The sequence below is a fragment of the Hippopotamus amphibius genome, chromosome 3, assembly GCF_030028045.1.
Source record: "Hippopotamus amphibius kiboko isolate mHipAmp2 chromosome 3, mHipAmp2.hap2, whole genome shotgun sequence".
Classification (NCBI taxonomy): domain Eukaryota; kingdom Metazoa; phylum Chordata; class Mammalia; order Artiodactyla; family Hippopotamidae; genus Hippopotamus; species Hippopotamus amphibius.
In genome coordinates this window covers 107,571,608-107,643,696 of record NC_080188.1, presented here as the reverse complement: position 1 = coordinate 107,643,696, position 72,089 = coordinate 107,571,608, and the positions used below count along the sequence as shown (strand labels likewise).

General features: G+C 36.1%; 1 protein-coding gene and 2 pseudogenes across 1 annotated transcript; all 3 read left to right on the top strand.

Moving 5' to 3' along the window:
• Positions 1–30,568: 30,568 nt before the first annotated feature.
• On the top strand, positions 30,569–31,494 carry LOC130850433 (olfactory receptor 140-like; annotated as a pseudogene).
• Positions 31,495–40,932: 9,438 nt separating this feature from the next.
• Positions 40,933–41,859, top strand: LOC130848570 (putative olfactory receptor 4A4). Its single transcript, XM_057727023.1, has one exon. The coding sequence runs from the start codon at positions 40,933–40,935 to the stop codon at positions 41,857–41,859; it is 927 nt and encodes a 308-aa protein (XP_057583006.1).
• A 4,916-nt stretch (positions 41,860–46,775) lies between these two features.
• Positions 46,776–49,645, top strand: LOC130848569 (olfactory receptor 4A47-like; annotated as a pseudogene).
• The last annotated feature ends 22,444 nt before the right edge of the window (positions 49,646–72,089 follow it).

Genomic DNA, 72,089 nt, shown 5'->3' with positions numbered 1-72,089 from the left:
AAATGGAACTAATGATCTCAGTGACAAGAACAAGGATGCAGATACAGAGAATGGACTGGAGAACTCGAGGTATGGGAAGGGGCAGGGGGTGAAGGGGAAACTGAGATGAAGCGAGAGAGTAGCACAGACATATATATACTACCAACTGTAAAATAGGTAGTCAGTGGGAAGTTGTTGTATAACAAAGGGAGTCCAACTCAAGGATGGAAGATGCCTTAGAGGACTGGGGTGGGGACGGTGGGGGGGACTTGAGGTGGGTGGAGTCAAGGAAGGGAGGGAATACGGGGATATGTGTATAAAAACAGATGATTGAACCTGGTGTACCCCCCAAAAAAATAAAAAAAAATCATAAAAAATAATAAAAATAAATCTCTGTTAAAATCTACACATTATGCAAAAGATGCACTATATTTCAATTACCCATTTCTCCAATGTTGAACATTCCATACCGTTTCTAAGTTTCCTCAGCACTTAATAGTTGTGTTGAACATATTTGTAAATAATAATTTTTCTCCTTTAAAAATATTTTTCATTAGGTTTTATTTCTAGAAAGAGTATTGTTGAGGCAAAGAAAATGAATAAGTAATTTCTATTTCTTCACATTATTTCTAAAACAACTTATTAATTATATCTATTTCTTGGTTTATGTACACTATACCCTTTTCTGATATATTGGGGGATCCATTCTCAGAATAAGAAAATGCAGTGAAGCTGTTGCACTTTGTTTCCTCATCACTATCGTATTCATTTTTTAATTAATTTTTATTGGATTATGGTTGATTTGCAATGTTGTGTTCATTTTGGATAATTAAAAAAAAAGCTCTTTATCCATTTATCCTTGAAAGGAAAGACATACTTTTGCAGAATACATTTTATTATATTTATGTCTTCTCTTTTCTTTGGGAAATTTATGTCCCCAAATTTCTCATTGTCTTAGTAATGCAGTGTCATTTAAGCAGCAATGATGGATGAGGAATGTTATGGGAATATGGGATTAGAAGGCATGAGAATGCATGTAGCAAAAATATAAAGGAGTGGGGATATTATTCCTATCATGGATGAATGCCTTGCTGCTGTTTGGTAATGACATTTCAATTATTAAGGGCATTTGACTGGGACACACTTCATGACTTTATGTGAACAGATATGTATTCATATACATAGTAAGTGTCCAGTAGCTATTTGTTGAATGAGTGTAATTGAAATAGGTACTTATCATAAGTAATAGATTTTATATGTCTCTGTTAGCCTGTGTATATGTGTATGAATTAATACATTATCTGTCTCTCTATCTTACCCAGCAGACTATTTCTTTCTGTTCTCCACATCAAATTCTTATCTTTGGAGCTTTGAAAATAAGGATTTCCTCTGCTTGAAAGATCCTTGTTTACTGAAAACCTGTGGAAGAGTTTTGTTGTTGTTGCTCTTTGTTTGTTTGTTTGTTTTTACCCAAGTCTCTAGAAGCTGTACATTTACTGAATATGACCATGTTAAATTTTATATGGAACAGAATTTTGAAGAATGAAAAATATTGCTTAACAAGACTATAAGTATCTTGAAAGTAAGAAGACATGGTAACATACTTTTTCCTAGAGTTGATTAAATAGTTTCATACTTTTATAAGGTGTGTCAGAAACTATTAAACTGGAGTGCAGCTTCCTTTCATATGCTTGTTTATGTTTCTTCTAAAGTAGAGAGTAATGATGAACAGAGCAGGAGAAAAAGAATACTTGAATTTCTCCTAGATTTATGGTCTGGGGATCAGGTATAGAATTATCCATGGTGAATGGCAATTCACCAAGCATTTACTCATCACCTGATAGGTTTCAGACACTGCAGACATCATGCCAGGCACTATATTAAGTGAAGAAGCACAGCTGAATAGCTATTGTGTGCTGGTTGGTACCAGGTAAAGTGTGTCACCAGTGACTTATACATATTTTCCTAAACCCCTTGCTTATAATAAATATTTATTGACCATGACTTTCTCTTTAGTTAGAGCAGAGGGTTCAGGTGTAAAATCTCATGGAAGATAAAGTAGCTCTTACCTCTGTGGGCCACCTCTCGGCTTACAAGACATGTCTTACAAATACAGTGTGTATCCTCACAGACACTGACTAGGGCTCAGAAGCATGGGAAACTGAGATGACTTAGCAGACTCATATGAAGTTGGAACCAGGAGAAGAATCCAGATCCCATGCAGATAATCCAGTGCTTTCTCAGTATATTACACATCAAAAGTTATCCTACAAATATTTTACAGGACACAGGCACTAGGTGTCTAAAGAGATGGGAAGCATCATGGCAGACGTGAGAAAGAATCAAGACAAGTACTGGGGAAAATTGTAACGACATCCTCTGAAGTCAAAATGAATACTGTATTTTTGTTGTAAGAAATTTATAGCACAATACTTTCATTACTTATTGGTATCATTTTTTACTTCTCTGTAGGTAATTCCAGCCCCAGGAAGGTGTTACGTCCTAAATGGATGTCCTCATGCCTCCCAACAATGTGACTGAATTTGTTCTCTTGGGTTTCACACAGAACCCACACTTGCAGAAAATCCTCTTCATTGTTTTCCTGTTCATTTTCCTATTCACCATGCTGGCCAATCTGCTCATTGTCATTACCATCTCCCTCAGCCCCACACTTTCTGCTCCCATGTACTTCTTTCTCACTCACTTGTCCTTCATAGATGGCTGCTTCACCTCTGTGACCACACCCAAAATGATCAATGACCAGCTGTACCACAGTAAAACTATCTCCTGGCATGGCTGCCTGACTCAGCTCTTTTTGGAGCACTTCCTGGGAGCATCAGAGACCATTGTCCTCACTATCATGGCCTATGACTGCTATGTGGCCATTTGCAAGCCTCTGCACTACACAACCATCATGAGAAGGGCTCTGCCAGGTCTTGGCATTGCTGGTCTGGATTGGGGGAATCCTGCATGCAACACTGCAGATTCTTTTCACGGTGGACCTGACCTTCTGTGGTCCCAATATCTTTGGCCACTTCATGTATGATTCTTTCTCACTGCTGGAAATTGCTTGCACTGAGACTTACAGGCTTGGAATGGTGGTGGCAGCCAACAGGGGGGCATATGCTTACTCATTTTTTTCATGCTACTTATTTCCTACATAGCCATGCTGAGCTCCCTAAAATCCCATGGCTCTGAAGGATGACGCAAGGCCCTCTCTACATGTGGATCCCACTTTACAGCAGTGGTACTTTTTTTGTACCATGTATATTCACCCACATGTGTTCTGTGGCTAATTACCCTGCAGACACATTGGTGAGTGTGTTCTTTGCAATCCTCACTCCCATGTTAAATCCTATCATTTACACAGTGAGAAACACAGAGGTGAAAAATGCCATGAGGAGTTTGTTGAAAAGGAAAGTAACCTAGGCTTTTCACGATGTCAATAAGAGGATGATTTATGTACATAGGGAGGATTGTAACTTGTAAATTGTGACAGAAAGTAAGAAATTTTGTACATCATTGACAGGAAAATAAGGCCCAGTAATTAATATTTATTGATTATTTAATATTGCCTAAACATATTTTAGGCATTTTGTTAACTTTCAATGTAGTTTTTCAAGTCTTCAATGTTCATGTTTACAAATTCAGAATAGACAATGGAAAGAACAACTATAAACCCTTAGTTTGATGATTGTAGAGTATAATTTTCTCCAGAGTCTTACTGTTACTTCACTAAATTCTTCACATATGTTTTTTGGATGAAATTGTTTTTTTTCTTAGGATATTGATCTCAGAACTTCTTCTATTTGTTGTAAAGCAAATAAGAGGAAGAAATTCTTGGGTAGATACACAGGGAAGGGACAATTGAGTGAAGCAATTGTGTTTGATTTTTTTTTGTACTGTGACTTTACCAAAGGCAAAAAAGAGGCAACAACAAAAGGAGGAAAGAATGATTCACAATATAATTATTTCCTTGTCACAAAGAATAAGCCAGAGATTTTGAAATTACTCATTTCTTCTATTTTCTAAATATCTTTATGGATCATAGTTTTTCTTGAATATAAAGGAAATGTTTTAATCTTCCATACCAACACATGAGAGCCACTTAAGACAAGGATGAACATCTTTTATCACATCTCAACAAAAAAGCAGATGATTAAGTTCCAAAGCTATTGCTCTGTAGGTCTGCTACATATATTTACATTAAATTAACAATTTATTATCTATCAGGTGTATTCACTTCAAATGATTTATCCAAGTACACTAAACTGTTAGTTCTACTATTTATATCCACTTTGCAGAGAAGCAAATTAAAGCCAAAAGAGTTTTACTACTTTACTTACCTCACATATTACATGCTTCCCCTATGAGCATGTCAGGAACTATCACTGGAATGCAACTCCCTTTCAAAAGTTTCAGCTATAAACTGCCAATTCATGTTTGTAAAACACAGTTTTACTTTCTTTTAAATGAAACAGATCTGTCTGTTGTATGTTTAGATCTATAGATAAGAATTATCTGCAGTCTTAATGATTCACTTTGTCCTTCAGGAAGATGATGTCAGTATGTTGTTGCCTTGTCTCACGTGGAGCAATACATTTCAGCACTACAAGCTTTTCCTTCTTTTTCAAAGTTCAATTTATGCCACTTCACTTTTACAAAAAGCCCACATTAATATGGTAATGAAAATTTTTTAAATCTAAAATTCACTGCATATATTGTCCCATTAGTGAAAACAGGGACTAATGGTTGATCTTCACAAAAGCAAAGTGGCTAAGGTGAACTTTCAGGAAAGTGGGGGATAACTGCAATGCTGGTTATCAGGTCATCTCATGTTATTATGTTACTCTTTATAAATCAGAACTTCCCTGACACAACACTCCAACTTGTGTTACTTCTCAAAAATGTCACTTTGCCAAACACAGTCTTCAACTGGAGGTATTTCTTCCATAATTTGACCACACAGCAATGCCAGTCTTGATACTCGGGTGACTGTGTTTACTAAGTTGTACAAGGCTGTCTCCAAGGGGCAAGAATATACAATGGAGGAATGAGTGTCTCTTAAAAAGTATTCCTTATGCCATATACAAAAATAAATCCTAAATGGATTAAAGACCCAAATGTAAAACCAGACACTATAAAACTCCTAGAAGAAAACACAGGTAAAATACTCTTTGACATAAGTTGCAGCAAGGCTTTTTTTGAATCATCTCCTGCATCTGTCTTTCTTTTATGGATATAAAAGAGTAAAAATCATTTTTGTGATCTCAAATAAAAGCCTGGTTGTTTTCAAAGTCCTCTTCCTCCTGGTAGGAATTCAATCCCATTTATTATCCTTAGGGAAAATATCTGTAGGACTTCCACTCAGCCTTTTCAGCTTTCCTATGTGTTTTCTTTAGAATCAGCCCATATCTTTGGTGAAAAGAGGACTTAAAATGCAAGGTTTAGCTCCTGGCTTCTCTTCTGTTCAAAATATTGGCCCCACAAAACATGTACCCTTTGTTACTTCTCTAATTCTTTAAAACGCATGCTTTTTATATATTTCTCACTCTTCTGGTGGTTCTTATGAAATACTTTTTACAAAACCACCATTCTGGTTTTCCAGGTGACAAATACTATAAATCCATTTAATATTCAAGTATTAAAATATTTGTGGATTATAGGGACTTACTGTGTATTATTACACATTTTGAGGCATTGTATCAGTTGTATTTTCTGTGACTTATTCTTACTGGAACATATAAATTTTGTTTCTGAGCTGTTGTAGACACCATTGATGTAGCAAATTCTTTAACTTAATTCAGATAAGCAGAAAACATGAGTAGCTTCTTGCATTCAGGTGGAGTGGATATAAAGAATTATACCTATGCATATAGTAGGTCTCCAGCTCTGAGTCAAAATGTAGTCCACAGCAAATAAACTAACTCAAGATGGCAAAGTAGAAGGCCATTAACTCACCCTTTCTTAAGTAAATACCAAAATCACAACCAACTGCTGCAGACCCATCAAAAATCAACAAAAAATGCTGGAACCTATCAAAAAAGATACCCTACCTCCAAAGACAATGAAGAAGCCACAAGGAGACTGTAGGAGGAGTGCAATGATGATAAAATCAAATCCCATGCCCACTAGGTGGGTGACCTACAAACTGGAAAGCAATTATTCCACAGAAGGTCTGCCACACCAGTGAAAGTCCTAAGTCCCACATCAGGATTCTCAGCCTGAGTGTCCAGAACAGAAACAGGAGCCCCTAGAGTATCTGGCTATGAAATCCAATGGGGTTTGATCACAGGAATTCCAAAGGGCTGGAGGAAAAAGAAAATCCACTACTGGAGGGCAGACAAGTTCATGTGCACAACAGGACCCAGGGTAAAAAAGCAATGACCTCATAAGAGACTGGACCAGACCTACCTGCTAGTATTGGAGGGTCTCCTGCAGAGGCAGGGGTGACAGTAGACCATGAAAGAGACCAAAACACTGGCAGTGGCACATCTGGGCAGTACTCATTGACATGAGTCCTCCTGTAGGCTGCCATGAGCCCACCCTACAGCCTGAAAACTCCAATACTGGGACACCTCAAGAAAAGCAACCAACAGGATGGAAGCACAATGCCACACATTAGCAAACAAGGTACTAAAAGTCACACAGAGCACAGCCCTGCCCTCTAGAGGGACAAGACCAAACTCTACCTACCAGTTGGCAGGAGCCAGTCCCTCCCATCAGCAAGCCTACACAAGACACTTAGACAGCTTCATCCACCAGAGGGCAGACAGCAAAAGCAAGAAGAACTATAATATTGCAGACTGTGGAATGGAAACTGCAATCACAAAAAGTTATACAACATGAGATGGCAGAGGATATGTCCCAGATGAAGGAAAATGATAAAACTCCAGAAGAACAACTAAGTGAAGTTGAGATAGGCAATCTATTGTAAAAAGAGTTCAGAATCATGACTGTGAAGATGCTCCAAGATCTCAGAAAAAGAATGAAGGCAAGGATTGAGAAGATGTGAGATAAGTTTAAAAAAAGACCTAAAAGAACTGAAGAGAAAGCAAACAGAGATGAACAGTACAATAACTGAAATGACAAATACACTAGAAAGACTCAATAGCTGAATAACTGAAGCAGAAGAACATTTAAGTGACCTGGAAGACAGAATAGTGGAAATCACTGCCATGGAACAGGGTAAAGGAAAGACAACTGGAAAAAAACGAACACAGTCTAAGAGACATCTAGCATGACATTAAATGCACCATATTCACATTATAGGAGTCCCTAAAGGAGAAGAGAGAAAAAGAACTTGAGAATATATTTGAAGAGATAATAGCTGAAACTTTCCTAACATAGGAAAGGAAATAGTCACCCAAGTCCAAGAAGCACAGAGAGTCCCAAGCAGGATAACTCCAAGGAGAAACACACCAAGACACAAAGTAGTCAAGCTGACAAAAATTAAAGATGAAGGAAAAGTATTGCAAACAACAAGGGAAAAGCAACAAATAACATACAAGTGAACTCCCATAAGTTTATCAGCTGATTTCTCAGCAGAAACTCTGCAGACCAGAAGGGAGTGGCATGATATATTTAAGTGATGAAAGGGAAGAATCTGTAACCAAGAATACTCCACCCAGAAGGTCTCTCATTCAGATTTGAAGGAGAAATCAAAAGCTTTACCAACAAGCAAAAACTAAGAGAATTTAGCAACACTAAACCAACTTGCAACAAATGCTAAAGGAACTCCTCTAAGTGGGAAAGAGACCAGCAATGTAAAACAACCTTGTTCATATATAGACTGGTATATTTAAACTGCATGGGGACAGTAAACCCAAAGACTACAATAGATACACACACACAAATTTAAAAGCAACTGAAACACAAAACTAAAGATGGTCATCAAACCACAAGAGAAGAGAACAAGAGAGAAAGGGAAGGAAAAAAGTCATACAAAAACAAATCCGAAACAGTTAACAAAATGGCAGTAAGAACATATAAATCAATAATTACCTTAAATGCAAACAGATTAAATGCTCTGACCAAAAGCCATAGACTGGCTGAATGGATACAAAAGCAAGACACATATATATGCTGTCTAGAAGGGACTCACTTCAGATCTAGGAACATATACAGACTGAAAGTGAGGGGATAGAAAAGGTATTCCATGCAAATGGAAATCAAATGGATGCTGGAGTAGCAGTATTCATATTAGACAAAATAGACTTTAAAATAAAGACTGTTTAAGAGACAAGGAAAGAATCAATCCAAGAAGAAAATATAATGATTGTATTTTTATGTGTACCCAATACAGGAGCACCTTGATATATAAGATGAATACTAACAGCCATAAAGTGAGAATTTGAGAGTCACACAATAATAGTGGGGGATTTTAACACCCAACTTTCATCAATGGACAGAAAATCAACCAGGAAACACAAGCCTTAAATGATACATTAGACCAGATGGACTTAATTGATATTTATATAGCATTCCATCCAAAAGCAGCAGAATACACATTCTTCTCAAGTGCACATGGAACATTCTCCAGGAATGATCACATGCTAGGCCACAAAGTGAGCCTTTGTATATTGAAGAAGATTAAAATCATATGAAGCATCTTTTCTGACTACAATGCTATGAGATTAGAAATAAACTACAAAAAAAAAGTGAAAACATAAACATCTGAAGGCAAAGCATACTAAACAACCAATGAATCAGTGAAATAATCAAAGAGGAAATCAAAAAACTCCTGGAGACAAAAATGAAGTTACAATGACCCAAAACCTATGGGATACAAATAAAGCATTTCTAAGAGGAAAGTTTATAGCAATAAAATCTCTCCTCAGGAAATAAGAAAAATCTGAAATAAAAAACCTAAGTTTACACCTAAAGCAACTAGAGAAAGAAGAACAAACAAAACATAAAGTTAGTTGAAGGAAAGAAATCATAAAGATCAGAGTAGAAATAAGTGAGAAAGAGACACAGAAAACAATAGCAAAGATAAATGAAACAAAAACCTGGTTCTTTGAAAAGATAAACAAAATTGATAAACCTTTAGCCAGCTTCATCAAAAAAGAAAACAAAAAAAAAAAAAGGGGGGGGGAGAGGACTCAGATTAATTAAACTAGAAATGAACAAGTTACAACTGTCACTACAGAAAAACAAAGGATCATAAGGGACTACTACAAGCAACTACATACCAATAAAATGAACAACCTAGAAGAAATAGACAAATTCTTAGAAAGGTACAATATCCCAAGGCTGAACAAGGAATAAATAGAAAATTTCTGTAAACAGACCAATTGCAAGTACTGGAATTGAAACTGTGATCAAAAATCTTCCAACAAACAAAAGTCCAGGATCAGATGGCTTCACAGGTGAAATCTATCAAACTTTTAGAGAAGAGTTAACACCTATACATCTGAAACTACTCCAAAAAACTGAAGAGGAAAAATACTAATGCATTCTATGAGGCCACCATCAGCCTGATACCAACCAGATGAAGATACCACACAAAAAAAGAAAATGACGGGTCTATATCACTGATGAAGATAGATGCAAAAATCCTTAACAAAATACTTTCAAACTGAATCCAAAAGTACATGAAAACTTTCATACACCATGATCAAGTGAGATTTATCTCAGGGATGCAAAGACTTTTTAATATCCACAAATTAATTAGTGTGATACACACCATCAACAAATTGAAGAACAAAAACCAGATGGTCATCTGAATAGATGCAGAACAATCTTTGGACAAAATTCAACATTCATTTATGATAAAAACTCTCTGATAAGTGGACATAGAGAGAACATACCTCAATATAATAAAGGCCATAGATGACAAAGCTACAGCTAACATCATTCTCAATGGTGAAAAGCTGCAAGCTCTTTTGCTAAGATCAGGAATAAGACAAGAATGTCCAGTCTCACCACCTTTATCCAACATAGCTTTGGAAGTCCTAGCCACAGCAATCAGAAAAGTAAAAGAAATGAAAAGAATCCAAATTGAGAAATAAGAAATTAAACTGTCACTCTTTGTAGATGATACAATACTATACATAGAAAATCCTAAAGATGCTACCAGAAAAGGACTAGAGCTCATCAATGAATTTGGTAAAGTTGAGGATAAAAAAATTAATACAAAAAAAAAAAAAAAACTATTGCATTTCTATACACTAAAAGTGAAAGATCAGAAAGAGAAGTTAAGAAAATAAATGCAAATACCATTGCATCAAAAAGAATATAATACCTAGGAATATACTTACCTAAGGAGACAAAAGACCTATACTCCAAAAATTATAAGATGTTGATGAAAGAAATTGAAGAAAACACAAATAACTGTAAAGATATACCATGTTCTCAGATTTGAAGAGTCAATATTGTGAAAATGACTATGCTACCCAAGGCAATCTGCAGATTCAATGCAATCCCTATCAAATTACCAATGGCATGTTTTACAGAACTAGAACAACAACAACAAAAAATCTTAAAAATTTTATGGAGATACAAAAGACCCTAAGTAATCAAGGAATCTTGAAAAAGAAAAACAGAGCTGGAGGAATCAAGTTCCCTGACTTCAGACTATACTACAAAGCCACAGTCATCAAAACAGTATGGTACTGGCACAAAAACAGAAATATGGATCAATGGAACAGCATAGAATGCCCAGAAATAAATCCACACATCTATGGCCAATTAATCTACAACAAAGGCAGCAAGACTATAAAATGGAGGAAAGATAGACAGTCTCTTCAATATAAGATGCTGGGAAAATTGGGCAGCTACATGTTTAAAAAAATGAAATTAGGACATTCTTTAACACCATACACAAAAAGAAACTCAAAATGAATTAAAGACCTAAATGTAAGACTGGATACTATAAATCTTTCACAGGAAAACATAGAACACTCTCTGACATAAATCACAGTAAGATCTGTTTTGATCCACCTCATAGAGTAATGAAAATAAAAACAAAAATAAACTAATGAGACCTAATTAAACTCAAAAGCTTTTGCACAGGAAAGGAAATTAAATGCCAGCAAAAAGACAATCCTCAGAATGGGAGAAAATATTTGAAATGATGTGACCAACGAGGGATTAATCTTGAAAATTCACAAGCAGCTCATGCAGCTCAAGATCAAACAAGTAAACAAGCAACACAATAAAAAAAATTGGCAGAAGACCTAAAAATATATTTTTCCAAAGGAGACATACAGATGGCCAAGAGGCACATGAAAAGATGCTCAACATCACTAATTATTAGAGAAATGCAAACCAAAACTACAACAAGGTATTGCCTCTCAACAGTGAGAATGCCATCATCAAAAAATCTACAGACAGTAAATGCTCAAGAAGGTTTGAAGAAAAGGGAACCCTTCTATACTGTTGCTGAGAAGTAAATTGGTACAGCCACTACGGAGAACAGTATGGGTGTTCCTATAAAAATGGAAAATAGAGCCACCATATAATCCAGCAATCCCACTCTTGGACATGTATCCAAAGTAAAACATGATTTGCAAAGATGCTTGCATCTCAATATCCATTGCAGCACTGTTTACAATAGCCAAGACATGGAAGCAACCTAAATGTCCATCTGCAGGGGAAATGATAAAGAATATATGGTGCATATATACAATGGAATGTTACTCAGCCATTAAAAAGAATGAAATAGTGTTATTTGCAGCAACATGAAGGACCTGGAAATTATCATAGTAAGCGATGTAAGTCAGACAGAGAAAGACAAATATCATATGATATGACATATGTGGAATCTAAAAAAATGATGCAAATGAACTTGACAAAACAGGAACTGACTCACAGACTTAGCAAACAAATTTATGGTTATCAGGGGTGCAGAATGGGGGGAAGGGATAGGTTTGGATTTTGGGATTGACATGTATACAATGCTACAAGGGTAAGTCAAAAAATATTCACACTGTGGCTGTAAAATTTACAGAAATTTTAATATAACCAGACTGTGTATAATTTTTTACTCAGCATTATATGTTTAAAATAAAATCTTTTCCATGAAAAAATAAAGAGAAAATAAAAGACAAACAAAAAATAAGTTAGTCTACAGTATTCTTGATTATATAAGATTGTTTTCCTAAATTAAGGTTAAGTTTTCCATCTTGTTACTAATTGGTAAGGGAGGAAGAAGTGCTCAGTTACTTTCTTTACATATTAAGTTTTACATGTAAGATTTGAGTTTGCTGGATTTCATCCATTTATTAGGTAAGATGTAGACAGCACATAGTAAGATCTTCAGCTGGTTCAGAAACGTATTAAATGACTTTTTAGCTAATACCTTATGATGCACAAAATACAATATTTAACTAAATACACGTGGCGATGCAGATGTTCTAAGGTGACCATAGTAAGTCATGCAAAGAAGATAACAATGAAAGCCCTCCCAGGTCTGTCTGATACAGAGGCAGGCTCTTGTTGGAAAAGTGGTGTATCTTCAGTTTGTCATTAATTGTTTCCTCAGGACCTTCATTTGCTCTTCTTTCTTCCCTCTTTTCCTTTACCAAATCTCCAAAGAGCACCTTCCATGTCTATTTACCCTCATCACCCCCAGAAGTGATGTTTTTCTGACTATGTCATCTTATATCCTGCACATCTTCAAGTTCCTTCTCTGTACACTCTGATTTGCCACATCACAGACCTTTTTCTTTCGTGTCTTAAAATTAGTGTGATTTACTCTTTTACGTGTGATTATGGTTGTTTCCTCTTTCTTGGGATTGATACTTCCCTATTCTCTTCCCTGCAGTCTTTTCAGGATTCCTTCACTCTCCTCTCGGATTGATCCATAAGTTCTAGTGACCTCGCTGAAGAAATTTCATATTGATTTCCTTATTTAGAGTTAATTTGAAATTTGTACATGATCAGTGTCTCAGTTACACTACATGTGTTAGTTATGTGTGATGTTCAGAGCCTATCCTATTAGAATGTATGTTTTATTAGACCACATGTAGAGAGATTCAAATTTAAGAACCTGTCATAGCTACATTAAAGACCCTTTGATTTAGTTTCTGTTTTCCTTCTTATATTAATTTATAATGTGTCTTTCAAACTATGTTTCAGTTACCTGTTTCTGCATTTCTTTTTTTTTCCTTTTTTTTAAGCTCTTTATTGGAATATAATTGTTTTACACTCTTGTACCATTTTTGGAGGTGCACCAAAGTGAATCAGCTGTATTTATACATATATCCCCATATCACCTCCCTCCAGCGACTCCTTCCCACCCTCCCTGTTCTGGCCCTCTAAGGCATCACCATCATCATCGATTTGATCTCCATTTGTTATACAGCAACTTCCCACTCGCTATCTGTTTTACAGTTGGTAGTGTGTATATGTATATGCTGCTCTCTCACTTTGTCCCAGCTTCCCCTTCACCCACCCTACCCCCCACTAAACCCTGTGTTCTCCAGTCCATTCTCTGCATCTGCATCTTTATTCTTAACCTCTCACTGCGTTCATCTGTACGACTTTTTTAGACTCCATATATATGAGTTAGCATACAGTATTTGTTTTTCTCTTTCTGGCTTACTTGGCTCTGTATGACAGTCTCTAGGTCTACTCACCTCATTACATATAGCTCAATTTCATTCCCTTTTATGGCTGAGTAATATTCCATTGTATATATGTGCCACATCTTCTTTATCCATTCATCTGTTGATGGACTTTTAGGTTGCTTCCATGCCCTGGCTATTGTAAATAGTGCTGCAATGAACATTATGGTACATGTTTCTTATGGGTTTCTCTGGGTATATGCCCAGGAGTGGGATAACTGGATCATATGGTAGTTCTATTTTTAGTTTTTGAAGGAACCTCCAAACTGTTTTCCATAGTGGCTGTACCAACTTACATTCCCACCAACAGTGCAGGAGAGTTCCCTTTTCTCCACACCCTCTCCAACATTTGTTGTTTCCAGATTTTGTGATGATGATCACTCTGACCAGTGTGAGGTGATACTTCATTGTGGCTTTGACTTGCATTTCTCTAATGATTAGTGATGTTGAGCATCTTTTCATGTGTTTGTTGGACATATGTATATCACCTTTGTAGAAATGTCTATTTAGATCTTCTGCCCATTGGTGAATTGGGTTATTTGCTTTCTTGGTATTAAACTGCTTATTGCATTTCTTTACAAGAAAGATTATTTTCTTTTGGACAGAAATTCTGATCTGAAAGTTCGTATGTGGATGTTATCTGAGTTAAATTGAAACTTTTAGTAAATTGATTAGCAATAATTTCATTAAATATGTCTGCCATACACAAAGACTTAATCTTTTTAACTTCACTCCAGTGCCCTCTTGGATTTGAGTATTTCAAATATACACTGATTAATTGAAATAAAGATTCTTGTTCAAGCAAACTTATGTCTTTACTATTAATAAGTCACTTACTCTTTGCTATTAGAATGCTAACTTTTCACTAATCCCCCTAAATTGATTGGCCAGGTGAAGCCTCTGGAAATATACAATGTATTTGAGGGATCATATGGAAGGTCTAAGTTCTATAGAGTATGACTGCCCAGTGAATTTAATCTTGAACAAGCAGCCTCATGGACAAACTGTTTTAATAACATGGTGAAATGATTTATTGTTCATTGTTGACTATGTACCCAGTCAAATCCTCCCTTACCTAGGAGGAGACGTCTCCTTGGGCATTAACGTTATATTAATATAATAATGTCAGGATGTAAAATAAAAGCCATTACTTTACTTGGCATGAATCATATTAAAATAGTCATATAAACGCTTTAAAAATATCCCAAATAAAGTCCATTTCTTCAATTATTCAGCTCTTTACATTATTGACTAAAAATATTATTAAAGTTTTGTTCACTTAATTTCATCAGTGAAACATAATACTGCCATTATACATTTGATCTTGAAATATATTTTCAATGATAATTTTGAAATTTGATGACTTATCCACCATGTTGAACTGTATATATACATTATTAATTTATTTAAAATTTATTTTTGGCTGCATTGGGTCTTTGTTGCTGGGCACAAGCTTTCTCTAGTTGTGATGAGTGGGGGCTACCTTTTGTTGTGGTGCAAGGGCTTCTCATTGCAGTGGATTCTCTTGTTGTGGAGTATGGGTTCCAGGCATGTGGGATTCAGAGTTGCATCATGTGGGCTCAGTAGTTGTGTCATGTGGGCCCTAGAGGGTGTGGGCTTCTATAGTTGTGGCTCATGGGAATAGTTGCTCTGCAGCATATGGGAACTTCTTGGATCAGGGATTGAACCTGCGTCCCCAGCACTGGCAGGCAGATTTCTAACTGCTGCACCAGCAGGGAAGTCCCCAAACTGTTTATTCTTGAAAGCAACTCTGAATTAGTCTACAATCTAAACTGTAAAATGTTTGTAAAAGTTGAATAAGATGGTCATGCTCTGTGCACACAGAAAGATATATCCTTATGTGACAAAGCTTTTCCAGCTGTAATGACTAAGTCTGTCCTGATTTTTTCTCTGCAGTCACAGCAGGGTTGATATGGTGGGAATTCTGCCTTATCTTCATCAAACTAGACCCCCATTTTCAAAAACCAAAGATGAAATTGAAGAAGCCTGGATTGGAACAAGTGATCGAAGAGGAAATGGAAACCCAGGTAATACATTCACAGAATTCTTCACTGCTATGAGAACAGGGAAAATAGAATTATTCCCAATGAATTATGTATCTTTCTTAATAAGCAGTGCTTTTCATATAATGGTGAACATTTAATGACAGAAGCTCTGAGAATAATATAATATAGACTTTCCCATTTGGTAAAATGTTATTAGACTGTGTACAATGAGAATAATTTTCTCCAACATTTTGTTTTAGAATCCTCTAAATGAATACTGAAGTAGATAGATAGCAAAACATAACAAAATATCCTAACAGGATATACATATGATCTTCACAATGTTTGTTTAGATGGTGTTACATAATGTAGAGATTTCAACAACTATTTTGTATTTGTATTGTATTTTAATATATGAAGATAACAGAAAAGATTAATATAGTTCTTTGTACATTGTTACCTTGTGCATGCTATTTTAAATGTTCTGGTTCTGTGTAGATATTTATTTGTTGATAAATTTTTATTGTGGTAAAATATACATAACACATTACTGTGCATCCATCACCACTCTCCATCTCCAGAACTTCCTCATCATCTCAAACTGAAACTCTGCACCCACTAAACAACAACACCACAGCTCCTCACTTCCCAGCCCCCGGTAACCACAGATGCCCTGTCACTGTGAATAAAACTATTCTAAGAACCTCATAAAAGGGAGATCATACAATATTTGCCTTTCTGTGTCTGGCTTATTTCACTTATCATATATCTTCAAAGTTCATCCACGTTGTAGCATGTATTAGACTTTCCTTCCTTTTAAAGACTGGATAGTATTCCGTTGTCTGTATATAAAGCGCAATTTGTTTATACATTCATTAGTCGAACGGCAATTGGGTTGTTTCCATCTCTTCACTATTGTGAGTAATGCTGCTATGAACACTGGCAAATATCTGCTAGTGTCTCTGCTACCTATTATTTTCTGTTTAAAACCTCAATAACATTTTTTATATTTAACTAGTAGCTTCTTTTTACAAAGAGAATCTCAAAAGTTTCAATAATTATTATTAAAATATGTTTATGGCTCCGACAGACCCAACACATGACAGTAGAAATAGTGTAAAACCAGCTAGAAACACCCAAGTGTTGTAAGTGCTCAACAGGTGAAAAGGTTAGACTCTCCTACTGGAAGTTATCTTTTGAATGCTCAGGCAAGTCCTATGAACTGTGAGTATTTATTTTCCATTAAAAATGCACATGTAGCTTCCTCACTGTGAGTGCAGATATTTGAATATGTATCTATACAATTATAAGCAGTTCTTTTCAGGAAACTGTCCTCAGCAGGAAGCCACTTTAGCGAAGTTTATATTGTAAGTAACTTTTAACCAGGCACCCCCATGCTCTGTTCATATCCAAGCACACCTTTCAAATCTTTTAATCAAACAATACCATGCCTAACTTGTTGTTTTTTTTTTTTCTGTAGAGCAAAGTAGAAATGAAGAATGAGTAATTAAAAGATCACCAGATCTCTTTCCTAGGTTCCCCTTCAGTAATCTCACAAACAAACTGTGTCAACAAACTGTGTGAACAAGATAATCTCTCCAGGAAAGTCAAAAGAAGCCAACAAGCCTGTGTGCAGTGGCAGATGTTGATGAATCTGACCCCCTGTCTCAATGATTGATTGATATTACTTCCCTTTTTCCATTTAAATTTGTCAGCAGAATCTTTGGAGGTAGTTTTTGAGGACACTGAGTCCACCATCTCCACAGATTGCTGGCATTCTGATTAAAAGCAGCTTTCCTATCTACCAAATTTTGTGTGCATTGATTTTTTCATTCAGCAAGCAGCCTGACCTGACTCAGTAACAAAATTCTGTTTCTAAATACCCTGAAATACCACTACTTTCATATATAGAATCTATTTATCTATTACTCTATTTCTTAGCTATTTTGTTCAATTTGTATATCTATCCATGAGCCAATAGTAAAGTGTTTAAATTACTGCTATGTTTGAGATACGATTGCCATATAAAAAAATGACCCATAAATTTAGTGGTTTAAAAAATGGACACTCTTTTTATTTTTTTAGATGCTTATAGTATGTCTAGAATTTGGTCATTTCAGTTGAATACTTCAGGCTCAGCATCTCTCATGAGGTTGCAGTTAGAAATTGGCTGAGGCTGAAGTCATCTACCAAGTTTCTTCACTCAGGTACCTGATAAGGAGGCTGGAAAGCCTTGAACAGTGGAGAATGGAACATGTGGTACTCCTTGAGACCATAAGGGTAGGGCCCTAAGCCAATAGAACTTGTGTCCTAATAAGAAATGAAATGTACACCAAAGCCACGCTCCCATGTTTGCTTAGAGGAAAGGCCCTGTGAGGACAGAGTGAGAAGGTGGCCATCTGCAAGCTGGGAAAAGAGGACTCACCAGAAAACAACCCTGAAGTCACCTTGACCTTGGACATCCAACCTCCAGAACTGTGAGAAAATACATGTCTGTTGTTTAAGCTACTCAGACTGTAGTATTTTGTTATGGAAATAAAAGCTGGCTAATACATGGTGATGTTGATGATGATGATGAGGAGGAGGAGGAGGAGGAGAGGATGAGGAGGATGATAGTCAAATATAATCCAGGTTTGGTGAACAGAGGTCTGAGCTGAATGACCAGGATCCAATTCAGAAAAATCACATTTCCTCATCCAAACACCAGATGTGGATAATTTCCAAATACAGAGGTTTTTGAATAAAGGAGACATAAGATGTTTTTGACTGAGAACTCTGTACTATCACTACAAATAGACTGTGTAAATATTCAACCTAATCTTTCTCTAAGAGATGTGTGACTATTTATCAGGGTAATTGTACTCTGGAGAATAGAAATACTCCAGTTTATCTGGAGATTACTGGAAGTATATTCTAAGATAACACTCACCTCTGGGTGGCAGAATGCCAGGTCCTTCATGGTCAGAAAGCTGACTGATAGTTGTTGACCTGAGCCAAACACAATGCCAGATATTTCTCCAGCAAACATAGGTTTATTTGGGACCAGCAAGAATTGCAGTCTGGGGCCTGCAACCAAGGTGAACAATGTGCAATTCCTCACCAAAGCAAGGGAATGAGAATGCTTTTATAGAGAGGGAAAAGAATTTGAGAGGGCTCTAGTAAATAAAGAGCCCGTGACTTTTCATCAGCCATTGCCAGGAAAGGGGAGGAGTCTTTCTTCTTCCTGTTGGGCTCTGCTGTGTTGTGGGGCATAAGAGTTCCCCCTTCTAGTCTCCTGACTATATTTAATTGCTTCTATTTATTAAGTTTTTACAAAGTGAGAGACTATTGGCCCAATGCTGTCCTAGTAGGCCAGTTCTACATATCTAGTAAACTAGGTGTATTCTACAGAAGGCATAAATTTCCATATTAGCTCCCTGATGCTTCAGTTATCATAGTGTAAGGGACTGAGTAGAAGTATTTGGAAATAATCTCTCTTTCTAAATAATGAGCAAAAAGCATCACTATATTCCTGGACTCCCAAAGAGAACTGAAAAATACATGGACTAAGTCTTATCACATTACAACTTAATTTACTTTTTGAGTTTAGGAATAAAGTGGAGACACAGGCTAAATGGGTGTGGAAAATGGAAGCTTAAAAAAATCCTGTGTCATAAATATGTACTCTGTACATTTTCTGTTTACATAAAAGAGTCCAATAGGAATAAGTCAAAGGATGCATTTGGTTATGGTCTCTCAAAATTCTCATTTCCCTAGGCAGGTCTCACTTGGGAAACAATGAGGTTCATTGAACTAATTAAATGGTCAATTATACAAACAAAAATGTATTTTTTTTAAATTCCTCTGTATCAAGTGAGATTATCAGCTAATCCATAGAGGGAAAAAATAAAACATGTTGGAATTTAGAAAACCTGAATTCTTATCTCTAATATGCCAGTATCAGAATGTGCAATTTTAGAAATGTCCCTTTCCTACCCTGGGTCTCAGATTCTTTGCCTGCACAATAAAAAGAGTAAATTAGCTACTCTCTAATAAACCACTAATTCTCAATGTATAAGATTTTATTATTTGTTTATTTGTAGATCTAATTTTGGCCTCCATGAGCTTGAATTCTCAAAAAGCTTGTTTATAGTATAATATGAACTCCAGGATTATTATTCTGCTCATGGTGAAACATGTCCAACACTTTCCAGAGATTTCTGATTTTAGAGAGCTCTTAAATTCAGCTTGGAACTGAAACAGCAGAAATAGACTTTTAGTTCTACTAGTTACTGGTTACACCACCCTGGACAAATGAAATAAAGTATTCTAAGCCTCAGATTTTCTAGGTATGAATTAGGAATTATGTATTGACTATTTATCTCATTGAATTATTTTGAGATTAAATATGAAAGAAGATTGTAAAGAATAAGTGCTCAATGTAGGATACTTTTTATATAAGAGATTTAGGACAGATAAGATATGGGTGGGATTATGTGTTAACTGACTAAACAAGTAAATAAAATACCTATATAATTCTAAATTCTCCTGAGAGAGGAGATGGAAAATTCTCTGAGGAAGAAGTTGACATCTTTCAAATTCCCAAGTGTTTTTTGAATCCATTTTTTAATGCCTCCACAAATTCAGGTGGGAAACAGTCTTCCAAAAAACTTTGTTGAAAGATGGATGTTAAAGAAGGCTCTTGCTAACTATTTGGTGAGTTCTTACATGGGAGGCAATGTAGGACCAAGATCAAAATGAAGACTTGGGGTCAGACAGTCTTGAGCTGTATCTTCAGGTCTGCACCTCACTAACTGCATGTCCTGCGGTACAAGGGTGAACTCCTCCATGTCTCAATTTTCCTATCTTCCAACTACAAATAACTCTTCAAAAAGTATTAAATGAAATAATTTATACAAATTCTTCACACAATGCCTAGAAAACATGAAGCAATATTAGGTTTTGATCATTACATATATTAATAATTGCTAACCTTAAGGAAGAACTTTGTAATTTACCAAGTAATAATATCTCTCAAGAGGAAAGTAGGTTTAATTTCTGAAGTCTGTTATTGTCTCAGAACCTGTAATATTTTGGACACCACCAAAATAGACACAGAGATGAGAAAGAGCTATTGAACTTCAAAGCAAGTTTTAAGGAGGTTTCTACAAACTGGTTATATAGAAACAAATCCCAAACAAAATAAAACAGAAAATACAGAATGAGATAGCACACAGAGTAAGAATATCTTCCCTTTTATGAGGCTTCTAGCTTCTCTCTCTAAAATGGTCATTCATTATTATAATATCTGGAAGAGAAAGATTTTTTTTAAGTCGAACCATGACTTTTATAAAACATAAAATGAACACATGACAAAGATTTTATTTAGCTCATTGATTAATGAGAGAACTAGTAAGACATTATAACTAGTCAAAAGGAAAATGCAATGTACCATTTTTAACATTGTTCAATCAGAGATGTGTAATGAATTTATAAATAAATGCAAAACTGGCTTTATCTATAATGATTAGGGAAATCAATCAAACTTTCACCTGAAAACATTTGCATTTCTGTGGACAAGAATTACTTGCATTCTTGTCAATTTTCTACTACTTCAATAATTGTAAAATTATTAAAGTTAGCAAAAAGCATAAATCTCATTGAATTATGACCTCAAGGGTATGCTATTGAAAACACAAAGACTTTTTCTTATGTTGCATATCAGTCTTTCACAACATATTTTCCTGACAAAAATGAAATTTATTTATCAGCTACACATCAAAAGTAAAGATGCCATATGAATAAGATGAATTTATACAGAAAATTATTTTCTCATTTACATTTATATTTTTACAAAGGAAAAAACACAAAATTTCTGCATCCATTGGAGTTTTAAAAAGAAACTGCCTGCTTAAAATAGGAGATTAAAAAAAGTTTAATATGTTTACCTGTCAAGCTATGGAGAGAGTTGAGGGAAACTGATAAGGGATGATAAAGCACCCTGGGGCCAGTAAGAATAGGAAGCCATCACTACAATAGGACCTGGAAGAACAGGAGAGACAGATCTCAGGAACACAGAAGGTCCTTCCAAACAGTGAAGCCTCAGTTAAAGGCACCCAGCCACTGACAAACCACAACATGGATCCAGGACAGTAAACATCCTGACATTGCTTCTTTTCTTCTTACCTTCCCTCTAATATGCAGCTAGTGCTACCTCTTGGCCAGAAGGTAAGGGAGCTGATTGGAGCAGACCAGGGCAGACAGTTGCTCAGGGTGGAGAGAGTGAGAGATCTTAATGGGTGAAAGGAGTTTATCTATATCATTCCAATAAATTACTCATTTTTTCTTTTTTTCTTTAAAAAAGTAAATGCTACTTTTGGAGTTAGTTTGAACAAAAGCAAACAGTAGAAATGAGCATCTTCCAACTTATTTACTTGATTTTACTGAAAACAAATATGAGTCAGACACTGAATGAAGTAATGGTGATAAAGAGGTAAAGAAGACAGATATAGACCTGTCTCTTAAATTTATTTAGGTGGTTTTTAAATGAAAGAGGAGGGTGGATTAAATTTAATGTTTGTATCAACAATGTGCAGAACCAGAATCAGTAGTTGTAGAAGAATATATATATATATATATATAATACTTAAGGAAGAGTTTTTAACTTTTCTTATTGTCTGAGAAGCAATCAGGTTTACTGGATGGTGAGATCCCTGTGCCTGGATGTCCTCCAGCAAAGGTCTCAGGACCAACTGTCAGAATACTTTGAAGATGGCTTGGAGCATCTGTGTAATAAGATGAATTAGCCTCAAAAGTTCACTCTTTTTATAAAGGAGGAAAAGTAGCACCTTTCTACTTTCTTTTCTACTCCTCTTGCACTAAGAAAAAATATAACTTCTATTATTAAAATGTTAACATCATTTTGCTGTTGAAAACAGGCCTCACAGGTTAATTCCCCACTTCTGAATTCACCATCAACATTGAAATGGAAGAAGACAGGATGCCTGTGACTGAATTTATTGTAATGGGACTTAACAGAATCCTCAGATACAGAGAATTCTATTTTTGCTGTTACTTATCATCTACATTGTCACTGTCACAGGCAGCCTGCTCATTGTGGTGACCTTAATCTGCAGCCACACTTTGGAATACCTGATTTATCTCTTCCTGGCTTTCTTGTCCTTGACAGATGCCTGCTGTTCCTCTTCCATAATCCCAAAAATATTAGCTGATTTGCTCCCTGATTCAAAAGCTGTCTGCTTCAGTGCCTCCATGGACACAGCTATTTATTGCACATTTCTTGGGAGCTTCAGATATTGTCCTCCTTGTGCTCATGGCCTTTGATCACTACGTGGCCATCTGCAGACCTCTGCACTATGTGGCCATCATGAACCACCGCATATGCTGCCTCCTGGTGGGGGTGTGTTGGGCAGTGGATTTCCTCCACTTGATTGGACAAATGTTAGTCACTTTCTGGCTCCCGTTCTCTCGCCCCAACAACATGCATCACTTCATGTGTGACATTTTCCCCCTGATACAACTTGCCTGCACTGACACTTTCCTTAGCGGTCTCTTGGTGGCTGTCATTAGTGGGGGAATCCCTGTGATCACTTTTGCAATATTGTTGGTATCCTGTGTGGTCATCCTGTGCTCCTTGAGGACTCACAATTCTTCAGGGAAGAAAAAAGCCCTGTCCACATGTAGCTCCCCCATCACAGCTGTTGTCTTGTTCTTTGTGCCCTGTATTGTTATGTATCTATGACCAGTAGCTATTTTTCCCATGGATAAAGCCATAGCAGTATTCTATACTTTTGTTACTCCCATGTTAAACCCTGTTATCTACATAGTAAGGACTACAGAGGTCAAAAATGCCATTAGAATATTATTAAACAGGAATGCAACGTAAGCCACCCAAAATCAGAAACAGAGCTAGTATTCAGACCTGCACATTTCTAAATCCAAATTAGAGACTCTTTCAACATTTTCAAAAGATATCAGGGGAAAGAAAACATTTAATCAGAACCTCTCTTGATTTGTAGTGACTGAAAATTTTCCTTTCTACTTACACACTTATATAATGCACCTGCATATATAAGTAGTTGATACTCAGAAAGCTGTATAGTTTACTGGTATGTAGGATGGTGTGGAATATAAAATAGATGGAAGATATTTGTCAATATTCTCTTGGCACACACTTGATACACCTAATATTTAAGATTATTCCATATTTCTTGTTCTTTTGAGCAAAAGTTGTCAGTGATTATAAAAATTAATTGTACTATATTTAAGTTAATGTGAAAATTTTAGTGTTCTCAGATAGTCACAACAACATTATAAAATTGAAATTTAGTTTTCTCATTTACAGAAAAAATGGTAGATCAGAAAGGTTAAATAATTAGATCATAGAACATGCAGCTTTGAGCCCAAATATTCTTACTCCATATCCTGTGATCTTTACACAGAATTCCTTGAGCCTGATATTTGATTATTGTTTGGTACTATATAAAATATTTTTGATTATATGCCATAGAAAGTGACATACTGTTAGGTTACCAATTATTAGCACCAACTTAATGCAAGTGTTTTTTAAAAGCACACAGTAAAATATATTTGTAAAACAATTTCACTATTCGAAACTGTAAAACAATTTAACTTTACACTTAGTTCCTTGAATCTGGAATCCTCTTTGAAGACTGCTTTAGGAGATCATTTATAAGGGATATATAAAAACAAAACAGGAATCATTATTCCACAGTTGACCAGAAAATGTATTTCTTAGCTAAACTACTTACCTACTTTATTAGACTTTGTGGTTTGAATTAAATTTTTCTCTTCAGAAATGAAATCTGCCACTGAAGTACAAATGTGTCCATATGTCATAGATGTGTTCATATCTCCATCTCTTGAAAGAAAGAGCCGCCTCCCACTTCAGGGGTACCATATGTTCCATTGATTAAAACAATGAGCTCTGCGATATAAAAATATTTAGCAAGCATATTATGGTAAGGAAAACATGATGGAGAGTAAGAACAGTAGCTTCAGGATCAAGAGACCAATCATAATTTTTCTTTCACTCTAGGCCATCATCTTTATCTGTAAACTTAAACAGTTTTCCCTATTTCTACAAGTAGTTTACTTAAGCAAATTGGAAGATGTTTACAAGTTTTGAGATTCTGGCCCAAGCTAATATGTTTATTGCCATAAATATTGTTAAATTTGCTTCCACTTCAATTAGAAGTAAAGTTGGAGGCATTAGTAGACCAGAGCCCACCTTCCAAAGCTTTTCCATTCTTTGTAAGCAACTTAGGAGATGTCCTTCTGGGATGAAAGAATCCTTGGGTTGGACTAAGTGCTTACATCTTTGTTATTTTGAGAACACATTCCTCTACCTATTGAATCTCATGAAGCTGCCATAAGAACACTTTGATAGGTATCTGGGTTTTGTGAAATTGTAACAGAGCCACCAGTGTCCAGCCCTTAGCATGCAGCTCTTGCTGTGGGCTGTTAACCCCTTACTCTGTTACCAGGCAATGGTTACTGGGAGACCACTAATGCCACTCTAACTGTCCTGCTGAGCCATTGGTCGGAGCCATGGTGGGCCCCTCCCCCAAGTGAACAACTGTCAGAGAGTGACAGTTAGTGGGGGCAATTTTTTCTAGCCAAGGTTCAGTGGAGTGATGGTTGTCAGATGGAGAGTGAGGTAAGAGGCAGATCCCAGCCTTCTCCCCTGGGGGCCCTCTAGCTCACCCAGTCTTGGGCAGGCTGGTGAGCTGGGGGACCCAGGGAACAGGCTGGGGGTGTGTCCTGCATGGCTCCAGAGCCCTCGCCTAGACCACCCACTGGCCAGGCCCAGGCCCTGAGACAGTGGTGATCCATCCCCCCAACACTGCATCTGTGACCTAATGGCAATGGCAGTTTTGATGGGACACAGTCTGGGGGACCTGGCCCCCACTGTTTGGGTGGACTGGGTCCTGGGCACCTGGGTCCCTAAGTGATGACAGCTGGGCAGGGTCTGGAGACCTGGCCCTGAAGAAGCCACAAACTCAGATCTGCCTCTTCAGCCAGGCCTGGACACTGGGGAGAGGACCCAGACTGGGCGCCCTATGAATGCTCTGGGGCAGGGTTACCACACTCTCCTTCCCCCTGCAGGGACCCCTTTCTCTTAGCCAGGTCTGGACCTCCAGAGGGTGAGAGTTGTGCCTTGGGTCCTTGTCAGAACAGAGAGTAGCATTTGTTTGGTGGAGATTTACAGAGCATCTTTACCTGACCACAACCTGACCTCAAGAACAAAGGACCTGACATGGAGAAGTTTGCAACAACTAACCACACCCCTCCCTCACATTTCCTGTAAGAGGGCTTAGCTAAAAGCTTTTGGGGCTTGGGGGTTTTTCAGGCATGAGTCACACATCTCCTTGCATGACCCTGAAATAAACCTTTCTCTATTCCAAACTCCAATGTTTTGGTATTGTTTGGCCTCACTTTGTGTTGGGCACATGAAACTGTGTTTGGGTAACAAAATTATTCCCTGAAACTATCATAGGTCAAATTGCACCTCAACTAATTTCTGATCAATTGTAATAAGATCCATGTATAATTTCTCCTGCTTTCATTCTGGTTTACCCTTCAGGTTTGAGATTCTTGTCTCTCCAGGTTTTTAAAGCATTCTGCCCTTGGATTGGTATCCTGGAAACAGACTTTCCTGGTATAGCTCCAGGAACTCCTCTTTTGAAAAATTATTTTCATGGAAACCTTCCTGTATTTAGATCTAACTCTATTCTCTTCCCATTCCGTGCCACTCTAGGGCTTGGGGTGCTGGACTAGACCTAAGTGTGGAGGTTCTAAAGCAATTTCTCTACTCAGCACTGTAGCTATTCAAATAGAAACTGGATGACCATTCAATGGGCCATTGGGAATGAATTTCAATCTTTTATGAGTTTGTGAATGATGACTTTTTAATACATACTAATTCTCTGATCTGATTCTAGCTTTCATTCCAGAGTTGAAAGATAAGTTCAAGACATTTTCACTATGATACTTCAGCAAAATCCATATCCCTTATAGTTCTTAGATGGTTGCAAATCCTCATTCAGACTGTCTTTGGCATCTGCCATCACAAATAATATTAGGGAACTATAATTCGGGAGTGTCCAGTCAAACTAGGTTTGGTCATGTGATTTCAGTTTTCTTAAATTATTTTCCTCCATAACACATGCTGCTCACAGTGACCACATTTTCTGAAGTCAACCCAGAGTTATGTACAATTTATTTTTCTTCTTATTAATGAAAGCATATTTGAACATGATGAGTGAGTGTTGATCTATATGGGAATATTCCTGAGTTGAATTGAATTAACTTTATAATATATTTTCAAATACCTGTATTTATTTCTTTTAGTAGATAATTGTAATAGGCTTTCCAGTTGGTAGTAGCATAAGAGTGTCATGACATAATAGTTGTAAATAATAATTTAAAGATCAGAGTCCTGGCCCAGGATTTAGTGGCCTACCTTCTTTTTTCTGCCTGGCAAATAGTGTTCTTATTCCCTGTCTTATATTTTCTTGTTATAAACTGTAAATATTATTGCCTGTTTGTTTATTCTATAGAGCTATTGTGAGATTAATTTAAGTGATAAATAAATGCATTTTACCATCTCTGAATACAATTGAAGAATGCAATTATTTTCATCTTTATCATGTTAATCTAATTTGAGAATTGACAAAAGACAATTAATTTGAAAAGCTGCAGAAAACTTTACCAGGTATAAAGTGTCAATATTATATAGGGTTCATATTTAATGTACATCTGAAAACAATATTTTAAAATTATTAGTGTGAATGGTAGATCAATTAAAAATAAAATATTATAATAAAAATTTAAATCAGATAGTTACCTACCTAAATATTTAAGATACATAATAATATTTGGACTCCCTATTATGCTCCTTTTTTATCAAATACCTGAATTCAGAAGTGCTCAACTTGTTGATTTTTTTTGCTTGTCATAGTATTTTGTCTTTATGTAGACCTAAGGAGGGGATCAAAATTAAAGATGAGTACTATAAAAGTTATCCTGTGCAGTTCAATTAAGTTACATGAAATAATTGGGTTACTGCAAGATCTGCTAATGATGATGAAATACGCATGGGGCCAGTTAACCACAGCTAAGAAACTTCATAGAATTTACCTACAAACAGGATTTGTGGTAGTGCTTATAAAGCTCAAGAGAATGGCCTTATACCATTGAGAATGGCCAAAGTTACCATTTATAAATCAACAAAGACACTTATTGTAGCTGAGCTAGTTGATATTTTTAATGTTACAACTTACTTCTTTCTTGGTGAACTAACAGCTGCCTGGGGCCCTGGTCTTGGGCCTATGTCAGACACATCCATAGGTGAGATATTTTTTTTTTCAGGAAACCATATAATCATAAACTGTTAGGTTTCAATTGATCCTACAAATTATGTAATCACCCCTCATCCTCACTGATCTGAGATTTAAATCCCTTTTTCAGCATGCAGAACATCCAGAAAGAAAGACTCAATTACAATACTACCAACTTAGAAGCAAAAATATTTGTTTTTTCATCCTAAGTGATATATATTTAAATTAGTTAGCAGAATAATATAGTTAGAACATATATATATATATATATATATATATATATATATATATATTTCAAATTTGCATCCAAAATTTTCCCCACTTAATAATACATTAAAGGGGCCTCCTAGGTGGTGCAGTGCTTAAGAATCCTCCTGCCAATGCAGGGGACATGGGTTCAATCCCTGCTCCAGGAAGATCCCACATGCCTCGGAGCAACTAAGCCCATGTGCCACAACTACTGAGCCTGTGCTTTAGAGCCTATGAGCCACAACTATTGAGCCCATGTGCTGCAACTACTGAAGCCCATGCACCTAGAGCCCATGCCCTGCAACAAGAGAAGCAATGACATTGAGGAGACTGCGCACCACAATGAAGAGTAGCCTCCACTCACCATAACTAAAGAAAGCCTGCGCACAGCAAAAAAGACCCAACACAGCCAATAAAATAAGTAATAAATAAAAAAAATAAATTAATTGAAAAACTTAATACATTAGAATTTTCCTAAGATATTGCACATTTTTTAAAAACACCATTTCTCCAATGTTGATCATTCCATGTAGTTTCTAAACTTTCCACAGCTCTTAATAATTGTCTTGAACATTTTTGTAAATAATGAATTTCCCCTTTTAAAAATATTTTCCATTAGGGCTTATTCCTAGAAAGAGTAAGTATTATGGAGCCAAAGAAAAATGAGAAGGTAATTTGTATTTCTTCAGAGTTATTTCTAAAAAAATTTATTATGTCTAATTCTAACTTTATTTACACTATTAACTTTTCTGATCTGTTGTGCATTCCCAACTCAAGGGAATGCAATGAAGCTGCTGCAATTTGTTTCCACATAAGTGTAAAGTTTTTATTTTGGATAATTAAAAACAATATATCTCTTTATCCATTTATCCTTGAAAGGAAAATACATATTTTTCCAGAGTGTATTGTATTATATTTATGGTTTCTCTTTTCTTTGGGAAAAATATGTCCCCAAATTTTTCATTCAGTTAGTCCTACAATATCCTGTAAACAGGAATGATAGTAAGAAAAAATGAGAGAAGAAGGCATGAGAATGCAGGTAGCAGAAATATAAAGGAGTGGAGAGATCATTCTTATCATGGATGGATGCCTTGCTGCTGTTTGGTAATGAAATATCAGTTATAAAGGGCATCTAACAGGGGCACTCTTTTTATGACTCTGTGTAAACAAACATACATTAAAATACATAGTAAGTGTCCAATATTTGTTGAATGAAATAACTTGGAATAGGTACTTAAGTAACAATTTGATATGTGTTTGTGGTAGTCTGTGTATATATGCATAGTACTTTATCTCTATCTTATCTAGCAGACTATTTTATTTCTGCACATTAAATTTTCTTAAAACTTTGAAAACAAAGATTTCCTTTGCTTGATGGATCCTGTGTTTTGAATATCTATGTAAATTTACTTTGACTTTGTTAAACTGTATATGGATCAGAGTTTTGAAGGATAAAAATATCAGTTAACTACTGCCACAATTATCTTGAAAGTAAAATGACCCAGTAACATAATCTTTCCTAGAGGCAAGAATATTTTCTCAATTACCCTATAAAGTGTGCCAAAAATTATTAAACTACAGTGCAGCTTTCTTTCAAAAGTTTATGTTTCTCATCTCATAAACAGAGCAGGAGAATGAGAGCACTTAAACTCCTCCTAGGTTTATGGTTAGGGGAAGCAGTAATATTCTTAGCCATGAAGAATGGCAATTCACCAAGCAGTTACTTATCACCTAATAGGTTTCAGGCACTGCAGACATTATGCCAGGCACTATGATAAGTGAGGAAACACAGTTGAATAGCTTATGTGTTCTGATAGGTACCAGGGGGAAAGTGTTACCAAAGACATGTATTTCCCTACACTGTCTGCTTATGATAGATATTTATTGATGATGTATACTTTCCACAGTTAGAGCTGAGGGTTCAGATGTAAATTCTCATGGAAGAAGGAAGAACTCTTACATCTGTAGGACAACGCTCAGCTTGCAAGAGATATCTGAGAATTACAATTTGTAAACTGACAGACACATAAGAGGGCTCAGAAGCATGGGACATTAAGATAACTTATCAGACTCACATGGAGTTGAAACCAGGAGAAGAATCCAGATCCCATGTAGATAGCACAGTGTTTTCTCAATAAATTGCACTTCAGATGTTACCATATAGATGTTTGTAAGTGACAAGTACTAGCTGTTTGAAGAGATCAAAAGCATCATGGAGGAAGAAGTAGGAAAGAATTGAAACACGTACTGGGAAAGGAGGGTCAAGGACATTCTCCACAGTTACAGTGACTGCTCTATTTTAGTTCTAAGAGATTCAGGCTACCATGCTTTCATGATTTGTAGGTATCATTCTTTATTCCTTTGTAGGTAATTCAGGCCCCAGGAAGGTGTTACTTCCTAAATGGATTTTCTCACACCTCCCAACAATGTGACTGAATTTATTCTCTTGGGACTCACACAGAACCCACACTTGAAGGAAATACTCTTCATTGTCTTTCTGTTCATTTTCCTATTTACTGTGTTGGCCAATCTGCTCGTTGTCATTACCATCTCCCTCAGCCCCAAACTTTCTGCTCCCATGTACTTCTTTCTCACTCACTTGTCCTTCTTAGATGCATCCTTCACCTCTGTCACCACCCCCAAAATGATCATTGACCTGCTGTACCAGAGGAGAAACATCTCCTGGGGTGGCTGTCTGACTCAGCTCTTTTTGGAGCACTTCCTGGCAGCATCAGAGGTCATTGTCCTCACTGTCATGGCCTATGACTGCTATGTGGCCATCTGCAAGCCTCTGCACTACACCACCATCATGCGACAGGGGCTCTGCCAGGTCCTGGTGGTGGTGGCCTGGATGGGGGGATCCTGCATGCCACTGTGCAGATTCTTTTCACAGTGGACTTGACCTTCTGTGGTCCCAATGTCATTGACCACTTCATGTGTGATTTCTTCTCACTGTTGAAACTTGCCTGCAGCGACACCAACAAGCTTGGAATGGTGGTGGCAACTAACAGTGGGGGCATGTGTTTACTCATTTTTTTCATGCTCCTCATCTCCTACATAGTCATCCTGAGCTCCCTGAAATCGCATGGGTCCGAAGGACGACGCAAAGCCCTCTCTTCATGTGGATCCCACTTTACTGTCGTGGTACTTTATTTTGTCCCTTATATTTTCACCTACACCCGTCCTGTTGTCACTTACCCAGCAGACAAGTTGGTGAGTGTGTTCTTTGCAATCCTCACTCCCATGTTAAATCCTATCATTTACACGGTGAGATACACAGAGGTGAAAAATGCCATGAGGAGTTTGTTGAAGAGGAGAGTAACCTAGGCTGTTCACAGTGCCAAGACAGTGATTACTTGTATACGTAGGAAGGATTATAACTGTGGTAAATTGTGAAAGAAAGCTAGGAAATCTTGTATATCAATGATAGGAAAAAACAAAAGTCCCAATACTAACATTTGTTGAGTACTTATTAATGGCTAGACATATTTTCAGCATTTTTATAACTTTGAATACACTTTCAAGAGGCTTCAATGTTCATGTTCATAGCTTCAGGATAGGTAATAAAAAGAACATCTGTAAACCACTAGTTTGATGATTGCAGAATATATTTTTCTCTAGAGTGTTACTGATATTTTACTAAATTCTTCATATATGTCACTTGGATGAAATTGACTTTTCTATAGAACATTCATCTCAGAATTTTTTTCTATTTTTGCTTAGCCTGTGGTAAAGTAAATAAGGGATAAAAATTATTTGATAGATACCCCAGGGAAGGGACAGTTGAGTGATGGAATCACTGCTGAAATTTTTTTTGATCTATGAATTTACCAAAAGCAAAAAGAGAGATGCCCACAATAGAAGGAATGAATATTTCACAATCAACCTCTAATTAATTTCCTGGCACAAAAATTACACCAGACATTTTGGAGTTAACCTTAATTTGCTCTTATTAAATATCCTTATGGCTCACATTTTTTCTTGAATATAAAATAAATGTTTTCATTTTCCATAACAAGATTTAAGGAACCATTTGAAACAAGAAAGGTAAATATCTTCTATCTAATTTCAACCCAAAAAAGAATATGGTTAGTTTCCAAAGCTATTGATCTTTAAGTCTGATATATATATATTTACATTATATATATATATATATATATATATTTACATTAAATTAACAGTTTATTTTCTATCAGGCATATTCCCTTTATTTGATTCATCCACATGCTCAGCTGGTGGCTCCATTATCATTTTCCCCATTTTACAGAAAAGCAAATTGAAGTTAGGAGAGGTTTACTAATTTATTTGCCCCACATCACACATGCTTCCCACATAAAGTGTGTCAGGAACTATTACACTACAACGCGGCTCCCTTTCAAAAATTTCAGCTACAAATTTCCAATCCAGGTCTTTAAAACTCAGTCTTACTTCCTTGCAAATGTAACAGACCTGCCTGTTGTATGTTTAGGTCTATAGAAGAGAAAATTATCTGCAGTCTTAATGATTCACTTTACCCTTCAAGAAGATGTTGTCAATGTGTTGCAGCCTTGTATTGCATGTAGCAATATATTTCAGCAGCACAAGTTTATTCCTTATTTCTTTTTGGAAAGTTCAAGTTAAGCCACTTCACTTTTACAAAAGACCAACATTAGTATGGCAATGGTTACCTATAACGGAAAATGATCTGAAAAATAATTTATATATTGAGTTTTTTGTAGTGAGGCAGATGAACCTAGAGTCTGTCGTACAGAGAGAAGTAAGCCAGACAGAGAAAAACAAACACCCTTTGCTAACACATATATATGGGATGTAAAAACACAAACAAAACAAAACAAAGCAAAAAAGTGGTACTGATGAAACTAGGGGCAGGACAAGAATAAAGATGCAGATGTAGAGAATGGTCTTGAGGACATGGGGAGAAGGGGAAGCTGGGATGAAGTGAGAGAGTATCATAGACATATATACACTACTAAATATAAAATAGATAGCTGGTAGGAAGCTGCTTCATAGCACAGGGATATCAGCTCTGTGCTTGGTGATGACCTAGAGGGGTGTGATAGGGAGGGTGGGAGGGAGGCTCAAGAGGTGGGACATATGGGGGTATATGTGTAAATACAGCCGGATCACTTTGTTGTACAGCGGAAACTGCACAACACTCTAAAACAATTATACTCCAATAAAGATATGAGGAAAAAAAGTTGCTGAACTCAAAAAAAAAATATATATATATATAATATAACAATCACTTTTCTCTACACTTGAAACTAATACAAATTGTAAATTAAGTTAATTCAATTAAAAATGTAAAAAAATTGTAAAAACCAACCAATACTACTGTGATAATGGATAATGGATTAATAGACTTTTGTTAAAGCAAGAATCCCCTTCTGATTTTTTTCCTTATGGTCTTCATAAAAGGAAAGTGACAAAGCTGAAATTTGGGAGAGTGGGGAATACCTGCAATGCTCCTCTATGCCTGTGAAGAATACCAGGTCATCCTATTTAATTAATAACTCTTATAAATCAAAGCTTCTCTGACTACAACAGTCCAAGTCATGGTACACCTCACAAATGTCACTTTCTCAAACCCAATGATCAACTGGAGCTATTTCTTCCATAATTTGAACATTCAGTAATGTCTGAGCATGGTACTGGGGTGACTGTTTACTAAGTTGTGCATGGCTGACCCAAACTCAAAAGAAAGAGAACATTTTCACACAAAGTCTAGGTCTGGAAGATGATATAATCAGCACTTAATCTATTAAAATGTTCAAGTTTGCAATTGCTAGCGAGAACTAAACCTTTCAACAAAATCTAGACTAAATGGTATGTGGTTCATTTTATCTTGTGACTCTTAGAGAGGAGAGGAGTGTAATCCAGGGGTAGAGATGAGAAAAGTATTGAGTAAATGTCATTTCTACTCTAAGACCAAAAGGAGGATTTGAAGAGGGAAACTAAGGCCAGTGATTGTGTCTTAGGGGCTATACCAGGGGCTCAGTGGAGAGGTGAGAAGATTATTGAGGTACCAAATAAAATTGTAAGTAGCAAACTTGGAAACTGTAAGTACTGAAGAAGGAAATGTAACGCCCTATGGCATTCTCAGTGGATAGAGTTGCTTTGTGAGTAAGGGTTAAAGTTCCTTTACACTCATCATCAAGAACCTCTCCTGATGACCAACACTCATCTGATTATTTTTGATTCTTATAAAAACATATAGGGAAGTAACTATGTTTCTCCTAAAAATCAGTGAGATAAATAATATTTGGGTCTGTTGTATAAAGATACTTTGGTTTAATCTGGACTGTTAATTCAGTGAAAATATTAAGTGTTAAGTGAGGGTAAAGAGCTTGCTATTGTGGGAGGCCAACTATGAGGCATATATTTTGATGGGCTTTTTACATACTTTGACTCTCTTAATGCATCACCAAGTAGGAAAATGAGGTAAATGAGACTCAGTGAAGTTAAGCAACATAGCACATCTTTTATTTTATATATATATATTGGCTGTGCTGTGCGGCTTGCTGAATCTTAGTTCTCTGTCCAGCGATTGAACCTGTGCCACGGCAGTGAAAAATGCTGAGTCCTAACCACTGGACCACCAAGGAACTCCCACATCAAGTATCTAAGACTTTGCTTCCTCTACTCTTCCCACTTGGCCATACTCCTTGCTGTCATGATGTGAAAATACCATAACACAGACCTGTTGCTTGGCCACATTGTGAACTTGGTCACTGAGGCATTCTTCCCCCCGCCCCTTTTCTTTTTCCAGGGAGGCACTTTCTTCCCTTTAGCCTCCATTGACCTCCATTTCCCAGGTTACCTGCACTCTCTCGCTTCCTCTCTTATGAGGTAAAGCCTTCTGATTATCCCTTTTCTGCAGACAGATTACCCTTCATGGGCCTCATGAACAGTGAAAGGTGACAGGCTCAAGAAATGACATTCAAATGTTTGAATTTCAAATGAAGTGACACTTGGGTGAAAGAGACCTTTAAAGGAAAACAGAACAACTCAATCATTGAGGAGATTGATACTCTGTCTGAGCATGAGGTAGCACCTTGAAGAGCTAATAGGTGCTATTTCCATAGGGCTTTTCTCATTGTTACCCCATAGTGCTAACATTTATTACTGGAAAAAAGTGGCTTTTGGTCAATTTGCTTTAGGAAATTTTGACTTATTTAATTTATCCAAAAAATACTGTTCACTGTCTACAGTGGGCCAGACAGTTATGGGAGCTGGGTATACAATGTTGAATAATACAAAATGGGTTGTATTTATGTGGAACTAAAATTCCAGGGGAAGTAGATGGATAATAAGCAAGCAAACAAATAAACGAAAAGTATAATTTTCTTAGTAATGGGTAAGATGGAAAACATTTTATAAGAGCATTATACAGGAGAGAAAAAATTGGATATAGATTTGTGTAGTTGTTTAAAGCCCACTTAGAACTTCACTTTGGTCTAAATATAAATAACCACATTAAGACCCTATCTCTCTTTTTTTTCTATTATGTAGGTTATTTAAAAATGTATATTTGAAATGGGGGCAATATCTCTTACCAACAAGATAAAAATAGCTTTTTAAGGGATGAGCATTTCTTAATGTTTCTACAAGTAATGCACAGACACACACTACTATTTTAGATTGGGGAGGGAACAGAATGTCTAAAAATGCACCTTTAGGGGGCAATAGTAAAAAAAAAAAAGATTGAAGAATATTGCCCTAACTCATCTCTAAAATGCTAGGTAAGAGCATGGGGGTAACTTTAGAATGTTAGTAAAGGCCATTTAAGAACACAGATTGGTCCATCACCTGTGAGGATCACATTCAGTAAAATTGAGAGGCTCTTCTTTCTTAAGAGACTTCCCAGAGTGTGTGATCAACTACATTAATGAACCAGTTTTAATCTGTGAAATGTGTTGTAAATTGATATTTTCTAAACTTGAAGGTAGAAAAAGAGTGAAAGCTATAACCCCAAATATTTCTAAACTGAAATTTGTCATCTGAGAATACTAACTGTTATGCAGTGAGAAAGAATTTAGTTCTTAGTTTTCTGGCTGAGGAACATTTTAAAATCCTTAATAATGGCAACTCTCCTATACTTAGATGTGAAACAAATTGTAATAAAATTCTTGAAAGATGTAGAGAGCACCAGATTAGATGATAAAAACATTCAGCCCTGAAAAATTGGAAAAGGGGCTGATCCGGGGCTGGTACTGGCCATTGGGTGGGTGGATCCCAGGTCAGCTATGGGCTCAAGGTGTCCTATGGTAGCCAGCATGATGGTGGGTGAGGCTGTGTACTTCCCCAGCTAGCTGCTTGGCCTGGGGGTTCCTAAGATTTGTGCCACCTGGCTGGTGGATGAGGTTGGGTCCGACCACTGAAACACTAGAGGGGGGATTCCAATATGGTACTTACCAGCACCACGTCCTTGTCATGGGATAGCTACCCACAATGTTTACTACAAGCATCTATGTCCACAAGATAAGTCCCAATTTTCTCCTGCCTTTCTGGGAGGCTCTGTCTAATATCAGAGCCTTGTTCTGACTCAGGATCCTTTCAAATTTCTATTTCTTCCATGAGTCTTGGACTATGTGTGATTTAATGTGTGACCTTTATGGCTGCAGTCTCTATTTTCCACACTTTCCTGGCTCTCTGAAAAGGAATCCCCACTGACTTTCAAAGTCACATATTTTAGAGGAGATCACCTTCCCAGTGCCAGACCCCTGGGCTGAGTAGCACTATGGGGGGCTCAGACCCCTTTCCTCTGGAGGAAGCTCTGCAACCTGATTATCCCTGGCTGGTTTGTTGCCTACTTGATGTATGGGAATTGGCTATACCCTGTATCTGCCACTCCTATCTGTCTTGGCCTAGTTCCTGCTTTACGTTTTTAGTAATAGAGGATCTGATAGTCTTCAGGTCATTCTCATCAATAGGGGCTCTGCAAATAGACATAATTTTGGTGTTTCCTTGGGAAAGCATGAGTTCAGGGTCTTTCTATTCCACCATCATAGCCATTTCATCATATATGTTTGTCTTTATTCCCGTACTACATTCCTCTGATTACCATAGCTTTATAGATGTTTCAGAATCAAGAAGTATGATTGTTTTCATTATTTGGAATCCCTTGAGATTTCATATGAATTTTAGGATGGATTTTTCTATTTCTGTCAAAAAGTTTTTGGAATTTTCATAGGGATGGCATTGAATCTGTAGATCAATTAGGTAGTCTTGATATCTTAATAACATTAAATATTCCAGTTCATGAATGTCTTTCCATTTACGTGTCTTGTCTCTAATATCTTTCTGCAACATTTTGAAGCTTTTCGTGTACAAGTTTTTCCTCCTTGCTTAAGTTTAGTCAAGTACTCAAGTATTTTATTCTTATTAATGCCATTGTAAATGGAATTGTTTTCTGAATTTCTTCTTTGTGTTATTCATTGATAGTATAGAAATTCAACATGCTTTCATGGTAAAACAAAAGAAAACAAAACAAAAAACCAAAAAAGAACAAAAACAAAAAACCCACAAAACTGAACAAAGTGTGTATATAAGGAAAGTACCTCAACATAATTAACACCATACAGCACAGATCCACAGTTCACATTGTACCCACCACTGAAAATTTGAAAGCTTTTCCATAAAAACTAGGAACAAGACAAGAGAACACTCTCTCTCCACTCCTTTGTATTATAGTAATGCAATAAAAATTCATGTTAAATTTTTTGAGTTTTCTACATATAGACCTGGTCATCTCTGAAATAAGTTACTTTTACTTAATTAACTTTTACTTAATTTTAGTGACTGTAACAGAGCTCCCAATGGCAGCCACATCCTATCCTTTCAATCTCAGCTTCAACATCAACTTTCAAGAAAGTCATCTCTGATTACATTGTACATAGTAGAATTCTCCCTCATATCTGTCACAGTACCCAATTTGTTGTCTTAGAAGCACTAAATAAGACTACAGGTACTTTATTAAATTGTCTCCATTATTGTTAAATTTATTGTAAGAATATAAGATCAATGCAAGAAATTTTTATATTATTTTTCTGTTTTATTAGTTGCTGTCTCCTCGCCCATAGCACAGTTCATGTATTAAAATTGGTACCCTAAATCCAATTTGATAATTAGATAATATTTATCTAATGATAATTAGATGATTTTTTAATATACTCAACCAAATATCAAGGCAGAATATATTGAGTACTAACTAAAATTAAAAAAAAAAACTTACTATGATAAGTGGGAAAATAGTCAAATAATATTTTGTTCTTGAATGGCAATAGTACAAAAATTGTTATAAAGCTTTTTTGTTATCTATCCCTATCACATCTTCCTGACCATAACCTGTGATGTAGTTTAGTAGAGTCTTTACTTTCAGATGTACTGTTAAAATTTAGTGGAATCTGGCAAGAGTGGAGATACAGAAGTAGAGGATGGACTTGAGGACATGGGGCTGGGGTGAGGGGCAAAGGGGAAGTTGGGAAGAGGTGAGAGAGTAGCATAGACATATTTACACTACCAGCTGCAAAATAGATAGCTAGTGGGAAGTTGCTGTATAACAAAAGGAGATCAACTTCATGGGAGATACCTTGGAGGGCCAGGACAGGGAGGGTGGGGGGAGTTGCAGGAGGGAGGCGATATGGGGATATGTGTGTAGATGCAGCTGATTCACTTTGGTGTACCTCAGAGATGGGTACAAGAGTGTAAAGCAAATATATTCCAATAAAGAGTTTAAAAAAATTTAGTGGAAAATCCCAGTGAATTTAATTAAGCAAGAATAAGCATTGGACACATTCCAATTCTAAGATGTTAGAAGGAATAAATGAGGTTAGAAGGAATAAAATGTCCAGTGATCTTCGACTCTGTTGGGGAAAAAAAAAGATGATATCATTTCAAGAACTGGTGTTAATTTTTCAGGAGGTCCTTTGTTAGATTAAAACAATGCAGAAAATTAAAAAGAAAAAAAAAGCACAAAAATGACTCTCAAAATCTCAAGTCAACTAGCCTGACCACACCAACATAATATTGATAGAATGGGATGGGCTAAACAATTGAATAGTATTTCCTATTTTGAAGTTAGTAGGAGAAGAGTTACTTGAGATAAATTTCTCTGGGAAATGGCTAGTTGCTATCCTCCTATGTAAACATAGGATTTTCTGGAACTTTTTTCATAAATTATCCTTACCTGGTGAACATTTGTTTTTTCCTGGGCACTTTGGAATTTCTTTAATATGAAAAACAGTGCAAATAAAAACAGTATGATAATCAGAAGATTCCATGTAGAAAATGAACAGACAAGTGAATAAGAGAAACAATATCTTCAAGTAATAATGTAGCTTTTTTACCCTGTGTCATCATACTGGATGAAAGAAGAATTCCAGGACTTTGTGAGTAACTTAAAAAGTTGCTGTTCAGGTAGTAAATAAGCCTCCACAGGTAAGACTGACAGTAAATACCAGGAACCAGTCTTCACAAAGGTGTAACGTTCTTTATTGCATAATAAATTAAAATATTTTGAAATAAAATAAACTTAGGTTACAATTCTGATTTTATCACTTAAAAATGTGTGACTTTACCAAAATTAATGAGATGTTCTGAGCCTTAGTTTCCTCAAATAAAGAAATGGGGGATTCCCATTCTTGTTACTGTTAATGTAGAAAGTGATACATTAAACTGTTAGTAAATGATTGGAATCCACTGTGGGAGTTTTGAGCAGTGGAGGGCTATAATCAGAACAAGATTGAAAAAGAATCACACAGGCTGCTTCAGGAAAACAAATTGTTAGAGTCCAGAATAGGTGTGGGCATATGTGGCAGAAGGCTGCCACAGTGGCCAGGAAGGAAATGGGGTAGGGAATGATCAACTTTGTGATACATTTTGAAAGTAGAGGTAACAGGATTTGCTTAAGGTATGAATAAGGTCATAGGAGATCAATAAGGGAGTGAATAACATCCTGAGATTTTATTTTGTCTGAGCAATGACATTGAAGGTGGTACCTTTTAACGAGATGGGGAACACCTTCTATATTGTGGACATTTTAAAATTGTGTGTCATATATACAAAATTAATATCCAACTGAAGATGTCCAAAACTGGAGATATTGCATAACAAAATTGTAAATAAGGGTAGAGATAGGGGCTAGAGACACAGCATTGGGCAGATTCAGTATTTATTGATATAGGAAAAGGGGAACATCCAAATAAAGACCCGCAGAAAGAAGCCTCAGTGAGTTCTGAGACAATCCAATATGTGTTCTTCTAGTCATAGGTTCAGCTACTCTCACTGAATGTGTAAATTAGTTTAAGTGGATCTCAAGAATTATACCTACGTGACTTTATAAATGCTGTACATTTTCATGGAATTCCCTTGTCATCTTCAATTGTTCTATTACTATTTCTTTACATCTCAACTAAAGCATTGCTTTTTCTGAGAAGACTTGTTGGATTCCAGTTTGATTGATCTTTTCCTACACTGTAACCCTTAGCATATCGTGAATATTCCCATTATAGCACTTTTTCCATTGGTCTGGAATTGTTTGATGAATAATTGTGTGTCATGACACTGGGAATGGGGAACTACGCCTTTTTTAACTTGGTCATCACAATGTCTGTGCCACATTGGACACATACTGATACTCCATACACATTGTTTTAATTGAATAGATAAATAAAAAGATTAATTTATAATACATTTAAAAGTTTCCCCCCTTGTTTTGCAGGTTAACTACTTCTAATATGTGAACTCAACTCTTGTAGAGTCTAGATGGAACCAAGGAACAATGTAACTTACTTTGTTCTCCTGGGCCTCACACAGAATCCAAAGGAGCAGAAAATCTTTTCTGTTATATTCTTGCTCTTCTATATTTTGACTGTGATGGGCAATCTGCTCATTGTCATGACTATAACTGTTAGTAAGACCCTGAACTCACCAATGTACTTTTTTCTTGCTAGCTTATCATTTTTAGATCTAATTTATTCCTCTTCTATTTCCCCCAGATTGATTTCAGACTTAATCTTTGAGGGAAATACCATATCCTTTGAATATTGCATGACCCAGCTTTTTACAGAGCACTTTTTTGGTGGATCAGAGATCGCCCTTCTGTTGGTGATGGCCTATGACCGCTATGTGGCCATCTGTAAGCCCTTGCATTATTTGGTTATCATGAGACAGAGGGTATGTGTTGTGCTGCTGGTGGTGTCCTGTGTTGGAGGTTTTCTGCACTCAATAATTCAACTTAGCACTATTTACAGGCTCCCATTCTGTGGCCCCAATGTCATTGATCACTTTATGTGTGACATGTACCCCTTATTGAAATTGGTCTGTACTGACACCTATGTCACTGGCATCCTAGAGGTGGCCAATGGAGGACTGACCTCCGCTATTGTATTTCTGCTCTTACTCATCTCCTATGGAGTCATCTTGCACTCTCTAAAGAACCTGAGTCAGGAGGGGAGGAGGAAAGCCTTCCAGACCTGTGGTTCCCACATCACTGTGGTTGTCTGCTTCTTTGTTCCCTGTATTTTCATGTATGGAAGACCTGCTAAAACCTTCTCCTTTGACAAATCATTAAGTGTGTTTTACACAGTTATAACCCCCATGCTGAACCCATTAATCTACAGTCTAAGAAATTCTGATATAAGTAATGCTATGAGGAAACTCCGGAGAAAAAAAAGGCCGGTTAAGTCTTAAATAAGTGCATTATCCATCATGAAGTTAATAATTTAATAATAGGGCCAATCTCTTTGGAATGGAAAAGTCTTCATAAATTTGATACAAACTTTCCATTTCTTTAAAGGATTAGTCATAATTATAATTAAAGAGTGAACTATATTTGTATGCTATTAATAACAATTCCTTGCTGGAATGTAAACAGTATAATGTGTAGTTTACCATTGCACCTCAAAAGGTAGGTTGAAGTTATAATATGCAGTCTATAAATAATATGGAATGAATTAGTCAATGAAATTTTTATAGTTACTAATTTTAAATTAATATCTTCATTTACTTTCTCATTTTTACTTTCATTTTAGTCAAATTCTTATCTTTTACCTTCATTGTATTTAGTATATAGTTAAAATAGTGCTGTATAGAGTATACTTTGTAGTCAATTTCATTTTCTTACATATAAAATTGTAGTGTAATATTTTAGCTTTTTTAAATAAAAAGTGAAAGTATGAGGGTTAATTATAAATACTAAAACTACAATCCATGCAAAATGAAATAATGGAGAATAAATCTCCTCCCCATCCCAAACCATATTCTCCCTGCTCTTCTAGATGCAGTCACTGTACTCTGTTCTTAAGATTCCTCAAGTAATAATCTGCAGATATGAACATATTTTCATCTGTGTGTTTGTGTTTATGTTTCAGTATAAATTTTGCATTTTGCTGCTTAGCCTTCTGACGTTTTATACATACCAGTCTCTATATGCCTAACTCACTCTAAATTCCTCCTACTTCTTACCTCTTTTACAAAGCTACACTAAAATTGATATATCTGTTCCTCTCCATGTTTTCCCCAGTCTTTTTCAATGTTAATTAATTTGGCAATGAAGTTTTTGAAATTTTGTACGTATGAGTTCCAAGAAGTAGAATTGTCAAGTCAGTTGTTTTATGGATTTAAAATCTTGATGTTCATCTTTATTGCTGCACGCCATCCATTTCAGCTCTATTCACGTGTTTAAAATGATTTCTATTCCTTTTCCATGGACTGCTTATGAATGAATTTTACATGTTTTCTTTGATTGCTAATCTTTTCGATACTGACTGATTTGAATAGTGTGGCCACCTTAAATAATATTTAGTCTTCCAATTCATGAAAATGGAATATCTTTACTTGTGTCTTTATTTCTTTCATCAAGTCGTGTTTTTCAGTGTAGAATACATTCACATCCTTGGTTAAATTTATTCCTATGTATTGTATTTATTTTGATTCTACTGTAAATGGGATTATTTTCTTAATTTTCTTCTTGTATATTTCATTGTTAATATATGTAAATGCAACCCATTATTGTATGTTGATTTTGTATCCTAAAAAGTTGTTGGATTTGTTTATAGTACTAACCATTTTGGTGCAGTTGCTTGCACTTTCTCTGTGTAAGATTATGTCTACTCTGTACACTTTTAAATATGGCTTCTTGCTCATAGTATTGTGCATTTCAGATTTATGTGTATCAACATGTTTATCAATAGTTTGTTAATTTTATTGCTGACTAGTTTTCCATTTTATGAATGTGTCACAGTTCCTTTAAACCTTTTCTCAATTAAAGTATATTTGGCTATTTCTAGCTATTTGAAATTATGATGAAACCTACTCTAACTATGCATGTAGAGTTTTTGAAAAGCAAGCAAACAAACCAGGAAAATATGAAATAATTATTTTCAAGACGCTAGATACGAGAAATACCTGACAGTGATTACTGAGAGGTGGGAAAAAAATTGAGCTCTAGGATTTTTCCAGTTTATTACCTTTAAAATGTTTCCATGTTGTGAAACAGAGAGGGATACCTCAGAAGATCTTGGCAGACCCCCTGAGTTGAGCACATGAAATTCAGGGTCTGAGGAGAGAAAGGCAGCTAGAATTCTGAGGTTAGAACACTGCAGAGGACAGATTATAGGTGTGTGTGACAGAGGGAGAGAATTCTGGAGAAGTAAAGTGGATCCCTTTCAACTTTTCATCATAGTGATCTGTGCATGCATTTGAGGAAAATACCTGGGACTGGGAAAGATTTACACAGACAGATTAAAGAGACAAATGCTTGGTGCTCACAAACAGGGCCAGGAAGAGTGCCTGCCTATTCTCACCAGCTGGAGAACCTCATAGTTCACTGGGGCAGTGCTGTTGGTTGAATACCTAGAAAGATTTTGCATCAGTAGTGGAACATGATTAGCCCTAGACTGAGCACTTCTCAAAGCCTGCCTCAAAAACCAGATCAGCAAAAATTAAAAAAAAAAAAATCCTAAAGGAAAACATCCAAAGGAATCAAAGTAAGTATCACGCTGAGAATTTTGTGTCCTTGCTAATGAGGTATTACTCTAATTATTTTCCTTGTGATGCCCTTGTTTCATTCTCTGATAAGGGTTATGCTCTTTTCATAAAATGCATTAGGAACTTTATTAGTTTCCTCCCCTCTATGAAAGTGTTCATGTGAGATTGGTGCTATTTTGGGATCAGTTGTTATGTAGAATTGATTGATTAAAGCTACATGGGAAAGAAATTTTATGGGAGGTAATGGAAGTATTCTAAACATTTTAAGTATTGTATTACTCTAATTTTTAATCATTTTTCTTTGTGTTTTAGAAAATTGTTTTTCACAGTAGTGGTCCATTTTGTTTTTTAACTTTGCAACTATACTGTCATCATTTCATCCATCATATCATTGTATTTCCAATTTAAGATCTGTAGAATTTGCAGCGATAAACTTCTCTTCAATCTTAATTCTAATAATTTGTTTTTTCCCTTAATTTTTCTTAGTCCAATTTGCTGGGAACTTATCAATTTATTTAAAATTCAAAGAATCAATTCCTGGTTTTAAATATTTTCTTTATTTTCTATCAATTACTCTTTAAATAATGGTTGTCTTCTCTTTACTATTTCCATTCTACAATGTTCTCTGCATTTATTTTAATATTTCTTTTCTTGAACATTGAGACAAAATTATATCATCCATTAAAATATTTATTGTTTTCTAATATTTTCATTTAAATCTATAAATTTCTCTCTAAGTACTCCTTTACCTGCATCCAGTTAATTTATATACTTTATATACACATAATTTTATATGATATGATATGATATTATGTTATATTTAGTCTTTTATATATAGATATATTTTATATACATGTGTATCATCTTTCTGTTAAAAATACATCTGTGAAAATTTTCATGGGTAATTTAGGCTTTTGTTGCTCACTTTGTAAATTAAAAAATGTTATACTTTTATTATCAATTTCTAGTTGAATTACATTATTATAAAATATATGAGGACTTCCCTGATGGCATAGTGGTTAAAAATCTGCCTGCCAATGCAGGGTTCATAGGTTCAATCCTGATCCAGGAAGATCCCGTATTCTGTGGAGCAACAAAGCCTGTGCCCCACAGCTACTGATCCTGTGCTCTAGAGCCATGAACCACAGCTACTGAGCCCATGTGCCACAACTCCTGAATCCTGTGTGCCTAGAGCAAGTGCTCTGCAACAAGAGAAGCCACTGCAATGAGAAGCCCGTGCACCACAACAAAGAGTAGCCCCCACCTGCCGCAGCTACAGAAAGCCCTTATGCAGCAACAAAGACCCAATGCAGCCAAAGACCCAATGCAGACAAAAAATAAAATAAAATAAAATTTTATAAAAATAAATAAAATTTAAAAAACATATATGTGTGTGTGTATGGGTGTGTGGGTGTGTGTATATATATATATATATATATACTGTATGATTTCAGTCCTTAAAAATGTATTGCAACTTCTGTCATGTCCCTGGGTATTTTCTACTTTGCTGAATGCCCAATGGGCACTTTGAGATGAATGGAATAGTCCCACAAATGTTTCCTCTTTCCCCAGTTTGATACTAACACAGATTCTATCAACTTCTCTGTCTGAAATCATGTGACAAACTATGGGAAAAACTTTATCTGAATTTGAAGTAAAGTTTAAATGACTCATTTGAAATAAGCATTCATAATATTTGGAAATCAGTTCAGATATCATCTTCAAAGACAAAACTTAAACAAAGAGATTTGCCTACTTTGAAGGTCATGATTTGAAAAAGAAAGTCTTTAAATATTTCATTTCTGCCCAGACTGGACTTTTCCCTTTTGGTGATATGACCTCAAGTTGTTTTTCATGATTTTTCTCCCAGAGGAAATGGTTCTCTAAGTTCTGTCCTACATGGTAATTGCCCTAGTGGCATCTCAGGAGATAAAAGAGTCTACCCTCAAGTTTATGATTAAGGTCTCAATGAATTGAATTAGACAAGAATCACCCTTGGAGATGCACCAGTTGAGTGGCTCAATTGTATGTGCTATATTTAAATGTAGACAAAATGTTTACGGCCCTTGCCCTTATTTCTCAGAGCATTTGCCTATAACAGTTATTGCATGCCCAGCTTCTTTTCAAATTGAAATGATGGACTCAAAACATAATAAAGTATGCATATGAAATTATCCTCCATCCTTCAGGAAACCCAAAGTTCAACAATATTTTATGAAGATAGGACAGTATAAGTGATCGAGAATCAAAATGCTGCAAATGTTATTTTACTTTCACTTTCATTTGTATAAATACAAACAGCAAAATTTTTATCGTAAACAAATCTTACACAATTTGCAGTTTCTCTCCAATCAAAATGTCAATTTAATATTTGTTAGTCATCAGGAAAAATCTTGCCAATAATGAGTTTTGAGTTTCTGTTCACAATCAAGATTCAGAGTTCCTTAAGAAACAGGATATTCATGTTCATTTTGAAAATCCCAAGAATTTTAAAAGTAATATTTTTCTGAATGTTGGAGATGAATTAGATTTCCTGCAAGCATGGAGAGAGTTGGTCACACAGAACCAGTTCAAGGTCCAGTGATGCTGCATGTATATTACTCTTAGTGTTCCTAGAGATGGCATCAGTGCATGAAGGACAAAGGAGAAGGTACCAGAGCCCAGAATGTGGATATCCATTGAATGATTTTCTCCTTATGGAGGTAACCTAGGAAGTGTATTTAGACACAAAATTCTAAACTAGGCTTTTTATTTTGCAAGAGTACATTGGTGGTGTGAAAATTTAGTCTTTTAAGAGTTTTCCTTTGTGATTTTCAGAATCAGCCATGTTAGGAATTATTCGTTATTACTAAAATATGTGATGATTGATTCTATTTTGTAGTACTCTTTTTGGATATTTTCATAGTCTAAGATCTGGAGTAAATTCACCTTCTGAAAGAAATTCTTAGAAATTAATTTCAAGTGTAACTATTTAGGGATATTTTCATAGGCAGATATTTGTAAATCTAATCATTCAGTTTATATGTTCTCTAAACATAGCCTGTTAATCTGTTAAAAATTAAAAGATGATGTAGCATCTGTAGATCTTGATGGAGTGACTTTCAAGAACCCAAGGTAACACTGTAGTAAGCAAGTCGTTACTTCAATTCCTACTTTTCTGTTCACAAGTGAGCCTCAGCATCCTATCGTATGTTTGTTGGCCACTTAGAGGTATTCTTCTTATAATTGTTTGTTGGTATTTTTATTTATTTTATATTTTTAATGTTATCTTTTATTAGTTAATTGCTTAGAAACCTTTGTCTATTTTAGGTATTAACTCTGTGTATCCTTTAACATGTAAATCTTTCTCCAAATAACTTTTGTCTATTGGCATTTTGGTATCGTTTCATAAATCCTTAAAAAATTTTGAAATTGTCAAATATATCTATTGGTTGGCCAAAAAGTTCATCTGGGTTTTTCCATAAGATGTAATGGGAAAACTGGAACAAATTATTGGCCAACCCAATATTTGGGATTTCGATGATTGGTTAAGAAGATTCTTCCAACCCTAGAATGTAGAAAGTCACTTTCTTTGTTACCTGGAAAATAAATCTTGCTTTACTTTTTTTTTTAAAGCTTTAATCAATTTTATTTTTGTATAAGGTATTAGCTATATGTATAATTTAATTAGCTTCCAGATGGAAAGCTAGTTCTGGCATCTCACTTCTCCTACATATGTGTTTTATCACTTGCCTATCCATAATTGTATAAGCTTATTGTGGTTAGGAAAGATGTTTTAATCAGCCTTTTTTTGTATGTATGTATGTATGTATGTATGTATGTATGTATGTATGTATTTACTTACTTACTTATTTATGCTGCATGGCTTGCAGGATCTTAGTTCCCCAACCAAGGATTGAACACAGGCTGTGGCAGTGAAAACACCCAGTCCTAACCACTGGACCACCAGGGAACTGTGGGAACTCCCACAACCTTGTATTATACTATCTGGAAATCTCAGAACATAATAAGCTGCCGGAGCCTGCCGGCAAAATCGATCAGGTCCATAGGCAAATACGATGCGGCTAGGAAATAAAGAAAGACAGACAAAAGATGGGGTCGAGAGGATCAGAAGCCTCTAGGGCAACTGACAAACTTCTTTATTATGCAGTGGCCTTTAATACACTCTCAGAACAAAGGGGGACATCAAAAGAAATGACTCCTTCTTTGTTGTAACTTGTTCTATCTCTTCAAGGGCACCAGGAACTTGCGTAGTAGCCTGTACCCTACATGGTCTCAGGATGTTCTCATACGATAAGGAGTCTGTGGGAACACACACTGCAGCCCAAGGAATCACATGCTCTTTGTTTAAGGAATACTCAAGGTCAGGGGTGGTGGGACAGAGAGCTATGTTTGTTTTACACAAATCCTTGAATTAAGGCAGCTCCCAGGGCCATGTCCTGGGAGCAGGACCCCTTTCTCAGGGCTGCTCCCTGCAATAAGCCACAAGGCCTATTTGTTGAATGAATAATCAGATTATCATGAGTTCAGGAAGTCACTATTAATAATATATATATAGGTAATTTTTTCCTGAACTCTGAAATAAAACATACAGAAGCACTTATGGAAAAAAAGGAACAATGTAACTGAGTTTGTCCTCCTGGGGTTCACTCAGAGCCTCCAGGGTCAGAAAATATTATTTGTCATGTTCTTGCTCATCTGCTTGGTGACAATAGTGGGCAACCTACTCATTGTCCTGACTGTGGTGTTCAGCTCAACACTGGATGCCCCTATGTACTTCTTGCTGGCTACTTGCCATTCAGGGATGCTGTTTATTCTACTACAGTCACTCCAAATATGATTATAGACTTACTGTGAAAAGAAAACCATTTCCTTCCAACTTTGCATGACCCAGCTATTTATGGAGCACTTAGTTGGTGGTGCTGAGATTTTACTCCTGCTGGTCATGGCCTATGACCGCTGCGTGGCCATCTGCAAACTCTTGCATTATTTGACAAACATGAATCAGTGAGTGTGTGCTCTGCTGCTGCTCTTGGCCTGGGCTGGTGGGTTTTACATGCTGTCTTTCAACTCCTCTGTGTTTACAACCTTCCCTTCTGTGGCCCCAATGTCATTGACACTTCATGTGTGACATGTACCCCTTGTTAAAACTTGCCTGCACTGACACCTACCTTATTGCCATTGCAATGGTTGCCAATGATGGGACAGTCTGTGTGGTCCTCTTTATGGTCTTTCTCATCTCCTGTGGGGTGATTCTGTACTCCCTGAAGAATCTTAGTCAGGAAGGGAGGCACAGAGCCTATTCACCTGTGGCACCCACATTACCATGGTAGTCCTCTTCTTTGTGCCCTGTATTTTTATGTATATGAGACCTCCTGCTACTTTACCTATTGATAAGTCTTTGGCCCTGTTTTACAGCATTATCACTGCTATGTTCAACCTTCTAATCTATACTCTGAGAAAAGGAGAGGTGAAAACTGTCATGTAAAAGCTCTGGAACAGAAAAAGAAAATGAGGCAGCAGGGAAATGTACCACCTATTTTCCCTTAAGAATTGCTCTTCCCAGGAAATCCATGTGTGATTATCTAACTGTAGTAAATGTCTCCTCAATTTTAATAACTTGGACATGATGAAAATATTTGTTATGTGAATACTTCCAGTATTTTAAACATTTTCATGATTTCCTAGTTCAAAGTCTATATTTTGTTTGAAATACATTTTTAAGTACTTTTATTGAGAAACAGTTAACAGACAATAAACAACATATATTTAGAGTGTACAATTTGGTATCCCAATCTCCAGATTCATCCCCCTCAACCCTCCCCACTTTCCCCACTTGGTGTCCATGTGTTTGTTCTCTACATCGGTGTCTCTATTTCTGCCTTGCATTTCCTCTTTCATAGTTGTTAGCATTTGCCTTATATATTGAGGTGCTCCTATATTGGAGGCATACATATTTATAATTGTTATCTCCTCTTCTTGGATGGATCCCTTGATATTTATGTAATGTCCTTTCTTGTCTCTTGTAACCTTTTTTATTTTAAAGTCTATTTTATCTGATATGATTATTGCTACTCCAGCTTTCTTTTAATTTTCATTTGCATGGAATATCTTTTTTCATCCCCTCTCTTTCCATCTGTATGTGTCCCTAGGTCTGAAGTGGGTCTCATGTAGACAGCATATATATAGGTTTTGTTTTTGTATCCATTCAGCCAGTCTGTGTCTTTTGGTTGGTGCATTTTGTCCATTTACATTCAAGGTAATTATCGAGATGTATGTCCCTAGTACCATTTTCTTAATTGTTTTGTTGTTGTTTTTGTAGGTCCTTTTCTTCTCTTATGTTTCCCACTTAGAAAAGTTCCTTTAGCATTTGGTGTAGGACTGGTTTGGTGGTGCTGAATTCTCTTAGCTGTTGCTTGTCTGTAACGCTTTTGATTTCTCCACCGAATCTGAATGAGATCCTTGCTGGGTAGAGTATTCCTGGTTGTAGGTTCTTCCCTGTCATCACTTGAAATATATCATGCCACTCCCTTCTGGCTTGCAGAGTTTCTGCTGAGAAATCAGCTGTTACCCTTATGGGGGTTCCCTTGTATGTTATTTGTCATTTTTCCCATGTTGCTTTTAATAACATTTCTCTGTCTTTAATTTTTGTCAATTTGACTACTGTATGTCTTGGTGTGTTTCTCTGTGGGTTTATCCTGTCTGGCACTCCCTGCACTTCCTGGACTTGGGTAGCTATTTCTTTTCCCATGTTAGGGACGTTTTCAACTACAATCTCTTCCAATATTTTCTCGGGTCCTTTCTCTCTCTCTTCTCCTCCTGGGACCCCTATAATGCGAATGTTGGTGCATTTAACATTGTCCCAGAAGTCTCTTAGGTTGTCTTCAGTTCTTTTCATTCTTTTTTCTTTATTCTTTTCCACATCAGTGATTATCACCATTCTGTCTTCCAGGTCACTTATTCACCCTTCTGCCTCAACTAATCTGCTATTAGTTCCTTCTAGTGTATTTTTTCATTTCAGTTATTGTGTTGCATATCTAGTTTGTTTGCTCTTTAATTCTTCTAGGTCTTTGGTAAACTTTTCGATCTTTGCATCCAGTCTTTTTTCAAAGTCCTGGATCATCTTCACCATCATTATTCTGAATTCTTTTTCTGGAAGGGTGCCTATCTCCTCTTCATTTAGTTGTTTTTCTGGGGTTTTATCCTGTCCCTTCATCTGGTACAAAGTCCTCTGCTTTTTCATTTTCTCTATCTTTCTGTGGCTGTGGTTTTCAGTTCCACAAGATGAAATACTGCTGATATGCTTGATATTGCTGTCTGCCCTCTTCTGGAGGAAGCCTGAAATACATTTTTAAGATTTCCACAATTTCTTTGGGAAATATGTATAGTTTTGGATGTAAAAATGTCTCTATTAATACTACAGATTTATTTATGTTCTATATGATGAATTAAACTGTAGTTAATGCTGTAAATTTAATTAGTGGAAGATTTCCTCATGTTTCCCTCTTAAATAATGTAACCTCTTCAGAACTGATAGGCCTCCTTATAGATTTCAAAAAAATAGTGTAAGAAATATGACACAAAAACTCTGTTCACTCTTCACAAAGGACAGCCCATATTAATATTTGACATATATGACTACTTTTATATCTGCAAGATACTTTACATATATTATTTCTTTCTAATGCTTAGCATGTTAAGGTTGAAGAAGAATGTTTCTGAGTTGTAATATTAATTATAAGGTGGCTAAGTTTATAAAAATAATCTGAGTGAACCAGGTGTATATGCAGAAAAATAACCAAACCTTACATATTTTCCCAGTTGGTAATGGGATTAATGCCCTTATGAAGAGACCTCAAAGAGCTTACTTGACCCTTCTGTCATGTGAGGACACAGGAAAAAGACTGTCGTCTATGAACTAGGGAGGAGACCTCACCAGATATGGAATCTGTCAGCACCTTAATCTTGGATTTCCTAGCTACCAAACCTGTGAAAAATAAATGTGTATTATTTTTAATCCATCTCTTCTATGGTATTCTGTAATAACACTGCAAATGAATTAAGGCAGAAATTTAGTTAATTTTCAAATTTATGTAGTTATCTCAAGTGATAGGATAAAAGCCTTGTTACTTGTAAATGTTCATTGATCTATAAGCTCCCTGAAGTCAGGGAGGGTTACTTCACTGTCTTTGTGTTCTCTGTTCCTTGCACAGTGTAAGGATCATAGAATTCACTCTATAGCCTTTGTCAATTATTTGAATTCTTGATCTATTGGAGTGAGAATTTTTACTGATAAGTTTTGATTAACTCTTTATACATTAAATATGTCTTTATTTGCTATAAATATTTACTCATTTGATATTTGCTACATATTTAACTTATATACATTATCTATGTTTTAATTATGTTATTTTAATATTATTTTACTTTTTGATTTCTTCCATCACATCACTTTTGGAAAATTCAATTTCCAATAATTTTATAAATTTCAGCATCTTGCTTTTTTTTAAAACAGTTTTTTCAAAACACTTTTTATTTTAACCCATCTAGAGTTTATTTTTATGTGTGATGGGGAGATATCTAAGCATGTTTTCCAAAACAGGTAAAATAACCTGCCAACATAGTTATTAATTTTAGGTAATTTGAAAAGTTTCCATTTAGTGTGCCAGGGTTTATATCATTTAGAAAGTTCAAATCTGATGCCCTTTCTCCCCTTCTTTCTCCTCATCATCCTCTACTTTCCTCTCCTCCACTAAAATTTAGGGTCATTTTGCAAAGCTTGAAAACTTCCAATAGAAATATATTTAGAATATCATGCCTCTATACAATTATTTTGAGGAACACAATATGTATAAATATTTTTTCCCATCCAGGATAAGATATATTATAAAGGGTTGATTGTCTCAATAAACATTTACAATCATCTCCCTAGAGTGTACACGAATCTTTCCTTTTGGTTTTCTTATCCTACGAGAGGACACATTTACATTTGATACACATTTTCAATGAGCTGCTCAGAAAAGGCTCAGTGTCTTTTGCTGTCATGAATTACATCCCAATCCTCAGAGCCACAGACATATGTCTGTATCCAAACATTCGTAGACCTGAGGCAACAACACACAACTGTGTATCCTACCACACACTCAGATCTGTATTCAACAGCATGTGAACTCTATGACTTGTACCTACATATTCAGTGGTATGTAGGTTTCTATCCAACAGCACATATGTGTCTATACGTGAACACATCCAGGTCTGTAGCTGACAACACATGAATCAGGATTTGGCTATTGATATGAATGCATTTGTATATGTATTTGCATATGTATTTGATGTGATCACACATAGGCCTGTGTCTATCTACATGCAAGGCTGTATTTGATCACACACAGCCTGTATATGTCCACACACAGGGCTATATCTTTCCATTCATCGTTTTGTATTTGACCGTAATAAATGTAGGCAGGACTTGACTAAATTCTTCTGTTCCATGTGGCATGGACAGGTATCACTCTCTAATCATCAGCACATTGCTGGGCTTTTAAGGTGCATCCAAGATGCCTGCATGTATATGAATGGTGCATTGGCAGGGATAGCTAGAAGACTAGGCTCTTCTGGATCTCTTCCTTCTCCATGTAGATACAGGGTACAGGGCTATGTGGACAATGTCTGTTCACTGAGGTTGTCAGACATGTAAAAGGGCAGCTCAGGGCTCCCAGAGAGAGGAGGCAAAAGCTATCAGGTCTGTTAACTTCCATCCCATCATGACATCAGCCTGAAGTCCAGGATCTCAAGTTCTAAATCTAGACTGCTTCTGCACATCAAAGGAAACAATCAACATAATGAAAAGGAAACCTGTGGAGTGGGAGAAAATATTTGCAAATCATACACTCATAAGGAGTTAATATCTAAATATATAAGGAACTTCCACAACTAAATAACATAAAAACAAATAAGCCACTTTAAAAATGGGGAAATAACCTGAATGGTTATTTTTCCGAAGAAGATATGCAATGGCCATAGGAATATGAGAAGGTGCTCAAATCACTGATCATCAGGCAAATACAAATCAAAACCAAAACAAGATACCACTCCACACCTGTTAAGATGGCTATATGACATACATAGGAGACGATAAATTTTGGTTAGTTTGTAGAGAAAATGGATTCCTACCATAGTGTCGGTGGGAATATAAATTTATTCAGCCACTATGAAGAACATTATGGAGATTTCTCAAGCAATTAAAAATAAAACTACCATATGATTCAGCAATCCTATTGTGTACATATCCAAGAATATGAAATCAGGAAAAAAAGTGAGCAGTATATTCAACATATTTTAATGCAGATATATGGAAAAAGAGTTTGGAGCTCAAGTTCTGCCTGGTTAGAGTGACTTATTAAACACATCAGCTTTCCCTTTGAAACACAGCAAAGTCCATTCCTCAGGATTCATTTCTCTATTACAAGAATAAGGACCATAGTTTAGGAGTTGTAGACATTCCTGTCCCCACTGGTCTGCTCCTTTTCCTTCTTTATGTTTTATCATTTCCACCTTTTTATAGTTTCAAACTCGTGTTCAGCTGAGTCAAAAGAAACATTGCATATCTTCTTTACAATAATATTATTCCCAGGCAGACCACTAAATAAGCTTCAGTCAACTTCTCTGGCTGAAATAACCATCAAGGACCTACTGTAGAGCACAGGGAACTCTGCTCAATATTATGTAACAACCTAAATGGGAAAAGAATTTGAAAAAAGAATAGATACATATATGTTTATAACTAAATCACTTTGCTCTATACCTGAAACTATCACAAGTTGTTTATCAACTATACTCCAGTACAAAGTAAAAAGTTAAAAACAACAAAAAAAACTTATCCCAGTCAAGTTAAAGGGGAACAAGTGCCTTTTCCTAACATCAACTGACTTAATGCCACATATGAGAATAATAGCCGTCAAGATAACTCATGGGAAAAGAAAAATAATGTCTTTTTAAAGACTCTCAACCTATTTGTCTGTTCCTTTCCTATTTGCCATGATTTTCCCTTTCAGCTATTTATTACCTATATAAACCCAAATTCAGATTTGGATTAAGGCATTATCATATAGGTTATAGAGGGTAGAATATGTTTACATGGTGTACTTCCTACCCCATTTGTGTTCACTGGTCATGGGGAAATTTGTGCCTTATTTCAATAAGATGTAAACTGGGGGAGCAAATTGTACACCGTGTACTGTATCAATACCTTGATAGGGTTTTCAGTTTTGATTTGGATCACAGGCTAAGTGAAATCAAAGAGGAATTAAAAGTCTATCTCAAGGTAAATTCATCTTAACCAATCAGGAGCTATGGATAATGGCCTTTTGTAACTTCCCTACAAGCTATGTGGTGGTGTTTGGCCCTAGAAAATTCTCCCCAAAGCTATTTTAAACATTGTCTGTGTTATTGTAATAGCACATTAGTCTCTATCACATTAGTGCCTTTGTTTGACTTAGTGGAATATGTTGCTGTTCTGCCCATTTTTATGTGGCACTCATTTCATGTATCCAAGTTGCTACCCCCAGAGTCTAGGTCAAAGGCATTCTGTTACTTTATTTTGAATCAATACCTGGATTCTTTGGGGGATCCGCATGGTCCTCTTTCATCTTGCTTCTGTACACTCTGGATTCATAGCAGCATTCTCTATCACTAGGTATCATGATCATCTCATCTTCAAGGGCTTATTCGTCCGACAAAATGCTGAGGTTATTAGCTACAACCCTCATGTCTGTAAATATCCAAACATTGCTCTGAAGCTGGGAACCAACTGTTTTTTGCACCAGTAGATATGATGCTCATATATCTGGTCACTGGGGGGACTTTGTCTTATTTGACCATTCTACGTCTCAGAAGGAATTTCAGCAGTGAATCATAACCTTCATTTTGGAAACTCCTATTGGTTAAAAAAAAATGTAGTTCTTTTTCCTTTACAAGAATTGGATAATTGCTTTCATATCACCTAGAAGTGGCAAACTCTACCAGAGATTCTATTTTGTTCTGAAAGTTATTTTCATAAGTATAATGAACTTCTCCTGAGCTGTCTCCCATAACACAGTTCTGTGCATGCTATTTCTATTTCAATAAGAAGCTTTGTAATGCTATTCCAACATTTTGGAAATGCCCTCTGACATCACCCATGACATAAAGTGTATTTGTGATAAATTTTACTTGTGTTTACAACAATCCAATGACTTCTAGGAGGACACGAGGTTGGGGGGGCGGGGGGCAAAGAGGAAGCTGGGACAAAGTGTGAGAGTAGCATAGATATATATACACTACCAGCTGTAAAATAGATAGCCATTGGGAGTTGCTGTATAACAAAGGGAGATCAACTCGATGATGGGTGATGCCTTAGAGGGCCGGGACCAGGAGGGTGGGGGGGAGTTGCAGGAGAGAGGGAATATGGGGATATGTGTATAAATACAGCTGATTGACTTTGTGGTGTACCTCAAAAACTGGTACAAGAGTGTAAAGCAATTATATTCCAATAAAGAGTTTAAAAATAAAATAGGAATTGTCTTTCAAATGAGCTGCGTCTGGCCACTGTAGCAAGGAATTATTGAATCCCGAATCCCAGTGTTCACCACAGGGTGGCAGTGTTAATCTTCTGCCACAGTCCTCAGGCTGCAAGTATTCACACAGTAGACACTTTCAAAAACATCTGAGCCAATGGCATTGCATGATTAATTTCCCACTAAGAATCTCCTAGAACTAGTTTCATTTATTTATTGTTACTAGGATGTGAAAAAGGTAGTGGTGAGTCTGGTAGGGTTTGTGGAAGGTCTCTAGTTATCACGGACCATGTTATTTCCAGAAACTTGCGTATTTGGTCCAAGCCCTTTATTTTGTCTAAAATGAACAGTTATACTTGATTAGTTATATTTACCATAGCTTGCATGTTCTCCCAAGATACTTTATTTGAGATAGGAACTATTATGAAGTTACAAATATAATAAATTAACTTACACTGAGTATGATCAGATCTAAATTTCCTTTACAAAATTATGACAGTATGTTAAATATACATCTTTGGGTAAAAATGGTAAACCTATATTGTATTCCTTTCCACATAAAATTAAATTACATCTGACAGTATTTGATGTTAAAGTTTCATCTGGAAGCATCAATATATGCAAGTTCCAATTAAATTTTGACAGAGTAATGAATCATTCTAGATGATGACAAATTATAATGTTATAATTAAAATCATGTGGTTATGGTTCAAAACTAGGTATGATGTAGATTATTAAGAAAACATAAATTAACCCAATTTCTCATATATAATTAAAATAAGGATGTTTCAGTTAGGACATTTTGGGTTATAAATGACAGAAAAATCAACTAAAATTGTTTTGAAAGTTGAGAATAGTTGTTGACTGACTAACATAACTGCAAATTTCAAAATTATGGAAAGCTTCAGAGTTAGTTGATAACACTGATCAATTATGCAATAAAGGAATCCTTTTCTTTCTTTACCTTGTCCCATTTGTCACAGTGTTGGATTTTTTTTACATGCAGCTCCTCTAGCACTACAAGAATTGCTGTCTGTAACAATTCAGAGAAAAAGGCTTTTTATGACTCTGGCAGAGGTAAGTGACCCTAAATATTAGGTGGAAATGGAGATGCTATAACACAGTGGTAACAAGGAAGAAATTTTTGTCTCTCAGGTTACCCTTGGCTACCTATCACTACTGTTCTCCAATGGTTAGAGTAAAGGAGAAAGTGTAGGAACCCTGGCACAAGAAGGGCAAACTGAAGAGCTGATTAGTCCTTTGAGGGGTAAAGCTCTAGGCTACACCTCCAGCTAAGTGATGGAGATCAGTCAAGGTGCTGCCGGAAAGTGAAGCAAGAAGAGCAGAATTGATGGTGTAGGAAGAAGATGATACATAGAAGTTGCAGCTCTAAGACCAGCTGTAGTGGCAAGGGACCCAGTTCATTCCTCTCACCATCTCTTCTAAGTTTTCCTTATGAACAGGAACTCATTACAACACAAGGTGTGTAAGAAATGGATTTGAGTGACATAAGGAGTGGACTGTGGTGTATATGGTGATGCACTACCCTGCTCCCCTTTTGCAAAGAAGAATTAATTGCTCCTGTTTCTGGGAGAGGTGTTAGTAGACAAGCTCTTCAAGGTTTACAGTTTCAAGGTTTGCATAAGCCTCCTCATCAAAGTTCAAAGTCCTTTTTCCAGAGCAGCCTCTCATTGCTTCGGGACCAATAATTAGGTTCAGGTATCAGTAGAGCTCAAGTAGGAAACACAGTCTTGTTGAAATAGTTTTTTCTACCAAAAATTGCAGATCTGGGGACATGTGTGGAAATGGACCTTTTGGATACTGGAATGGAGGAGTACAAATATGAGGTTTCATGCAGAAAAGTTTTTAGCATGGTGATATTCTACCATGGATATGCATGGCATAAAGTATAAAATGAAAAAGCCTGCTGAGCACATACTCTGTGCTAAACATATAGAAGAGTATTTCAAACCTTCAGCGTAGATCCTCCCAGGTGGCACCATAACTCAGCCTTCAGCAGGACACACCAATGGTTCCATTCAGTGTGTGCGTTTAGGTGATGGGTAGTGTGGTCACAGCAGTGTACTCTATGATGGCAAGTCATTTGCTTTCCTTTATTTACTATAACATGTGTGTCCAGGTTAGAGATGGTGATGAGTGGAGCACCATGACAATGGATCAGGGACTCTGCTCCATGAATAATAAATCAGGCTGAAGCACCACAGGGATAAGGGACAAATATATATCCAGAATATATTTTGACAAATGATGTCTCCTCCAGATGGAGGAGTTTAAATGGAGTAGGCTGCCACAGGTTTTTGGCTGGTTTCCACAGAGAATTGTGCCCTATGAGGGAGTCAGTGATGGACTTTACTAATAGAATTGTCAACATTCAGCAGTGACAGTAGCCAGGTCAGAATTGGTGAAACGTAATACTGTTCTTCCCTGAGCCTATGCAGAGCATTCACCTCTGCCACAGTGACCACAAAACGGGATGTGCAGGTGGACTGATATCATATTCTGGTTAAAAGCACCTTTCCTTTCTACCAACTTCTTATATATATATATATATATATATATATATATATATATATATATTTATTTTTTGGGGGGGTACACCAAGTTCAATCATCTGTTTTTATACACATATCCCCGTATTCCCTCCCTTCCTTGACTCCCCCCACCTCGAGTCCCCCCCACCCTCCCCACCCCAGTCCTCTAAGGCATCTTCCATCCTCGAGTTGGGCTCCCTTTGTTATACAACAACTTCCCACTGACTATCTATTTTACAGTTGGCAGTATATATATGTCTGTGCTACTCTCTCGCTTCGTCTCAGCTTCCCCTTCACCCCCTGCCCCCTCCCAAACCTCAAGTTCTCCAGTCCATCTCTGTATCTGTGTCCTTATTCTTGTCACTGAGTTCATCAGTACCATTTTTAGATTCTGTATATGTGAGTTAGCATACAATATTTGTCTTTCTCTTTCTGACTTACTTCACTCTGTATGACAGACTGTAGTTCTATCCACCTCATTACATATAGCTCCATCTCATCCCTTTTTATAGCTGAGTAATTCTACCAACTTCTTTAAGTAATGATTTTTTTCAAGCAGTGAGCAGTGGGAACTGGTTCTGTAACAACCATTCTGTTTTCCACTGCTCTGCAATACTACTACTTTCTTATATAAAATCTCTTTATCTATTATTCTATTTCTTAGCTTTAGATTTTGTGCAGTTAGTGCATCTATCCAGGAGCTGAGACTCTAGTGTGTAGATTATGGCTGTGTTTCAGACACCATTGCCACATGAAAAACTATTCCCAAATTTTGTGGTCTAAAACACCAACATTCACCTTATTATTTCAGATGATTATATTGAGTCTGGAATTTTACCATTTCAGTTGAGTACTTCAGGCTCAGCATCTCTTATGAGGTTCCAGTTAGAAACTGGCTGAGGCTGAAGTCATTTAACAAGTTTCTTCACTCATGTACCTGATATACAGGCTGTAAAGCCTTAAACAGTGCAGAATGGAATAGTAGGTACACCTTGAGATCATAAAAGTAAAGCCAATAGAACTCATGTCCTAATAAGAAATGGAAAGTACACCAGAGCCCACTCTCTCACGTTTGCTTAGCAGAAAGGCCCTGAGGACAAAGTGAGAAGGTGGCCATCTGCAAGCTGGGAAGAGAGGCCTCACCAGAAACCAATCCTGTAGTCACCTTCATCTTGGACTTCAAGCATCCAGAACTGTGAAACTAATAAATGTCTGTTGTTTAAGCTACCAAGTCTGTTTATTTAGTTATGGCAACACAAGCCAACTAATTTGATGAGGATGATGATGATGGTGATGATAAAATATGACCTGGGTGTGGTGTACAGAGGTCTCAACTGAATGATCAGGACTCAATTCAGAAAAATCATGGCTCCTCATCCAATCACCAGATGTGGATAATTTCCAAATCCAAAGATGTTTGAATAAGGAGACATCAATTATTTTTGTCTAAGAACTCTGTAATATCACCACAAATTAATGGTGTAGAACTTCAATTTAATCTTTCTTTGAAGGATCGGAGACCATTTAGAAAGGTAATTGTGCTCTCGGCAAATAGAAATACTCAAATCATTCTGGAGATTACTTGAAGTAGATTCTAAACTAAAGCTCACTTCTGGGTGGCAAAATGCCACTGTTCTCCATGGTCACAAAGCCACTGATGGCTGTTGACCTGAAACAAATAGATTGCCAGACATTTCTCCGCAAGGATGGGTTTATTTGGGATCAGCAAGAATTGCAATTTGGAGCCTTCAACCATAGTAAACTATGTTCAGTTCCTCCCAAGGCAAGGAAAGGAGAATGCTTTTATAGAGGGGAAAAGGGAGTTTGGGAGGGGGGTCTACTAAATAAATAGCCGTGGCTTTTCATTGGCTGAGCCCTTGCCAGGAAAGAAGAGGAGTATTCGTTCTTTCTGTTGGGCTCTGCTATGTTGCCAGGCATAAGAGTTCCTCCTTCTGGTCTCCCAGCTCCATTTAACTGAGTTTCTGTTAATTATGTTTTACAAGGTGAGGGAATATTGGCCCAACACTTTCACAGTGCAACAGTTCTGCATATCTAGTAGACGGTGTGTATTCTACAGAGGGCATACATTTCCATATAGGGTCCCTGGTCCTTGATTAAAATTATCATGGTATAAAGAACTGAGTAGAATTATCTAGAACAAATTTCCCTTTCCAAACTAGTGAGCAAAAAACAACACCACATTCTTCTGCCAAAGAGATTTGACAGATACAGGTAGTAAGTCTTACCCATTTCCATGTAATCTACTTTTTTGTTTTAGGAATAAAATGGACAGACAGGCTAAATAAGTGTGGAAAATAGATTTAAAATAATCCTGGAACATTAATCTTTACTTTGTGTGATTTTTCTTTATATGAGGAAATTGTATTGGATTGAGTCAAAGGATGTATTTGCCTATAGCCTCTTAACATCTTCATTTCACTAGGCAGGTCTCTCCTGGAAAACAATGAGGCTCATTGAAATAATTACATAGATCACTTAGACAAACAAAACAATGTCTATTGTTTGCATTACTCTATAACAAGTGAGAATATCAGCTACTCTGTATAGGGAAAAGATAAAACAAGCTGCAATTTAGAAAATTTGAATTATCTTTAATATGCCAGTATCAGAATGTGAAATTTTAGAAATGTTCCTTTCCTTCCCTAAGTCTCAGATTCCTTGTATGCACAATAAAAAGAGAAAATTAGATATTCTCTAATAAAACATTCATTCTCAATGTCTATGATTTTATTATTTGCTTATTTATTTGTAGATCAAATTCTGGCCTCCATTTCCTTGATTTCTCAGAAAGCTCATTTATAATACATTAGGAAATCCAGGATAGTTATTCTGCTTATGGTGAAACATGTCAAAGACTTTCCAGAGATTTCCAATTTTGGAGAGCTCTTAAATTAGGCAGCTAAGAGTTTGATAGTGAAACAATAGAAACAGGCTTTTAGTTTCACAATTTATTGGTTACACCATCCTGGACAGGTGTAATAAACTTTTCTAGCCTCAGCTCTTCTCTCTACGAATTGGGTATAATGTATTCATTTCATAGTGTTATTTTGAGATTAAATATGAAGGGATTGCAAATAAGAAGTGCTCAATGCATGATACTTCCTTTTAATAGCAAATTTAGGGCAGATTAGAAAAAGATGGGGTTAGTAATGTATTATAAACTGACTTAAGAAAGTAAGCAAAATACCTATATAACTAAATTCTCCTGATAGTGGAGATGAGAAATTCCCGGAGGAAGAAGGTGACATCTTTGAAATTCCCAAATGTTTTTCAAATCCATTTTTTAATACCTCCATGAATTAGGATGAGAAACAGTCTTCTGAAAGTCACGCTGAAAGTCGAGGGAGGGAGGGAATGCGGGGATGTGTGTATAAAAACAGATGATTGAACTTGGTGTACCCCCCAAAAAAAAGTAATAAATGAAAAAAAAAAAAAGATGGGTGTTAAGGAAGGCTCCTGCTAACTATTTTGGTAAGATTTTATTGGGAGGAAATGTGGGGCCAAGATCAAGATCAAGACCTGAGGTCATACTGTTTTGAATTGTACCTTCAGTTCTGCTCCTCACTGTATGTCCTGGGGTACAAGGCTGAAATTCTCCATGTCTCTATTTTCCTATCTTCCAACCACATATCACACTTAAAAAAAATATTAAATGAGATAATTGAAATAAAATTCTTCACACACTGCCTAACATATGTGAAGCAGTCAATATTAGGTTTTGATTATTACTCATCATAATAATCTCTGATCTTCAAAAAGAACTTAATAATTTATCAAATAATCTCTCTCAAGAGGAAAGTAGTCCTAATTTTCTTAATCCTTTACTATCTCAGAACTTGTGATCTTTTGGACATCACAAACCATGGAAATAGAGATGAGAAAGTCCTATTGGAACGTTTGACTTTATAGCAAGTTTTAAAGTAGATTTTTCCAAATTGACTAAATAGAAACAAATCCCAAACAAAATGGAACAGAAAATCCATGGTGAAATACCACATAAGCTAAAAATATCTAGACTTTTATGAGTCTTTTAGCACAGTGGTCCCCAAACATTTGGCACCAGGGACCAGTTTCATGAAAGACAATTTTTCCACGAACATGGGTTGGGTGGGGGGGTGGTTCAGGCGGTAATGTGAGCAGGTGACGGGGAGCAGTAGATGAAGCTTTACACACTCGCCTGCCTGCCTCTTACCTCCTTGCTGTGCAGCCTGGTTCCTAACAGGTCACGAACCAGTACTGGCCTGGGAGTTGGGGACCCCTGTTTTAGCATATTGCTCTAAAATGGCCTTTATTCTCATATGCAGGGGAAATATTTTTTAAAAAGTGAAATCATGACACTCATAGAAATATAAAATGAACACATGACAAAGATTTATTTAGCTCATTGATTAATGAGGGAACTAGTAACATATTACCATTGGTCAAAAGAAAAGTCCAGTATACTACTCTCACTTTTGTTCAGTCCGGGGTATGCAATGAATTTACAAATAAAGCTAAACTGTCTTTACTGGTAATGGTCAAGGAAGGCAATCAGACTTTCACCAAAAAGTATTTGCATATTGATGGAAAAGAATTATTTGAATTATTGAATCAGTTTTCTATATATTAAAGATTTGTGAAATAGCTAAAAGGCAATAAAAGGCAAAAATCCCATAGAATCGTATAACTCCATGAGAGTGCTATAGATAATACACAGATTTTCATGAAGACACCCAATAATCTTTATGTTACATTTCAGTCTTTTATAATACCTTTTCCTGACAAAATTTAAATTTATGTAGCAGCTATACATCAAAAGAAACACAGATGCCTTATGAATAAAATGAATTTATTAACGCTAAAACTATTTTATCATTTCTTTTAATTTATTATTTTTTAAAAATTAAAATACACAAACTTTCTTCATTCATTGAAAACCTGTCAAGAAACAGCATATTTAAAATGGGAGGTTGAAAAGTGTTTAATATGTTTATTGTCAAGCTATGGAGAGAGTTGCGGGAAACTAGTAAGGGATGAAACAGCACCCCTGAGTCTGGTAACAGTAGGAAGCTATCACCACTATAGGACCTGGGAGGGCAAGGGAGAGAGATCTCAGGAACCCAGAAGGTCCCCCTAAAAGGTTGCAGCCTCAGTTCAAGGCACCCAGCCATTGACAAACCACAGCAGGAAACCAGGACAGTATACACCTTGATGTTGCTTCTTTTCTTCTCACCTGCCCTCTACTATTCAGCTAGTGCTACCTCTTTGCCAGAAGGCAAGGGAGTTGGTTGGAGCTGACCAGGGAAAACAGCTGCTCAGGGTGGAGAGAGTGAGAGACCTCAGTGGCTGAAAGGGGTATATCTAATTATCATTTCAACTGTTTATTTAGTTTCTTTTTTTTCCCCGAGGAATCAGAAAAATCTCTATTTTTGGAATTAGCAGGGAAAAAAAGGAACATACAAGGGAAATGAGTCTTCCAAATTATTCATCACTTAATTTTATTGAACGCCAGTTTGAGTCAGACACTGAACCAAGTTGGGGTGATAGTGAGGTGAAGACAGATACAGACCTTTGTCTCAGACTTATTAAAGTGGATTTTAAATGGAAGAAGGTGTGGAATTAGACTTAATCTGTGTATAAACAGTGTGCAGAATCACAACCAATAGTTGTACAAATTTTTTAATATTTAGGGAAGAGTTTTTAATATTTCTTATTGTCTGAGAAGAAATCAGGTTTATTATATGATAAGCTCCCTGTGCCTGGATGTCCAGGCATCCAGCAAAGACAGACACCAGTTGTCAGAAGGTGTGGAAGAAGGATTTGAGCATACTTGTAATACACTGAATTAAACAGCTGCAAAATTTCACTCATTTTTTTTTTATAAAAGAGAACAGTAGCATGTTTCTTTTCCTCCTGCATTCCAGGGAAACACTATCATCTATTATTAAAATGCTTTGGATTTACCTGAAAACCCAAAATGTAAATTTCTTATCACCACGCTATAGAAAATATTCTCTTTACAGGTTAATTCTCCATTTCTGGATTCATCATCAGCATTGAAATGGAAGAACAAAGGATTGGTGTGACTGGATTCATTCTAATGGAACTTAGATTCCTAAGATGCAGAGAATTCTATTTTTGGTGTTACTTACCATCTACTTTGTCACTTTCGTGGGCAACCTGTTCATTGTGGCGACTATAATCTGCAGCCAGACAATGGACTCCCTAATGTATTTCTTCCTGGCTTTCTTGTCCTTGATAGATTCCTGCTATTTCTCTTTCAGAATCACTAAAATGCTAGCTGATTTGCTCTCTGATTCAAAAGCTGTCTCCTTCAAGAGCTGCATAACACAGCTCTTTATTGAACATTTCTTGGGAGCTTCAGAGATTGTCCTCCTTGGTGTCATGGCCTGCAACCACTATGTGTCCATCTGCAGACCTCTGTATTATGTCACCATCATAAACCACCACATATGCTGCCTCCTGGTGGGGGAGTGTTGGGCAGTGGGTTTTCTCCCCTAGATTGGACAGATCTTAGTCAATTTCTGGCTCTCATTATATGGCCCCAACATCATAGGTCACCATATGAGTGACATTTTCCCTCTGACACAACTTGCCTGCACTGACACTGTCCTTGCTGGTCTCTTGGTTGCTGCCAATGGTCAGGGAATCCCTGTGATCACTTTTGTAACATTGTTGGTATCCTGTGTGCTCCTCCTGAGCTCCCTGAGGACTCACAGCTCTGCCAAGAGGAAGAAAGCCTGTCTACCTGTCGCTACCCCATCACAGCTGTTGTCTTGTTCTTTGTGCCCTGTATTGTCATGTATCTGAGACCAGGAGCTAATTTTCCCATGGATAAAGCCATAGCCGTAGTCTGTATCCTCTTGCTACTCCCATGTTAAACCCTGTTATCTACATAGTAAGGAATACAGAGGGCAAAAATGCCATTAGGATGTTATTAAACAGAAATGCAATTTCAGGTAAGAAATGACCCTATATGAAGATTTTATTGATATCATAATCTTTACATTTTCATATTTTATTACTATAAAGCCCCTCCCATACCTCTCACCTGACAATAACAGCACCTCTGCTAGGCAGGTACTGTTATGATTATTCCCTTTTCAAAGATGAAGAACAATGAAGTTCAAAGAAGTACAATAATTTGCCCAATATCAGAGACAGAGCTAGTATTCAGATATGCATTCTTCTAAATCCAAATTTGATACTCTTTCAACTGTTTCAAAGACTATCAGAGAAAAAACATTTCCTCTGAAGCTATCTTGTTTTTTAGTAATTTAAAATTTTCCTTTCTAATTACACACATATATAATGTGCCTGTGTATGCAAGCTTTTGGTTCTAAGAAAACTGTATGTCCTACTGGTGTCTAGGATGTTGTGGCACATAATACAGAAAAAAGATGCCTACTTGTACTCTCTTGGAACATATCTGATATACCTAATATTTAACATTATATTGTATTTCTTGATTTGCTGGGTAAAATTGTCAGTGGTTAGAAAAATTCATCATACTGTATTTAAATTGATGTGAAAATTTTAAAGTATTATAGAATGATCACAACTACATTATACAATTAATATTTTGGTGTTCTTATGATACAAAATAAATGAAGGATCTGAAACATTAAATAATTAGTTCATAGACCATGTAGATCAGCTTTGAGCCCAAATACTCTTACTCCATATCCTATGATCTTTATATTATACAGAATTCCTTGGGGCTAGTATTTCATCATGGTTTGGTATATAAAAATGTTTTTTGATTACAAGCCATAGGAGGTGATACTTTATTAGATTAAGTTGTTAGTAGCCATTAAATTCAGGTGCTTTTCAAAAGCACACAGTAAAATAAATTCATAAAATTATTTCACTGTTAGAAATATGGCTTTACACTTAGTTACTTGAATCTGAAATCCTCTTTGAAAACAGCTTTAGGAGATTAGTTACATGTATGTGTATATATATACACAAATATAAAACATGAGGAGTCATTACTCTACATTTGACCAAAGAAGGTATTTCTCAGCTAAATAAATACCTAACTTAGGAAACTTTGTTGTGGATTAATTTTGGCTCTTTTTGTCAATGAAGACTGCTACCAAAATACAAATGTGTGTCTATGTCATAGATTTGTTTATAGTTTCCTCTTTTAACAGAAAGTTCCAGCCTCCCATTTCACAGGTACCATATATTTTATTGAAGAAATCAATGTGAGCCATGATGTAAAAGTACTTAGCAAATATATTATTGTTATGAAAATATGATGGAGAGTAAGAATGCTATCTTCAGGATTGGGAGATATGAGTTTTATTTCACACTATGCCAACATCCTCTATAACATTTAAGAGCTTCCCTATTTCTACAAGTACTTTACTTAGCTAAATTCACTAGGTTTATTGCCTTAAATATTTTTGTATTTGCTTCTACTTCAGTTAGAAGAAAAATTGGAGGAATTATGAGTTGACAGCCCACATCTCAAAAACTTTTCCATTCCTGGTAAACAACATAGGAGGTGACCTTCTGGGATGAAAAATTGCTTGGATTGGACTAAGACAATATGAGCTCTTGAATGCTTTGTCACTTTGAAAACATGTTTCTCTACTTATTGAAATGCATGAAGCTGCCCATAAGAACAATCTGCCAGGTATCTAGCTTTGTGAAATTAGTCTCTGAATCTATCAAAGTTCAAACCATCCTTCACTAGGTACTGATCAACTGTGATATGATCCGTATACAATTCCTCCTGCTTTCATTCTGATTTGCCCTTCAAGTTTGAGAATCTGTGTTGCTGTCTCTCCAGGGTTTTAAACCACTCTGTCCTTGGATTTGTATTCTGGAAACAGACTTTCCTGATTAACTCCAGGAATTCCTCCTTTGAAAAAATATTTTAATGGAAACCTTCACTGATTTAGACCTAACTCCACTCTCTTTCCCTTTTATGCTTCTTTAGGGCTTGGGGAGCTAGACTAGGCAGGTGTGGGGGTTCTAAAGCAATCTCTCCACCCAGCACTGTATCTATTTAAGTAGAGGCTGGATGACCATTTAATGCATTATTCTCCATGGATTTCAATCTTTTGTGAGGTTTGGAATGATGACTTTGTCCGTAAGTGTAAATTCTCTGATCTGACTCTGCCTTTCATTCCAGAGCTGAAAGATAAGTTCAACATTTTCATATTGACACTTCAGCAAAATCCATATACCTGTGATTCATTAGATAGTTTCAAATCCTCATTCAGACTGTCTTTAACATCTGCCATCACACATATTATCACGGCACTGTAACATTGGAGTGTCCATTCAAACTAGGTTTATTCATGAAGTTTCAGTTTTCTTAATCTCTTTTCCTTCATGACATATGCTGCTCACAGTGACCACATTCTCTGGAGCCAATCTAGAATTATGAACAATTTATTTTTTTCCTTATCAGTGCAAGCATATTGGAACATGGTGAGTGAGTGTTGATCTATATAGGAATATTTCTGAGTTGAACTGATTTAAATTTATTTACAAAATAATTTCAAGTAATTATTTATTTATTTTTATTGATAATTGTAATGGTTATTACAGTTGGTGGCAGCATAAACATCTCATGCCACTTTAGTTGTAAAACAGTGGTTTAAGATACAGATCTCAGTCGAGGATTTAGTGGCCTGGTTTCTTATTTACCCTTGTCAAATGCCATTCTTATTCCCTGTCTTATATTTTCTTGTTATAAATTGTGAATATTATTGCCTCTTTTTTCTATTCATATGGATGCTGTACAATTAAATTTAAATGACTGAAATAAACACATTTCCCATGTCTGAGTGTAATTGATTAATGGATTTATTTTCATCATTATCATGTTAATCTAATTGCAGAATTGGCTCAAGAAACAACTGCTTTGAAGAAGTACTGTAGACTTTACCTGGTGTGAAGTGCCAATATTATAATAGGGTTCATAATTATCCATTAATGTACTTTTGAAAACAATATTTAAAATTTATCATTTATGTAAATTGTAGATCAATTAAAACAACAAATTATTATAATAAAATTATAAAATAAGATAGTTACCCACCTAAATATTTAATCTACACAATACTAAATGTTCAGACTTCATAACAAACTCAATGTTATCAAATACCTAAATTCATAAGCAGTCAACTTGTTTTTATTCCCTTGCCTTTTTTTTTTGTCTTCTTGTAGAGATAAGAGGAGTAAAAAGTTAAAGATGAGTACTATAAAATTTCTCCTCTATTGTTTAGCTAACTTCCATGAAATAATTGGGTTGTTGGTGAGGTTTGCTAATGATGGTGAAATACCTCTGAGGTCCTATTGGCCACAGCTAAGGAACTTTATATAGAATTCGCCTATGAACAAGGATATGTAGTAGTACTTTTAAGACTTATCCAAAGATACCATTTATAAATCAACAAAGATACTCATTGTAGCTGAGCTAGTTGGCATTTTGAAATCTTTCAACTTTATTTCTTTCTTGATGAACTAACAGCTACCTGAGGCCTGGCCATGGAACTATGTCAGACAACTTTATTCACAAGTTTTTTATTTTTTTCTAGGAAATTGCATAATCAGAGACTCTTAGGTTTAAATTGATCTTACAAACCATGTAATCACCCCTCATCCACACCCATATGACATTTAAATCCTTTTTTCAGCATACAAAACATCAAGAAAGGCAGACTCAAATACAATACTATCAATTTAGAAGTAAACATGTTTTGGGTCTTTACTTCTTATTGATATATATTTAAATTAGTTAGAATGATAATAAATTAGCTATAATTAAACTAGTCAGAATAACTATACAATTCAAATTTGCATCCAAAATTTCTGCGCTTTATATTACAACTAAAAATGTTCCAATGATATTGCACAATTTTAAAAAATACTCTGATAAAAACTACACATTAATCAAAGAGACACTATATTTTAATTATCCACTTTTCCAATTTGAAAATTCCATGTCATTTCTAAATCTTCCACAGCTCTTAATAGTTGTGTAGAACATAACTGTAAATAATTTTTCTCCTTTGAAAATACTTTTCATGAGGCTGTATTCCTAGAAAGAGTATTTTTGAGCCAAAGAAAAATGAAAAAGTAATTTCTATTTCTTCACAGTTATTTCTAAAACATTTATTAAAAACATCTAATTCTTATTTCATGCACACTACATCCTTTCTGATGTGTTGGGGGATCCCACCACAGAATAAGGAAATGCAATGAAGCTGCTGCATTTTGTTTCCACAAAAGCATAAAATTTTCATCTCAGATAATTAAAAAATAAAGCTTTTTATCCATTTACCTTTGAAATAAAGACATATTTTTGCAGAATATATTCAATTATGTTTATGTTTTCTGCTGTTTTCTTTGGGAAATTTACATTTGCCAAATTTCTCATTCTATTATTAATGTGGTAGCCTATAACCAGGAATGATGGATGATAGATGCTATGGGAAGATGGGAGAAGAAGGCATGAGAATGCAAGTAGCAGAAACATAAAGGAGAGGAAAGGTCATTCTATCACGGATGGATGTCTTGCTGCAGTTTGGTAATGAAGTTTCAGATATTAAGTGTACTTAACAGGGAAACTGTTCATGATATTGTGTGAAAAATCTTACATTCCTACACACAGTTAAGTGTCCAATAAATATTTCTTGAATGAGTTAACTTGTAATAGGTACTTATCATAAGTAAAATATTTTATATGTGTTGGTGTTAGTCTATGTATACATGTATGTATGTGTAGTACATTATCTCTATTTTACCTAGCAATCTATTTTTTCACTTCTACTAATTAAATTTTTATTTTTAGAACTTTGAAAATAAGGAGTTCCTTTGCTTGAAAGATGCTTGTGTACTGTGGACCAATGCAGGAGTTTTTTATGTGAATCTACGGAAAATGTAAATTTACCGAATATGACTATGTTAAATTGTATGCGGGACAGAATTCTGAAAAAAAAATCAAATAATGAACACACTAATTATCATGAAAATAAAATGACCCAGAACACTATTTTCTAGAGGCAATTAAATATTTTCATACTTACCTCATATAGTGTGTCAGAAACTATTAAACTGAAGTGCAGCTTCCTTTCAAATATTTAATTATGTTTCTCATGAAGTAGAGAGTAATGATAAACACAGCGGAGAAAAAAGTGCACTTGAATTCCTCCTAGGTTTATGGTCTAGGAAAGCAGACATATTCTTACCCATGGCAAATGGCAATTCACAAAGAATTTACTCATCAGCTAATAGGTTTCAGACACTGCAGACATCATGCCAGGCACTATGGTAAGTGAGGAAACAAGGCTGAATTGCTTATGTGTTCTGGTCAGTGCCAGGTGGAGTATGTCATCAATGAAATATACATTTCCCTAACTTCTTGCTTGTGATAGATATCCGTTGATGGTGTCTTTTTGGTGTCTTTCTTTCCACAGACAGAGCTGAGGGTTAAAATGTAAACTCTCATGGAAGAGGGAACAATTCTTTCCTCTCTGAGGCAAATGTGAACTTACAAGTTACATCTGAGAATTACAATCTGTAACCTCACAGACAAAGAGGAGGGCTCAGAAGCACTGGGACAGTGATATGACCCTGCAGAGTTACATGGAGTTGTAACCAGACAGAGAATCCAAACCTCTCAGAAAATTACACATCATGTGTTTCCCTATAGATGCTTCACAGGTGACAGGTACTAGGTGTCTGAAGACATGGAAAGCATTATGGAAAAAATAAGAACTATTTGAAATAAGTACTGGGGCAAGAATGCCAAGGACATGTTCCACAGATAGAGTGACTGCTC

Bases quoted from the DNA above. Each gene is read 5' to 3' on its own strand.
- LOC130848570 (XM_057727023.1), top strand. From the start codon at position 40,933: ATGGAACCAAGGAACAATGTAACTTACTTTGTTCTCCTGGGCCTCACA.